The sequence below is a fragment of the Schistocerca serialis genome, chromosome 8, assembly GCF_023864345.2.
Source record: "Schistocerca serialis cubense isolate TAMUIC-IGC-003099 chromosome 8, iqSchSeri2.2, whole genome shotgun sequence".
NCBI classification, from domain to species: Eukaryota; Metazoa; Arthropoda; class Insecta; order Orthoptera; family Acrididae; genus Schistocerca; species Schistocerca serialis.
Window position 1 is genome coordinate 381,891,547 of NC_064645.1, and position 72,089 is coordinate 381,963,635.

Below are 72,089 nucleotides of genomic sequence, written 5' to 3' on the forward strand. Positions count from 1 at the left end.
CGAATACAGTTAGTATAACTGAAGTAGCAAATTAAAGTGTTATACCTGATGCTGCAGTTTTACCTCATGACAATGAAAATGTAGTAACTCACAAACTTTTTTCTTTCGTTAATTTGTGGCAGTGACAGCGCCAAAATGTATCATAAACGTTTGAAATTATGTCTAAAGATTGTTGGAAGTCACGAAGTTCTCATTCTCAAAAAACAATTGAATATAATATGGCTATTTGCAAGCGATGACTTACTCTGTATCAAGGCATATACACAGTTTCCAGCTGTAATAATTTCCGTATTGTGTTGAATATTTAACGAAAGAGTATATCTCTTAATGAGCAGACGACAGTGACAGCACTTTAAATTCTTTAATGTGGTCAATAACGATGCGAAATACTGAAAATCAAATTTTTGTAGTCCCTGGATGCCGTTGGAAAGGCAGCCTACAAACTGACTTCGTGGATCATGAACCCGTGGTAGTAGTTTAGTAATATAGATCCCACTCAAGAAGGATATTTTAAAGACATACATTTTATGATGCAGCTGATCAGAGAGACAGCCGTTATGTTTAGGCAGCTTACAGCCAGAGACTGTTGTTGCACGATACGATTCTTTTAATAAAACAGTGTCTGATTCTTCAGTTACATGTTCTAGTATAATTCAGGACATTAATATCGCGTTCCTAACTTAGTTGAACGTAATACATCTGCTGCTGATTTATTTGGTGATTTTGACATACTGCAGCTGGGTGTGGTGCACCATAGACATTTCACGAGCATCTGAAAGCTAAACACAATCGCGGCGCCAATGGATAAATTAGTGCGGCCTCAAGCTAAAACAGAATAAGGCTCACCAAAGACACGCCCCTCAGCATAAATTTATATGGGGTGGGAAAACTTTATATATATATATATATACACACTCCTGGAAATGGAAAAAAGAACACATTGACACCGGTGTGTCTGACCCACCATACTTGCTCCGGACACTGCGAGAGGGATGTACAAGCAATGATCACACGCACGGCACAGCGGACACACCAGGAACCGCGGTGTTGGCCGTCGAATGGCGCTAGCTGCGCAGCATTTGTGCACCGCCGCCGTCAGTGTCAGCCAGTTTGCCGTGGCATACGGAGCTCCATCGCAGTCTTTAACACTGGTAGCATGCCGCGACAGCGTGGACGTGAACCGTATGTGCAGTTGACGGACTTTCAGCGAGGGCGTATAGTGGGCATGCGGGAGGCCGGGTGGACGTACCGCCGAATTGCTCAACACGTGGGGCGTGAGGTCTCCACAGTACATCGATGTTTTCGCCAGTGGTCGGCGGAAGGTGCACGTGCCCGTCGACCTGGGACCGGACCACAGCGACGCACGGATGCACGCCAAGACCGTAGGATCCTACGCAGTGCCGTAGGGGACCGCACCGCCACTTCCCAGCAAATTAGGGACACTGTTGCTCCTGGGGTATCGGCGAGGACCATTCGCAACCGTCTCCATGAAGCTGGGCTACGGTTCCGCACACCGTTAGGCCGTCTTCCGCTCACGCCCCAACATCGTGCAGCCCGCCTCCAGTGGTGTCGCGACAGGTGTGAATGGAGGGACGAATGGAGACATGTCGTCTTCAGCGATGAGAGTCGCTTCTGCCTTGGTGCCAATGATGGTCGTATGCGTGTTTGGCGCCGTGCAGGTGAGCTCCAGAATCAGGACTGCATACGACCGAAGCACACAAGGCCAACACCCGGCATCATGGTGTGGGGAGCTATCTCCTACACTGGCCGTACACCACTGGTGATCGTCGAGGGGACATTGAATAGTGCACGGTACATCCAAACCGTCATCGAACCCATCGTTCTACCATTCCTAGACCGGCAAGGGAACTTGCTGTTCCAACAGGACAATGCACGTCCGCATGTATCCCGTGCCACCCAACGTGCTCTAGAAGGTGTAAGTCAACTACCCTGGCCAGCAAGATCTCCGGATCTGTCCCCCATTGAGCATGTTTGGGACTGGATGAAGCGTCGTCTCACGCGGTCTGCACGTCCAGCACGAACGCTGGTCCAACTGAGGCGCCAGGTGGAAATGGCAGGGCAAGCCGTTCCACAGGACTACATCCAGCATCTCTACGATCGTCTCCATGGGAGAATAGCAGCCTGCATTGCTGCGAAAGGTGGATATACACTGTACTAGTGCCGACTTTGTGCATGCTCTGTTGCCTGTGTCTATGTGCCTGTGGGTCTGTCAGTGTGATCATGTGATGTATCTGACCCCAGGAATGTGTCAATAAAGTTTCCCCTTCCTGGGACAATGAATTCATGGTGTTCTTATTTCAATTTCCAGGAGTGTATATATATATAGGTGGTTCTGAGAACGTGTCGTACCCCAGAAATAAATTTGGCAGGAAGTCAAATGACAGTTTGGCTGGCTCTGAGCACTATGGGACTTAACATCTATGGTCATCAGTCCGCTAGAACTTAGAACTACTTAAACCTAACTAACCTAAGGACAGCACACAACACCCAGCCATCACGAGGCAGAGAAAATCCCTGACCCCACCGGGAATCGAACCCGGGAACCCGGGCGTGGTAAGCGAGAACGCTACCGCACGACCACGAGATGCGTGCGAATGACAGTTTCAACTCATTGTTTTCCAAGGGGGAGAACTTCGATACTTAAAAGCTGATATACATCCGTCAGTAATGCATACAAAGCACATGGTATTGTATTATTATTATCAATATAGACGATATATCCCCGATTTAACAGTGGGTTTTACATCTCCATATGGTTAAAACTAATGTATGCAGCGAATTAGGAAAGTAAGCTTCAACGAAGTCACAGGATATACTTTCTTAAATATACCTCTACGCATATATTGAAACAGAAAAATGAATATTACAAATAGAAAAAAAGAACAGAAGTATTGAGCAAATCCTGTTCCTTATTAACAAAAGTGACAAAGAAAGTTGATAAAAGGGAAGTAAACTTTAATAGCATTTATTCAACTTTCATCCTATCACTAACATTTTCTATGGTTACATATCTCTACATCTGAATATGTTAAAGGATTCAATGCATTATTTTCCTGTCCTGTGTTGTTTTAAATTGACTAACACAATTAACATTTAATCTAATGTGGTATGAAGTCTATAGTCTTCAGATTGTTTTAGTCTTTGAAATTTCACACTGTCTTCCCTGTCTTCTGGCGCAGAAAATGGTATGAACACACCTTTTCTTTTCGAGACATCGGTCTTCTGACTTGTTTGATGCGGCCCGCCACAAATTCCTCTTCTATGCCAAAGTTTTCATCTCAGAGTAGCACTTGCAACCCGTATCCTCATTTATTTGCTGGATGCATTGAACACACTGTGTTCCTCTACAGTTTTCACCCTCTGCAGCTCCATCTAGTCCCATGGAAGTTATTCCATTATGTATTAACAGACGTCCTATCATCCGCTCCCTTCTTTTCAGTATTTTCCTCATATTCCCTTCCTCTACGATTACGTGGAGAACCTCATTTCCCACTTTACTAGTCCGCTTAATTTTCAACATTCTTCCGTAGCATCACATCTTAAATTCTTCCATTCTCACCTCTTCCGGTTTTCCCAAAGTCCATGTATCGCTGACATAGTTCTGGGCTCCAAGCGTACAACCTCAGAAATTTCTTTTTCAAATTGAGACCTCTGTTTGAACCTAGTAGAGTGCCCCTTTTGTTACTATTAATCTGCTTTTCACGTCCGCCATGATCCGTCTGTCACTGGTTATTTTACTGCCTGACTAACTTAATCTATTTCGAGATCACTAATTATGATAAGTTTCTTGCTGTTCTCGTTTTTGCTACTTCTCATTACTTTCATTTTTCTTTGGTTTACTCTCAACCCATACTCTGTATTCATTACATAGTTCATTCTATTCAGCACACCGTGAAATTCTTTTTCTGTTACACTAAGGATACCAATGTCACCAGCGAATGTTTACAGTGACATCCTTTCACCTTGATACTCATTTTACTACCGTTTGAAGCTCCTCTTTATGTTCCTCCGTGTTTGCGATTTAAGAACTGGGTTGTTCAGAAAATCAGCCTTAGCAAACACAATTAGTTTATTTTTATATTTGCTCAGACATGTTTCGACACCTGTGTGTCATCTTCCGTGGATCAAATTTTTATTTCTGAAAATTCTTTAAAATTACGTCTATTTTTGGAAATAGGAATTTGCCCGACAGACGATGACACATAGGTGTCGAAACATGTCTGGGTAAATATAAAAATAAACTAATTGTGTTTGCATAAAGCTGATTTTCAAAACTACCCAGTCTTTCACCTTGATTTTTAAATCCATTCTGTAACCTTTCCCCTATTTTCGTCATTGCTTCTTCGACGCATAGATAGAACACTAAGGGCGAAAGACTGTATCACTGTCTTACACCTTTTTTAAACAGTGACCTTCGTTCTTGGCCTTCCACACTCGTGTGTTCCGTCTTGGTTGTTGTTTATATTGTATACTACCCGTCTCTTTCTATGGTTTACTCCTATTTTTTCCAAGATTTCGAACACCTTGACAGATTCGCAATTTCCTGTTCCTATCGTCTGTGTGTTATTCTTTCCAGCAACTTGAATCATGAGCTCTTAAGGTGATTGTGCGACTTTCAGTTACAGCCTTCGGAGTTGTGTGGTTGATGTCTTTCCGAAAGACTGATAGTATGTCGACAGTCTCATACATTCCACATACCAAATGTGAATAAGCGTTTTGCTGCCGTTTCCCCCAATGATTTTAGAAATTCCGATAGTATGTTATCAATCCCTTATGCCTTATTTGGTTTTAAGTCTTCCAACCCCCTTAAATTCTTATTTGTATATTGGATTCCTATCTACTCCTGTTCCTTCTTCTTTCACGTCATCATGTAAGTGCTCAACTCGAAAGGCATTCAATGTACAATTTCTACCAGTCTGCTAACCTCGGATTTTAAAAGTAGAATTCCCATTCTTCCGTTAATGCTACCACCTTTGCCCTTAATTTCACGGAAGGTTGTTTTGTCTTTTCTATATGCTGAGTCGGTCTTTCTCACAATCATTTCTTCACATTTTTCATGTTGCCATTTGGCTTTAGCTTCATTGCACATCCTATTTCATTTCTAAGCGACTTTTATTTCTGCATTCCTGAATTCCCCTGACCATTTTTGTACTTCGTTCTTTCGTCAATGAATTAGAATATTTCTTCTGTTGACCACCGTTTCTTCGCAGTTACCTTTTTTGTACCTATGTTTATCTTTCCAACTTCTGTGATTGCCCTTTTTATAGATGTCTGTTCCTCTTCAACTGAACTGCCTATTGAGCTACCAATTATGGCAGTCTCTATAGCCTCAGAGAACTTGAAGCGTGTCTCTTCATTCGTCACTACTTCCGCAGCCCACTTCTTTGCGGAATGATCCTTTCTGATTACTCTGTTAAACTTCAGCCTACTCTTCTTAATTATCAAACTGTGATCTAAGTCTACATACGTCCCTTGGAACGCTTTACAATTCAATACCTGATTTAGCAATCTCTGTCTGACCGTGATGCAATGTATCTGATATCTTCCTGTAACTCTCAGCCTTTACCAACATAATTGCTTCTCTAGTCATTTTTCAACAGAGTATTCACCCTTCAGCGTTCTTCTACTACGTCTCCTACAAAGGTATCCCAGTCGCCGATGACTAATAGATTTTCATTTCCCTTTGCGTACTGTATTGCCCTTTTAGTATTCCCACATACCCTCTCTATCTCTTCAACTTCTGCCTGCAACATCAGAATTTATAACTGAGTTAGTATAGTCTTTATTGGTTTGCTGTCGATTGTGATGAGAATAACCCTATTACCGAAATGTTCGCAGTATCTGTGTCTGCACTACCTACTTATTCATAACGTATCCTGCTCCCGTTAAACTACTTCCTAGTGAAACTTCCTGGCAGATTAAAACTGTGTGCGAGACAGAGACTCAAACTCGGGACCTTTGCCTTTCGCGGGCAAGTGCTCTACCAACTGAGCTACCCAAGCATGACCCACGACCTGTCCTCATAGCTTTAATTCCGCCAGTACCTCGTCTCCTACCTTCCCAATTTTGCAGAAGCTCTCCTCCATACCTTGCAGAACTAGCACTCCTGGAAGAAAGGATATTGCGGAGATATGGCTTAGCCACAGTCTGGGGGATGTTTCCAGAATGAGATTTTCACTCTGCAGCGGAATGTGTGCTGATATGAAACTTCCTGGCAGATTAAAACTGTGTGCCGGACAGAGACTCGTACTCGGGAACTTTGCCTTTCGCGGGAAAGTGCTCTACCAACTGAGCTACCAAGCACGACTCACGACCCCTCCTGACAACTTTAACACTGGCGAGATTAAATTTACGAAGTAAATAAGTATTTTTTTATCCGTAACCATTTTTCACGCAAAAATGAAAACATGGATTTTCTTGAATTACAGCGCCAACTACCAAGAATCAAAACAAATGTTTAAGACAAAATGTTCGTAGTTTCTGTAGAATCTGATTCCGCATTTGAAATTTTAAAGTTGCCTACCGCCCCACACCCATGGGGCTGGGGTGGCGGGCTAATTTTAGCACCAGCAGATGAACCTCACGAAAATAATTAACTTTAGATTCTACACATTTTTTGTGTGAAACTTATTTTTCGAGTTATTCCGGTTTGTCAACATAAAATTTACACCCTGTATATATATTGGCTCTGAGCACTATGGGACTTAACATCTGAGGTCATCAGTCCCCTAGAACCTAGAACTACTTAAACCTAACTAACCTAAGGACGTCACACACATCCATGCCCGAGGCAGGATTCGAACCTGCGACCGTTGTGGTCGCGCGGTTCCAGACTGAAGCGCCTAGAACCGCTCAGCCACTCCGGCCGGCCTGTATATATATAACACAATATTTGAAAATAAAGCCAATGTCGTCAGATGTTCTCCAGAGTATTGTGTAAAAATTTGAAGTAAATCGGTCAAGAACTTTTCCAGTTTTTGATAACAACTTTTTCCCTTTATACAAACTTCAAAAAAAGTTTTGCATCACCCCGGTTCTGAGAACTCGGGAAGATAGACAGACTCTGGATACTGTACCGCAGACACAGTCCCTTTGACTGTTCAGAGATGTCACTAAACCCGCCCCAAGTTGTAAAGAACCATGCATGAGCAGCGCCTATTAGACAGAGGGGGTCCGACAGCCGATCAGTTCCAATCTATCCACCAGGAAGGAGATAGACGACTCGCGTTATCTGTAGTTCAAACTTGCCTAGATGGTCAATACCGCGGTTCCATCGCGTCCGCATTGTTACTTTATGCCAGAGAAGTGTCCAGGCGTCTCGGAGTGAACCAAACCGATGTTGTTCGAACATGGAGGAGATACAGAGAGACAGGAACTGTCGATGATATGACTCGCTCAGGCCACCCAAAGGCTACTATTGCAGTGGATGACCGCTACCTGCAGAGTATGGCTCGGAGGAACCCTGACAGCAAAGCCACCATATTCAATAAAGCTTTTCGTGCAGCAACAAGACATCGTGTTACGACTCAAACTGTGCGCAGTAGGCTGCATGATGTGCAACTTCACTCCCGACGTTCATGGCGAGGTCCACCATTCCAAACACACCATGCAGCGCGGTACAGATGGACCCAAAACATGCCGAATGGACCGCTCAGAAGTGGCATCACATTCTTTTCACCGATGAGTGTCGCATATGCCTTTAACCAGACAATGTCGAAGACGTGTCTGGAGGCAACCCGGTCAGGCTGAACGCCTTAAACCCACAGTCCAGTGAATGCAGCAAGGTGGAGGTTCCCTGATGTTCTGGAGTGGCATTATCTGGGACCGCCGTACGCCGCTGGTGGTCATGGAAGGCGCCATAAGGGCTGTACGATAAGTGAATGCCATCCCCCGACCGATAGTGCAACCATATCGGCAGCATATTGGCGAGGCAGTCATCTTCATGGATGACAATTCGCGCCCCCATCTTCTGAATGACTTCCTTCAGTATAGCGACATCACTCGACTAGAGTGGCCAGCATGTTCTCCAGACATGAACCTTATCGAACATGCCCGGGATAGATTGAAAAGTGCTGTTTATGGGTGACGTGACCCACCAACCACTCTGAGGGATCCACGCCTTATCGCCGTTGAGGAGTGAGACAATCTGGACCAATAGTTTCTTGATGAACTTTTGGATAGTATGCCACGATCAATACGGGCATGCATCAATGCAAGAGGACGTGGTGCTGAGTATTAGAGGCACCGGTGTGCACAGCAATCTTGACCACCACCTCTGAAGGTTTCGCTGTATGGTGGTACAACATGCAATGTGTGGTTTTCATGAGCAATAAAAAGGGCAGAAATGATGTTTATTTTGATCTCTATTCAAATTTTCTGTACAGGTTCCGGAACTCTCGGAGCCGACGTGATGTAAAACTTTTCTTGATGTGTGCATTTTGTGTGTGTTTAAAAAATTGATTTATAAAGACACGTTCGTATTCGAATGGAACGTTGTGTCAAAATGTCAACGCAATAGGTGAAAAATTTTCTACGATTTACCATTGTATAGATCAAGTATTTATATTTTTGATTATGTAATTAGATAATTATAAATTTTACTTCCTGATCGGAGGTCTCACGCTTCTTGCGGCACCTACAGAAGCGTCGGAAAGACTCCGGTCGGAAAGCCCAGAGGTCTCGCCAAATAAGACTTAGCGCCGCTAGAATTTTATGTGAGCAGATTGCTTGTAATGTTAAAATTTGTCATCACAGCCTGAAAACCGAACAAAGCAAACTATACACGGATTTCTAAAGTTATAGTATTTCTCGCCAACACGAGATCTAAGATTTCGTACAATTGTAGACAATCGTAAAGTAGCGTGTGACAGTTCTCTAATGAAGTAAAAATCTGACACCGGGTTTCCCCTGCCCCCTGATGGGACTGACTCGGAGCAAGCAGTTTCGCAGTTCAAGGTCGAAGTATAGTCGAGTCTTAATCGCGATAAATATTTCAGCAGTAATGGGAGGAAAAGCACATTTTTTAATCCATGATTCTTTGAGAACAACATGACGCCGTAGCTAGTTTCGGGCTTGAGCCCATCTCCAGATGACAGTGAGAATCTCCTATACGATTTGCACGAAATACCCACGCTGTCGTCTAACGGTGGAGTCAGACCCGAAACTTGCTAAGACGAGATAAACCATTCGTAAAAAATTGTAGCTGGTTGCTCTATTCTAACTAGTGAAATTTATGTTGTGTCCAGGAAGTATACTCTAAGACAAAAGAAGGACTTATCCGAGTGAGACGGAAATCGGTAGATGCGATGCATATGTACCAGCATACAAATGATTACGGTTTCAGAAAACTTTGATAGTATATTCGGGAGAAAGAGCTTCACAAATTGAGCAAGTCAGTAACGCGTTGGTGCAACTCTGGCCCATATGCAAGGAGCTATTCGGCTTTTTATTGATTGGTACAGTTGTTGGATGTCCCCATGAAGGATATCGTGCCAAATTCTGATCAACTGACGCTTTAGATAGCAAAGTCCCGAGCTGGTTGGTGGTCTCTGCTAATAAAGCCCCAAAAGTTCTCAGTTCGGGACAGATTCGGTGGCCTTGCTACCCAACAAAGGGGTTTGAAAGCACGAAGATAAGCAAATACACTCCTGGAAATTGAAATAAGAACACCGTGAATTCATTGTCCCAGGAAGGGGAAACTTTATTGACACATTCCTGGAGTCAGATACATCACATCATCACACTGACAGAACCACGGGCACATAGACACAGGCAACAGAGCATGCACAATGTCGGCACTAGTACAGTGTATATCCACCTTTCGCAGCAATGCAGGCTGCTATTCTCCCATGGAGACGATCGTAGAGATGCTGGATGTAGTCCTGTGGCACGGCTTGCCATGCCATTTCCACCTGGCGCCTCAGTTGGACCAGCGTTCGTGCTGGACGTGCAGACCGCGTGAGACGACGCTTCATCCAGTCCCAAACATGCTCAATGGGGGACAGATCCGGAGATCTTGCTGGCCAGGGTAGTTGACGTACACCTTCTAGAGCACGTTGGGTGGCACGGGATACATGCGGACGTACATTGTCCTGTTGGAACAGCAAGTTCCCTTGCCGGTCTAGGAATGGTAGAACGATGGGTTCGATGAGGGTTTGGATGTACCGTGCCTTATTCAGTGTTCCCTCGACCATCACCAGTGGTGTACGGCCAGTGTAGGAGATCGCTTGCCACACCATGATGCCGGGTGTTGGCCCTGTGTGCCTCGGTCGTATGCAGTCCTGATTGTGGCGCTCACCTGCACGGCGCCAAACACGCATACGACCATCATTGGCACCAAGGCAGAAGCGACTCTCATCGCTGAAGACGACACGTCTCCATTCGTCCCTCCATTCACGCCTGTCGCGACACCACTGGAGGCGGGCTGCATGATGTTGGGGCGTGAGCGGAAGACGGCCTAACGGTGTGCGGGACCGTAGCCCAGCTTCATGGAGACGGTTGCGAATGGTCCTCGCCGATACCCCAGGAGCAACAGTGTCCCTAATTTGCTGGGAAGTGGCGGTGCGGTCCCCTACGGCACTGCGTAGGATCCTACGGTCTTGGCGTGCATCCGTGCGTCGCTGCAGTCGGGTCCCAGGTCGACGGGCACGTGCACCTTCCGCCGACCACTGGCGACAACATCGATGTACTGTGGAGACCTCACGCCCCACGTATTGAGCAATTCGGCGGTACGTCCACCCGGCCTCTCGCATGCCCACTATACGTCCTCGCTCAAAGTCCGTCAACTGCACATACGGTTCACGTCCACGTTGTCGCGGCATGCTACCAGTGTTAAAGACTGCGATGGAGCTCCGTATGCCACGGCAAACTGGCTGACACTGACGGCGGCGGTGCACAAATGCTGCGCAGCTAGCGCCATTCGACGGCCAACACCGCGGTTCCTGGTGTGTCCGCTGTGCCGTGCGTGTGATCATTGCTTGTACAGCCCTCTCGCAGTATCCGGAGCAAGTATGGTGGGTCTGACACACCGGTGTCAATGTGTTCTTTTTTCCATTTCCAGGAGTGTTGATACTCTCACCGAGTGCGGGCAGCCATTATCTTGCTGAAATGTAAGCCCAGTACGGTTTGCCGTGAGGGCCAACGAAACAGAGCATAGTGTATTGTTGACATACCACTGTACTGTAAGGGTGCTGCAGATGACGTCGTCCAAAGTGGTCCTGCTATGAAAAGAAATGGTGCTGAAGACCACTGCTATGACGGTCCACAAGTTGCTATCCTACTGCTGTTCGCGATGTCTCCAGATGCGTCTTTGGTTCACTGGAGTAGAATTGTCTTCAGTGATGAGTCCTACTTCGAATCCATTTGTTTGTCTGCACATGTACATCTCATCTACTGATTTCGGTCGCATACGAATAATTCCTTCGAGACATGTCGTTTTCTTTTTGTCTTAGTGTGAATTATCACAACTGTTTGCCATCGAGATCAGCGATGATGCGTTGAGGGTCTACGAAAGCATGTTAAAAAAAACAATAGACGACTGAAATTTCTTTACGGTAAGAATTAGTACTTAATTCACAACAATAGATATCTGTGGGAATATCAACTGGAAGTCACATCGTTGCTTCTTTAAAACTCACACAGCGTGGTTTGCTTTGACGTTGTCAAATTCTGGCCCAACCATTGCGCCTACTCGCAGCCACATTCTAATATTAGACCTACGCCTCTTGTTTGCAGCGCTAGACCTTCTGAATGCTAACTACTGTCTCAGTTTCTTGGGTCTATCTTACTCTGATAACAAAAGTTTACACATAATTTCTGTTGAGCCAGGAGGTCTCACTACGCACATCATCTATAGGTTCTTACCGCAATTTCCCCTTCGCTCTATGTTAAATATCGCTCCTTGATGGCCAAATCATTTCTTACAGATACTCAACAGCGTCAGCCGTTAAATTGAAATGTATATTCACTGATGCGTGGTTCCTGAAGAGGGGCAGCAGCCTTTTCAGTAGTTGCAGGGGCAACAGTCTGGATGATTGACTGATCTGGCCTTGTAACACTAACCAAAATGGCCTTTATGTGCTGGCACTGCGAACGGTTGAAAGCAAGGGGAAACTACAGTCGTTATTTTTCCAGAGGGCATGCAGCTTTACTGTATGGTTAATGATGATTGCGTCCTCTTGGGTAAAATAATCCGTAGGTAAAAGAGTCACCCATTCGGATCTTCGGGCGGGGATTACTCAAGAGGACGTCGTTATCAGGAGAAAGAAAACTGGCGTTCTACGGATCAGAGCGTGGAATGTCAGATCCCTTAATCGGAAAGTTACGTTAAATAATTTAAAAAGGGAAATGGATAGGTGAAAGTTAGATATAGTGGGAATTAGTGAAGTTCGGTGGCAGGAGGAACAAGACTTTTGGTCAGGTGAAGATAGGGTTATAAATACAAAATCAAATAGGGGTAATTCAGGAGTGGGTTTAATAATGAATAAAAAAATAGGTGTATGGGTAAGCTACTAAAAACAGCATAGTGAATGCATTATTGTGGCCAAGATAGACACGTAGCCCACACCTACTACAGTAGTACAAGTTTATATGCCAACCAGCTCTGCAGATGAAGAAATTGAAGAAAGGTATGACGAAATAAAAGAAATTATTCAGATAGTGAAGGGAGCCGAAAATTTAATAGTCATGGGTGACTGGAATTCGGTAGTAGGAAAACGGAGAGAAGGAAATGTAGTGGGTGAATATGGATTGGGGCTAAGAGATGAAAGAGGAAGCCGCCTGGTAGAATATTGCACAGAGCACAACTTAATCATAGCTAACACTTTGTTCAAGAATAATAATAGAAGGTTGTATACATGGAAGAAGCCTGGAGATACTGACAGATTTCTGATAGAGTATATAATGTAAGACAGATTTAGGAACCAGGTTTTAAATTGTAAGACATTACCAGGGGCAGATGTGGACTCTGACCACAATCTGTTGGTTATGAACTGTAGATTCGAACTGAAGAAACTGCAAAAAGGTGGGAATTTAAGGAGATGGGTCCTGGATAAACTGGCTAAACCAGAGGTTGTACAGACTTTCGGGGAGGGCGTAAGGGAACAAATGGCAGGAAAGGGGGAAAGAAATACAGTAGAGGAAAAATGGGTAGATTTGAAGGATGAAGTAGTGAAGGCAGCTGAGGATCAAGTAGGTAAAAAGACGAAGGCTAGTAGAAATCCTTGGGTAACAGAAGAAATATTGAATTTAATTGATGAAAGGAGAAAATATAAAAATGCAGTAAATGAAGCAGGCAAAAAGGAATACAAACGTCTCAAAAATGATATTGACACTAAGTGCAAAATGGCTAAGCAGGGATGGCTGGAGGACAAATGTAAGGATGTAGAGGCTTATCTCACTAGGGGTAAGATAGATACTGCCTACAGGAAAATTAAAGAGACCTTTGGAGAAAAGAGAGCCACTTGCATGAATATTAAGGGCTCAGATGGAAACCCAGTTCTAAGCAAAGAAGGGAAAGAAGAAAGGTGGAAGGAGTATACAGAGGGTCTATACAAGGGCGATGTACTTGAAGATAAAATTATGGAAAGCGAAGAGGAAGTAGATGAAGATGAAATGGGAGATACGATACTGCGTGAAGAGTTTGACGGAGCACTGAAAGATCTAAGTCGAAACAAGGCCCCGAGAGTAGACAACACTCCATTAGAACTACTGATGGGCTTCGGAGAGCCAGTGCTGACACAACTCTACCATCTGGTGAGCAAGATGTATGAGACAGGCGAAATACCCTCAGACTTCAAGAAGAATATAATAATTCCAATCCCAAAGAAAGCAGGGGGTGACAGATGTGAAAATTAGCGAACTATCAGTTTAATAAGTCACGGCTGCAAAATACTAACGCGAATTCTTTACAGACGAATGGAAAAACTAGTAGAAGCCGACCGAGGGGAAGATCAGTTTCGATTCCGTAGAAATATTGAAACACGTGAGGCAATACTGACCCTACGACTTATCTCAGATGATAGATTAAGAAAAGGCAAACTTACGTTTCTAGCATTTGTAGACTTAGAGAAAGCTTTTGACAATGTTGTCTGGAATATTCTCATTCAGATTGTGAAGGTGGTTGTTGTTGTTGTGGTCTTCAGTCCTGAGACTGGTTTGATGCAGCTCTCCATGCTACTCTATCCTGTGCAAGCTTTTTCATCTCCCAGTACCTACTGCAACCTACATCCCTCTGAATCTGCTTAGTGTATTCATCTCTTGGTCTCCCTCTACGATTTTTACCCTCCACGCTGCCCACCAGTACTAAATTGGTGATCCCTTGATGCCTCAGAACATGTACTACCAACCGATCCCTTCTTCTGGTCAAGTTGTGCCACAAACTTCTCTTCTCCCCAATCCTATTCAATACTTCCTCATTAGTTATATGATCTACCCATCTAATCTTCAGCATTCTTCTGTAGCACCACATTTCGAAAGCTTCTATTCTCTTCTTGTCCAAACTATTTATCGTCCATGTTTCACTTCCATACATGGCTACACTCCATACGAATACTGTCAGAAATGACTTCCTGACACTTAAATCAATACTGGATGTTAACAAATTTCTCTTCTTCAGAAACGCTTTCCTTTCCATTGCCACCCTACATTTTATATCCTCTCTACTTCGACCATCATCAGTTATTTTGCTCCCCAAATAGCAAAACTCCTTTACTACTTTAAGTGCCTCATTTCCTAATCTAATTCCCTCAGCATCACCCGACTTAATTAGACTACATTCCATTATCCTTGTCTTGCTTTTGTTGATGTTCATCTTATATCCTCCTTTCAAGACACTGTCCATTCCATTCAACTGCTCTTCCAAGTCCTTTGCTGTCTCTGACAGAATTACAATGTCATCGGCGAACCTCAAAGTTTTTATTTCTTCTCCATGGATTTTAATACCTGCTCTAAATTTTTCTTCTGTTTCCTTTACTGCTAGCTCAATATACAGATAGAATAACATCGGGAAGAGGCTACAACCCTGTCACACTCCCTACCCAACCACTGCTTCACTTTCATGCCCCTCGCCTCTTATAACTGCCAACTGGTTTCTGTACAAATTGTAAATAGCCTTTCGCTCCCTGTATTTTACCCCTGCCACCTTTAGAATTTGAAAGAGAGTATTCCAGTCAATATTGTCAAAAGCTTTCTCTAAGTCTACAAATGCTAGAAACGTAGGTTTGCCTTTCCTTAATCTTTCTTCTAAGATAAGTCGTAACGTCAGTATTGCCTCACGTGTTCCAGTGTTTCTACGGAATCCAAACTGATCTTCCCCCAGGTTGGCTTCTACTAGTTTTTCCATTCGTCTATAAAGAATTCGTGTTAGTATTTTGCAGCTGTGACTTATTAAGCTGATAGTTCGGTAATTTTCACATCTGTCAACACCTGCTTTCTTTGGGATTGGAATTATTATATTCTTCTTGAAGTCTGAGGGTATTTCGCCTGTTTCATACATCTTGCTCACCAGATGGTAGAGTTTTGTCAGGACTGGCTCTCCCACTGCCGTCAGTAGTTCCAATGGAATGTTGTCTACTCCGGGGCCTTGTTTCGCTCAGGTCTTTCAGTGCTCTGTCGAATTCTTCATGCAGTATCATATCTCCCATTTCATCTTCATCTACATCCTCTTCCATTTCCATAATATTGTCCTCAAGTACATCGCCCTTGTATAGACCCTCTATATACTCCTTCCACCTTTCTGCTTTCCCTTCTTTGCTTAGAACTGGGTTTCCGTCTGAGCTCTTGATATTCATACAAGTCGTTCTCTTATCTCCAAAGGTCTCTTTAATTTTCCTGTAGGCGGTATCTATCTTACCCCTAGTGAGATAGGCCTCTACATCCTTACATTTGTCCTCTAGCCATCCCTGCTTAGCCATTTTGCACTTCCTGTCGATCTCATTTTTGAGACGTTTGTATTCCTTTTTGCCTGCTTCATTTACTGCATTTTTATATTTTCTCCTTTCATCAATTAAATTCAATATTTCTTCTGTTACCCAAGGATTTCTACTAGCCCTCGTCTTTTTACCTACTTGATCCTCTGCTGCCTTCACTACTTCATCCCTCACAGCTACCCATTCTTCTTCTACTGTATTTATTTCCCCCATTCCTGTCAATTGCTCCCTTATGCTCTCCCTGAATCTCTGTACAACCTCTGGTTCTTTTATTTTATCCAGGTCCCATCTCCTTAAATTCCCACCTTTTTGCAGTTTCTTCAGTTTTAATCTACAGGTCATAACCAATAGATTGTGGTCAGAGTCCACATCTGCCCCTGGAAATGTCTTACAATTTAAAACCTGGTTCCTAAATCTCTGTCTTACCATTATATAATCTATCTGATACCTTTTAGTATCTCCAGGGTTCTTCCATGTATACAACCTTCTTTCATGATTCTTAAACCAAGTGTTAGTTATGATTATGTTGTGCTCTGTGCAAAATTCTACCAGGCGGCTTCCTCTTTCATTTCTGTCCCCCAATCCATATTCACCTACTATGTTTCCTTCTCTCCCTTTTCCTACTCTCGAATTCCAGTCACCCATGACTATAAAATTTTCGGCTCCCTTCACAATCTGAATAATTTCTTTTATTTCATCATACATTTCTTCAATTTCTTCGTCATCTGCAGAGCTAGTTGGCATATAAACTTGTACTACTGTAGTAGGTGTGGGCTTCGTATCTATCTTGGCCACAATAATGCGTTCACTAAGCTGTTTGTAGTAGCTTACCGCATTCCTATTTTCCTATTCATTATTAAACCTACTCCTGCATTACCTTTATTTGATTTTGTGTTTATAACCCTGTAGTCACCTGACCAGAAGTCTTGTTCCTCCTGCCACCGAACTTCACTAATTCCCACTATATCTAACTTCAACCTATCCATTTCCCTTTTTAAATTCTGTAACCTACCTGTCCGATTAAGGGATCTGACATTCCACGCTCCGATCCGTAGAACGCCAGTTTTCTTTCTCCTGATAACGACATCCTCTTGAGTAGTCCCTGCCCGGAGATCCGAATGGGGGACTATTTTACCTCCGGAATATTTTACCCAAGAGGACGCCATCATCATGCAATCATACAGTAAAGCTGCATGCCCTCGGGAAAAATTACGGCTGTAGTTTCCCCTTGCTTTCAGCCGTTCGCAGTACCAGCACAGCAAGGTCGTTTTGGTTATTGTTACAATGCCAGATCAGTCAATCATCCAGACTGTTGCCCTTGCAACTACTGAAAAGGCTGCTGCCCCTCTTCAGGAACCACACGTTTGTCTGGCCTCTCAACAGATACCCCTCCGTTGTGGTTGCACCTACGGTACGGCTATCTGTATCGCTGAGGCACGCAAGCCTCCCCACCAACAGCAAGGTCCATGGTTCATGGGTGGCAGGGGTAAAATACAGGGAGCGAAAGGCTATTTACAATTTATATAGAAACCAAATGGCAGTTTTAAGAGTTGCGGGGCATGAAAGGGAAGCAGTGGTTGGTAAGGGAGTGAGACAGGGTTGTTGCCTCTCCCCGATGTTATTCAATCTGTATATTGCGCAAGCAGTGAAGGAAACAAAAGAAAAATTCGGAGTAGGTATTAAAATCCATGGAGAAGAAGTAAAAACATTGAGGTTCGCCGATGACATTGTAATTCTGTCAGAGACAGCAAAGGACTTGGAAGATCAGTTGAATGGAATGGACAGTATCTTGAAAGGAGGATATAAGATGAACATCAACAAAAGCAAAACGACGATAATGGAATGTAGTCGAATTAAGTCGGGTGATGCTGAGGGAATTAAATTAGGAAATGAGACACTGAAAGTAGTAAAGGAATTTTGCTATTTAGGGAGTAAAATAACTGATGATGGTCGAAGTAGAGAGAATATCAAATGTAGACTGGCAATGGCAAGGAAAGCGTTTCTGAAGAGAAATTTGTTAACATCGAGTATAGATTTGTGTGTCAGGAAGTCGTTTCTGAAAGTATTTGTGTGGAGTGTAGCCATTTATGGAAGTCTAACATGGACGGTAAATAGTTTAGACAAGAAGCTTTCGAAATGTGGTGCTACAGAAGAATGCTGAAAATTAGGTGGGTCGATCACATAACTAATGAGGAGGTGTTGAATTGGATTGGGGAGAAGTTTGTGGCACAACTTGACTAGACGAAGGGATCGGTTGGTAGGACACGTTCTGAGGCATCAAGGGATCACCAATTTAGTACTAGAGGCAGCTTAGAGGGTAAAAGTCGTAGAGGGAGACCAAGAGATGAATACACCAAGCGGATTCAGAAGGATGTAGGATGCAGTAGGTACTGGGACATGAGGAAGCTTGCACAGAATGGAGTAGCATGGAGGCCTACATCAAGCCAGTCTCGGGACTGAGGACCACTACACAACAACATTCACTGATGTCAAACACAACTTGAGGATGCAGTGGGTACTAGGACATGAGGAGGCTTGCACAGAATGGAGTAGCATGGAGGCCTACATCAAGCCAGTCTCGGGACTGAAGACCACTACACAACAACATTCACTGATGTCAAACACAACTTGAGGTCACACTCTGCAGCTGTCTTTTTTTTTTTTTTTTTAACGCTGTCTTAACTTCGGATTGATTTAAGTATACAACATAAAAGTTTCTACTGAGAGAAACAGTGCATGTGCAATAAGCTTTGACTGGAATACCTTCCAATCTGTAATGTATTGAAAAATGAATGATAAACAGATTTCGGAAAGGTAAAAACAGGACCAGAGTTACAAACTAAATGGTATTACGTGACAGTCTGCAATTTATTGCACCAGCATATGTAATACATCACTGTACAAATGTGATGGAATTTAATAAGTGCTTAAAGTATTGGCAGTCCAGGAAGCTTTTAAGGTCAGAAATGAATTTAGAAACTGGAAATACTGAGGGGTGTTTTACTATTAGTTTCACGTGTGATGCGTGGGCTGACTGTAGATACGAAATAGCTACTGGTGATTTGTAGGTGTAGAGATATTTCTCGTCAATTTTTGCGTATCGTTGTTCCAGTTCACAAAATTTAGTAATTTTCAAGACTGAGTTTCCCGTTACTAGGAAGACCTCATGGGGATCATGATGGGAACTCGATAGGACCCGCGCGCATGGATACAAGAGTTGTGACTTCGGTAGTTGGAAGACATCACTGTCTGGCAACCTAATGGGTCTGCGCAGTCTTCGCGAAGCTATTAAAACGACCTCCGGGTGACTGTGAAAAGGAACACCTCTCTGAACAGCCGACTGTCTTCTCCAAGCGCCAGGGTTTTAAATAGCACACAAAGCTACGGCTCAGCCTCAGTTTGATGGTCGATCTTCTACAGGCAAGATGGCGTTTTACGTAGTCTGTGCTGTCAGCTTACAGGTCACAACTTAGGCCTCTAGTTGCAGCAGGTTATCTCAGTGCCTAGGATCTCAGAATTTCAGGGAGGACTTTTATCGAGACCAACCGTTTGCAATCTTGTTGCTCATTAGTGACAATTACTTACATACATCGGAACGACAATGAGAACTAGCATCTGGTACAAAGACGCCTGTGTGGATCCGTAAGCTAATCTACCAGAGGTTCCATCACTAAGCACGATCTCTCTAGTTCCCACCCGTTTTACGTTTAATTTCTATCTTCGGCTACATTTCCCAAAAAAGAAGTGAAACACTCAGAAGGCAAGTGTCAACGTATCTTCGGATTACAGTGTAACTTTTTACACCTATACACCATCGGCGGGTGTGTAAATGACTAGAGTAGCAGTTGGCCAGGGTGCATTAGTGATTAGTGCTGTTTGTATTTCGTGTTCCTACTAAATCTGATAGAGTGTGTAAGGCGCAAGAACATTGTCAGATGGTTGAATGACCACCGCAGAGGACACGGAAATGACGCGTACTCACGTGAGACAGCGTTAGCAGCACCTGACAGAGTTTGAAAGGTGCCTCATTGTGGATCTCCATCTGGCCGGTTGGCCGTGTTGTTCTGAATTATGACTTGTACGGCATTCGAATGTGACGGTACCCCGATGTTAGACTGCGTGGGAACGTGAGCGCAGGCTTACTTGACATGAGCTCTCCGCTAGACCAGGTCTGAACATTGCAAGGGAGGATCCGCTGGATTCTGCACGTAGTACATACATTTAATATCAGAATAGTGGTGAGTTGTTGGGTTGCTGTATTGAGTCTGGTAGTGCTCATACGACCAAGTTTTTAAGTAAGCGAACAGAGCTGAGCTCAGTTGTTTCCGTCTTCGTCTTTTGGTCGCCAAACCTGGTTTTGGTAACGTGGTTGACGGAACTGTGCGGCCAGAGAGCTTAAATGTTATTTCGACTTAGAAATATTCTTGCTTTCTAGCAGGTCTCGGGACTAAGAAGTATTTAAGAACTCTGCTTGCTGACGGAAGCAGACGTACACTCGTGTTGCCAGTAACTGTGTGTTATCCGACCGCGGTGAATTTGTAACTGTAAGACGATTATTTGGAGCTGTAGTACTTTGAGATTTTTGCCACAGTTTTAGTGATTTCACTGCTCGGCCCCTAGCTCCTAGTTCACATTCGTTAGTGCCCGCAAATTCCCTGATCATTTTATGGTATGTTGAATCTATATTGTGTTCAGTAAATGTGAGGCCAACATTCGAATAAATTTCTGTGTTAGATGAAGAAACAAATAGGCGAAGATTGATCCATCAGTGATACCACATATTATCCCATCGGGTTATTTTTTAATGTTATCCTTCAGTGATCTTCATTCATTTATTTATTACGTTTGACTCATTTCACTAATGTGTTTTGCTGAAATGCGTCTATGAGGGCTTAAAGTGACAACGAATTACCGAGCCCCTTTTCACTAGATGAGCCGCATTTCAACCGAATGCTGTGCACTCGCCCCTGCTGGTTAGGCAGCAAATAACTGATCTCGTAGGGGGATTGATGGAGTACTGCCTTACAGCAAAGAAGATGTAAGTGGTATAATCGAAAATTTCTGTCCCATTTCGCCTATTTACGAATAATAGGTTATGTTCATTTGAATTATGAGAGAACATAGAGAAACAAAGCAAGGACTGGAAAGTAAATTAGTTTTGAAGGCAATTAAAACTATGTTCGTATGTTTTAGTAGAAATCTTTATAAAACTACATTGCCTGTAAAAAATCAATAAACCGTTCACACAAGATTTATCAAAACAAAAAATATATGTCAAATGGCTCTGAGCACTATGGGAATTAACATCGGAGGTCATCAGTCCTCTAGAACTTAGAACTATTTAAACCTAAATAACCGAAGGACATCACACACCCATGCCCGACGCACAATTCGAACCTGCGACCGTAGCGGTAGCGCGGTTCCAGACTTAAGCGCCTAGAACTGCTCGGCCACACCGGCCGGCCAAGATTTATCGTCGCAACGGTGCATATGCAATATCTGAAATGATTACATTTACAGATCAACAGCGCAAACAGTTCTGAGGTACCGGGTATCGACCTTTTTTGCAACACTCATATCAGAGCGTGGTGTAGCCACCACAGGCGCCAATGCAGACTATGACTCTGGCATCCAGTCGATCGTACAGACGGCTAATACTCTCCTGGGATACGTTATGCCACGCCTGCTTGACCTGTTCACGTAGTTCTGTAAGAGTTGTTGGTTGACGAGTCGCAGGAGTCATTTATCGTCCCATCATATGCTACAGGTGCTCGATTGAAGACGAGTCTGGACTTCGAACTGGCCAGGGAAGATGCTGCACGTCTCGCAGAGCATGTTGAAGTTCGCTGGCAGTGTGTAGGAGAGCGTTACCTGGTGGAACATCGCCTTTCTGTAGCAAGAACGGCAAAAGAAGGAGTCTAACAACATTCTGTAAGTACCGAGTGCTGGTTAGCCTCCCCTCCACCAACACCAAAGGTAAACGGGAGTTGTAGTTCATCGAACACCAGACCATAAGGCCTGGGGTAGTTCCTGTGTATCTTGGACGAATGCACTCTACGAACAGCAGTCATCACGTCCGTCTGTGTAGCACGTGGAAACGATCACCACTTGCGTACGTCTAGGATCTGCTTAGATCGCTGAACACCAGGGCGTGCCAGTCCAATTTATCCTCTGACGGCATCAATCGAGCATTCGATGTCTATGCAATGCCGTGGTGTCAGAGGAAGGCCGACTGGAGGTGTCCGCGCTCGCAAACCGGATCGCAAAGTTCGCGTTGACTGGTCTGGGCTCACAAGTCCTTTAATCTGCGCTATCGTACCTGTACATTCTCCCACTGCTGGCTTGACGTTACGATCCTGGCGAGAGTCTGTGCGTGGACATCCAGAACCTCGCCTTCGGGCGTGAGAATGTTCACGTGACCACTGATACCAGCGTTGGTGCACAACCGACGCAGCACTTCCGCCCTGTGTGGTAATTCTCCGAATCGACCATCCCGCCACTCGGAAGGCCACAATTTGACGCCTTTGAAACTCGCTCAGTTGGCTGTACGAAGACTAGCGCGTCTCCGTGGGACAGTTGCCTGCTTGCTTCAACTGTCTGCGCCACACAGCTTCCTGGCTGTGAGCATTGCGTATTAAAGGGTAGACACAGATGGCGCTGTGGTAGCTATGCTACAACGCTATTACTTGTCAGACGACGCACATCGGATTAAAATCGACGTCGTCTTTCCAGGTGTACTAATTCTTTTCCGGCGGTGTATATGTAACTGCTGTGTCTGTTACCTAGTGTCTCCGTTTGTTAAGAATAAGTGTTAGTGTGAAGTAAAAAAGTTTTACAATTGTACGGTACTTCACTTATTCCATTTTGTGCAAAAAGATCGCTGAAAGTGTGAAGACCCCAAAGGGATCAAGAATGAACGATAGAAAAAAAAAAGATTATGGACACTACCAATGAAAATTCTACAGCTCTACGTTAAGTTAACGTGCAAAAGGTCAATGTTAAGCTACCGAAATTTTGATTAAAAAATCCCCCGCAGACAGTTTTGCGAAACTGAAACACAGTTTAATATATTCAGCTTAACGACTGAAACTTCGTAATTCAATTATCAGCGCAAATAGAGCGACGTTGTGATGAAATCATTTCGGGTTTGATTCCCAGTTCTGAGCCTAATAAATATTCGTAGGAGAGAAAAAAAGACTTGTTCTAGGACCGTAATATACACTCCTGGAAATGGAAAAAAGAACACATTGACACCGGTGTGTCAGACCCACCATACTTGCTCCGGACACTGCGAGAGGGCTGTACAAGCAATGATCACACGCACGGCACAGCGGACACACCAGGAACCGCGGTGTTGGCCGTCGAATGGCGCTAGCTGCGCAGCATTTGTGCACCGCCGCCGTCAGTGTCAGCCAGTTTGCCGTGGCATACGGAGCTCCATCGCAGTCTTTAACACTGGTAGCATGCCGCGACAGCGTGGACGTGAACCGTATGTGCAGTTGACGGACTTTGAGCGAGGGCGTATAGTGGGCATGCGGGAGGCCGGGTGGACGTACCGCCGAATTGCTCAACACGTGGGGCGTGAGGTCTCCACAGTACATCGATGTTGTCGCCAGTGGTCGGCGGAAGGTGCACGTGCCCGTCGACCTGGGACCGGACCGCAGCGACGCACGGATGCACGCCAAGACCGTAGGATCCTACGCAGTGCCGTAGGGGACCGCACCGCCACTTCCCAGCAAATTAGGGACACTGTTGCTCCTGGGGTATTGGCGAGGACCATTCGCAACCGTCTCCATGAAGCTGGGCTACGGTCGCGCACACCGTTAGGCCGTCTTCCGCTCACGCCCCAACATCGTGCAGCCCGCCTCCAGTGGTGTCGCGACAGGCGTGAATGGAGGGACGAATGGAGACGTGTCGTCTTCAGCGATGAGAGTCGCTTCTGCCTTGGTGCCAATGATGGTCGTATGCGTGTTTGGCGCCGTGCAGGTGAGCGCCACAATCAGGACTGCATACGACCGAGGCACACAGGGCCAACACCCGGCATCATGGTGTGGGGAGCGATCTCCTAGACTGGCCGTACACCACTGGTGATCGTCGAGGGGACACTGAATAGTGCACGGTACATCCAAACCCTCATCGAACCCATCGTTCTACCATTCCTAGACCGGCAAGTGAACTTGCTGTTCCAACAGGACAATGCACGTCCGCATGTATCCCGTGCCACCCAACGTGCTCTAGAAGGTGTAAGTCAACTACCCTGGCCAGCAAGATCTCCGGATCTGTCCCCCATTGAGCATGTTTGGGACTGGATGAAGCGTCGTCTCACGCGGTCTGCACGTCCAGCACGAACGCTGGTCCAACTGAGGCGCCAGGTGGAAATGGCATGGCAAGCCGTTCAACAGGACTACATCCAGCATCTCTACGATCGTCTCCATGGGAGAATAGCAGCCTGCATTGCTGCGAAAGGTGGATATACACTGTACTAGTGCCGACATTGTGCATGCTCTGTTGCCTGTGTCTATGTGCCTGTGGTTCTGTCAGTGTGATCATGTGATGTATCTGACCCCAGGAATGTGTCAATAAAGTTTCCCCTTCCTGGGACAATGAATTCATGGTGTTCTTATTTCAATTTCCAGGAGTGTAGAAATGTTAGTCAGTGAACTACACTTAGGCGGTCTTAAACGATGTTTACTGTTGTTAGAAGTGAAACGTAATGCAGCTGAAAACGTGACGTAGATAACGAAAAAGATATAAATGAAATAGCTCTTATGGGAGATTGAATGATGGAAATGCAACGAGTTATTGAAGTTCAGTCAACTGTAACACAGAACTTCGCGTCGGATGTAGATCCTATATTCCACTTAAAAGAGAAAATGGAGATCAGAGATTCCAACGTTCTTATAGCAGAAGATAAAAGGGAAAGGGAAGTATTTTCGCTACCATTCTTGTCTTGGTGTAAGCTGAAGGTCAGAAAAATTTGCTATTTTCCATATTCCAACCAACCGTTCCATAATTACTGAATGTTGACAGATGACGAAAACTTATTTCCCAGTGGTCATTTCTTATCGCACGAATTACAAATGGATTATCAGACACCGATTTTGTGCATCTTTTCACTTTCAATTTGATCTTAAGATCTAGCCTATTTCGCATCAACAGTCGGTTGAGAATGAAAGGAGATGTAGCACGTATTTAAGTAAATGAGACAGTTCTAGTTATACAGGGTGCCTCAAACGGTACAGTACAACTTTAAAGTGTTGTAGCATCCAAACTAATTAAGATCTCCGTATCGTGTCTGGCACACCATCTGACGCAGTTTCTACGCCTTTCAACTAGTTTCAACATGTGTGCGTTTGGTGGCATGTATAACATTCATCCGGTATTCAAACTCCGCCCACAGTCCGTGCAACATACCCGCATCAACTGTAGCAATGGCAGAAACGATTCAGTTCTTTAAATCATAGACTCGTTATGCCCCAGATGAGAAAATTGTGTATCTTTACCTTACCACTCACTTGGAGTGTTGTTTCCTCATAAAATGCTAGGTTGTTTAGAAAATTTTCCTCCTCCTCCTCTAAACGGTTAACGATGACTACAGCGAATTACGTACGTGGTGGTGTGTTACCTGATTTTAACGCGCAACATCTATAATCAGTATTGCTTGATGTGTAAGTGGGTACGGTCACCGTAGGGCATCACCTACGATGCCCTAGGAACAGACTTCTGTGGTGAACGTTGAAAAGCCAACCGTATCCGTTTTGCATCAGCTTCACTTGTTCTAAATCGTCCAGTATGATGATTCACACCTCACTTCCTATCTGATAAAACACCTTGAAACACGTATGTAACGCAGCAGCGATGGCGAGGCATTGTAGCATCTGTGACCAGAGAGTATGCGCTTGACCGCGCGAGTGTTGCGAGCGGTTCTCAGTCAGTAGTAGTCTTTGCGAGTTAGTTGTCGCTATGCAGAGTAGCAGTTAGTCTGTCGTTGCGAGTCTGTCAGTTCAGTCGTTGCGAGTCTGTAGCTCTGTCTAGTTGAGAGCAGTACTCAGTCTGTAGTCGTCATGCAGAGCGGTCGGTCAGTAGTAGCAGCCCAGTGCGGTTGTGTGATGTAGGCGGTCGGCAACAATGGTCAAGATGAGGAATAAGGTATACTGTTAATTAATATAATCATTAGATAATGAAAAATTTTATTTATTGTAATTATTCTCCAACAAGTCTCCCAATAATAATTTTTTATTTCAAAAGCATTTTCTCAAAAGTTTAATTTTTTTGAACTAAAGATCTCGTTGCACTTCCCATTTCATTCCACTTCTTTTGAAGAAAAATTCCACTAAAATCACAAAAAAAGAGAATATTATTATTTGCAATGCAGTTCCTCCAAGCGGTGCGCAACAACAAGAGCAGATATGTGACATCCATTTATTCTGAGGTAAGACTTTAATTCTGATTGTTTTACACAGGGCCAAAGACCGATATTTCGGTTTAATTGTATTTTCTTGTCACTGAACGGACTTTAAATTTTGTGAAGAATTTATATTTGAGTCAGATTGCGAATTTCACATTTTTGTTGCCATTGTCAGTACATTTCATTGTGGGCAGGTTACGCATAGAGCCATGTCCATCAGCATTTCTAATTAGTATCGTCTTTCTTTAAAAATTGCGGTGGGGAGGTTACACTTGGCGACACCCAGTCCAGGATCGTATTTCGTTGAGAGTCTTTTGAGCGACAGTCAGATATCTGCTCTTATTTGCTTAGATAATTAGGATTTGGCGCAACGCTTTTAATAATATTGTGACTTTCTTTCTACAGGTCAACGGCAATTTGTTGCTTTGTTGTATTTGTGTGTTGCTTTTGCACTGTGTTGATTTGTTTTGTGAAAAATTTTGACTATTGTAAAAATGCCGCGAAAGACTGTGAATAGTGTATCGCGAAGTATTGTGAATGAAATTACCGACTTAAACAACGTGACCGATAGTAATTGTGATACGCAACGTAATGATGACAATCCTGCGTTCACTAACAATCAGTGCATTCCAACCACTAATGATGACTTCCACCTTAATGATGAACAAACGAACTCAATTGCCTCGTCTGTTAACTTGACGACAATTGATGACGCAGAATGCTCTATTGTAATGAGCGCTGCAGAGCTTAACACACCCGATTTGGAAAACCCAAGTAACGAACAGACAAATTTGTCTAATGAATATGAACAGATCACACAAAGTAGGACGGATTTATTTAATTCCGAAATAATGTCTGACAGTGTACATCCGACTGCTCAGAATAACCAAATGGTTACAGTAAGCGTGAAAGTTCCAGATCCACCACTAAACAGCACAGAGAGTATAAACGCTAACTTTGGCTTTGAACAAATCATGGTAAGATTGCTACAACAACAGAGTGAAGATATCAAACAACAATTTAGTGAACAGGACAAAAAATTTAATAAAAATGATGAAAATTTCAGACAACTTAGGGAAGATAATAAACAACAGAGTGAAAATTTCAAACAACTTAGGGAAGATAACAGACAGCTTAGTGAACAAATTAGAGACGTTGCCGCGCAGTGCCATGACACTAAGGAACAATTGCGCGTGGAAATTGAGGCTTGTTCTCAAAAAAATAGCGAAGAAATTAAGTCTGTTGCGCAAGAATTAAGAGAAATGCAAACAGCCGCAACAGAAACACTCAGAGACGAAATTAGCGGAGTCGCTAAACAATGCTCTGAAAAAGCTGCACAATTACGGGACGAGTTTAAAGCAATGACGGTAGAACTTTCGCGCACTATGGACGCAAAGATAGACGCGAAATTCGAACAGCAGAACACTCAGATTAACGAGCGCTTTAGTCAGCACATACAGAACAGTGATACGCGTTTCCGCAGATTTATTCAAGATCAAAACAAAGTAAAACGACAAGTCATGGAAACAATCACTGCACAGAGACAAGAGGACAAACGTAAAATATTCGCGAAAGCGAAGACGTATGTAGACAATAATATTACTACAGTGTCCGACAAAATTAATACCATAGAACAATTGAACGCGGAATTACGGGATGAAATTTCTGATCTTAAAGCAAAAACGGATACACACACAGTAAATATTCAAACAGTGACAGATAGATTCGAACAACTAGATCTAACACAGGATTGCGATGTCATCAAAGCTGATGTTAAAAAACTGAGCGAAACTACGCGCAAGTTGCAAAAACAGATTAATGCGTCTGATTCTAAAACCGATGATCAGGTTAAAATACTGACTGAAAAATGTGATGAATTGGCCAGTCGTATTGATGTTATCGAAAATGCTAATGACAATAAATCAGACGATACTGCACCGGTTTCATTTATCCAAACGCCTGAATTTCAAAATTTACAGCAGACTATTAATGAGATCGATTCATCTAACAACACGTTACGTAGGAAATTATCAAATTTACAACAAGAAGTAACAGAAATGAAAAACACTTCTGTTAATAATACACAACAGACGCCACTTTATGAACATGTGTCAGACTCACGCAGCGCGTATAATTTGGGTAATCTGCAGAGAGTACGGGACTTAGATTCCGAACAACCACAGTTCAATAGATACTCTTACGATCCTGAACCTGTTCCATCATGCAGAGATGATAACTTCGACTACAAACATTTTCTGTCAGTGAGAAAGTTTAAGGTTTTCAAAAACGATAGAACGCAGATTCACCCACTGGATTGGATTCAACAGTTTAGTTTTGCTCTTCCACCGACTTGGCCTGTAACACATAAACTTGAATTTATTTGCAGTTTTTTGGAAGGCGAACCGGCAACTCGTATGAGACCGATCGCGAGACAGTGTTACTCGGTAGAGGAATTTCAGAATGCTTTTCTGTCAGCGTACTGGTCGAAGACGACACAGCGCGGAATTAAAGACCAACTAATTAGTTTGCCAAACTATGAAAACTCAAATTTTCCCAGTGTAACGCAATTTTTTGAGCATATGGTACAACAAAACCAGTACCTAAGTGAACCGTACAGTGAATCCGCACTTATACAACTATGCATCTCTAAATTACCACGGTCATTACGAGTGTCACTTCTAACGGGCCAGCAAAAAGAAAACATTTCAGCATTCAGAGATCTTTTACAGCTCTTGGAAGTACAGCAATCTGATTATTCTTTTGTAAACAAAAACTTTTTGAGTAACAACCAAGGTCAACAACAGTACTACAATTATGATCAGGGACGTAATTCCAGTCGGAAAGATAACAGACGTTTTAGGAACGACAATTACCAAAACTTTAATAACAGGCAAAATTCGAATTATCAATACCGTCAAAATTTTCAGCAACAGGAACAACACTTTAGTAACAATAGAGGTGTTTCACAACAACAACATCAAAACCAGCCGGTTAACATACCTAACCAACAATGGAATACACAAGGTCAACCAGGCTTTAATGTTTCGCCGCGTGGACGTATAGCCCCTGGTCCAACAAATAGTAACGTACGTCAGCAAGGAAACAACTACGTACAAAGAAGACAGTATTTCAATTCCTATCGTAATGCACCGTATAGGAATGACTATTACGACAGACGTAAAAATAATGAAGACAATTTTCAGCGAACGTCTAACAACAGTCGGTCATACCAGCAGCAAAATCATACGCAAGAACATATTCTCATGAATGAACCCGACAGTAGGTACCATCCAGAGCGTAACACGCCTGGAAGAAGTAATAGGACAGTTCAAATAGTCGAAATGCCACAGAATCCTCCTAATAATAATAACACGTCAGATAGAATCTGACTAAATACTGCACAGGACGCATCTTCTAATAACACAAGCACTACCTTAGACACGCAAAATGTTGTTCACGAAAATGTAATTACTTTTGACGACATCAGAGACACTCTTTTACAGGAAAGACCAGTTATTCAGAAAACCATTTCACATCCTGTTATCGAAATTAAAATTGGTTCATCGAAATTCTCAGCAGTAATTGATTCCGGATCACCTATATCAGTAATTAATGAGGAGACTTTCAACGAGTGCAACAAAGAGAATACTTATCCGACGTTACCTTTAGGCAAAACAAAAGTGAAAGGAGCAGTATCGAGTAAAGGAGTAGACGTTAAATTACAGACGCATTTATCATTTTGTATTGGAGGTCATACTTTTCACTCTAATTTTTGGATTGTGCCTTTATTAACAACAGACGTTATTTTAGGTACGAATTTTCTGGTACAACACGACGCAGTCATTGATTTTCAGAATTCTTATTTAATGTTAAAGGATGAAAATGTACAACTTGCTTTAGAATTTCAGCACTCATTATCTGCGGAAGAACAAACAATTAACCGCACAGAGGTCATTTCCGCAACACGTGACATAGACTGTAATCCCACATTGTTAACGGATACGTACGTACACAACTATAATACTCCAGACGAAATGGACTACGACGTAATACAAATGATTTCCGATAAAGTTAAAGAGAGTAGTGCCATTACAGACGACGAACGAACGCAATTACACAAAATTCTTTTACAGCAAGCTCCAGTTTTCGACAACATTCCTGGTACTATGTCCGGCTTTATGTATGAATTTCAAGTCAAACCGCACGACACATTTAAAGCAAAGCATTATCCTATTCCATACATTCACAGAGAACAGGTTAAACAAGAATTGCAGGATATGCTTGATCAGGGAATTATTGAACCAGCAGTTAGTCCGTACATAAACCCGCTACATATTGTTAAGAAAAAAGATGGCTCACTTCGCCTTGTACTTGATTCACGTCACATTAATGACATTATTATTAATGAAACAGATCGACCACAGACATTAGAGGAACTTTTACAGAAATTTCACGGTACAGCTATTTATTCTACACTAGATTTGAAATCGGGATTTTGGCAAATTCAACTTCATCCGAATTGTAGAAAATATACAGCTTTTCTCTGTTTCGGCGACTGTTATCAATTTTGCAAACTACCGTTCGGCTTAACTATTTCTTCTGCAGCTTTTATTCGCGGTTTGAACACAATACTTCCGACAGAACTTAAAGACAGAATTACGACGTATGTAGACGATATTCTTATCGCAGAAGCTAACTGGTCTGAACACAATATGATTCTTGAACAACTGTTACAAACTTTTCATGCACAAGGACTCACAGTTAACCTCAGTAAATCGCACTTTGGCAAAACTTCTATAAAATTTCTTGGACACGTAATTTCAGCAGAAGGCATTGCACCTGATCCGGAAAAACTTCAAGCTCTACGTGACATTACTGTTCCTACGACGAAGAAGCAATTACGCAGTTTTTTGGGCTTAATTAACTTTTTTCGTAAATTTATTCATCATTCTGCTTTAGACACGCCTAGACTATGCCAATTAACAGGTAAAAACAGTATTTGGTCTTGGGATAAGCAAGCACACTCTGAATTCATGAACCTGAAACATGCTTTGTTGAATGCACCACTTTTATCGCACCCAGATCTTACTAGAAATTTTTCCATTGCTACCGACAGTTCCAACACCGCTTTAGGCGTACACATTTTCCAGGAAATAGAAGAAGATGGTTCTATAGTAATTAAAAACATTGCATTTGAAAGTCGCATTTTGTCACCTGCTGAGCGAAATTATTCTGTTACAGAACTTGAAACATTATGTGTTGTATGGGCTTTTATGAGATTTAGGCACTTTCTTTATGGCAGACATACCACCGTTTACACAGACCACAGAGCGATACAATTTTTACTTTCAGCTAAATTCACTCACGACAGGTTAAGTAGATGGAAACTGTATTTACAGGAATTTAATTTTACGATTGTTCACATTCCCGGTACACAAAATGTTATAGCAGACGCACTATCGCGTTCTCTCGGCAACAATCAGCAAGACGTAGCAACCAACTTCTGCAAAACAAATTTCAGTGTCATGTACATTCAGCAAGTAGCATTTGAAAATTTTATTTCATCGTCATTACAGGACATAGCACAAGAGCAAAATAAAGACAATGTGTGGAAAGAAATTAAAAACCTTTGGCAAGATAGGAAAAATGTTACGATTAGGAACCACTACACTGTACGCAATGACATTCTGTTTCGCCGCTCTCATCCTGACAGCAACATTTGGTTATTATGCATTCCTGACGAACTGGTTAACAAACTAATTTGGTACACTCATTTAAGTTACGCACATTACGGAGCACGAAAATGTTTTCTTATACTGAGACAGAACTGTTATTTTACCAACATGGAAAAACGTATACGACGAGTTTTAGCGTCTTGTAAAATTTGCCAGAAAGCTAAATCAGACACCACTTCACATATTCCTCCTTTATATCCCATTATACCTGTGAAATTAAGACACATGGCCGCAGTAGATATTTTTGGTCCGATTCCGAGAACTAACAGAGGTTTTTGCTACATTTTTGTCGCTGTTGAGCTCACTTCAAAATTTGTTACTTTCACTCCGTTACGCAAAGCTACTGCTAAAACTGTTTCGAAAGCATTTGTAAAACATTTTCTATTTCATGTAGGGCATGTAATGAAAGTAATTTCTGATAATGGATCTCAATTTCGTAGTAGTGTATGGACACGCATGTTACGAGCTAGAAACATTTCTCCGATCTATATATCCAAGTACCACGCTTCTTCGAACCCTTGTGAAAGATTAATGAAGGAAATTGGTAAGCTGTGCAGAATATACTGCCACAAAAGACATATTGATTGGGATACACACATACTCTCATTCCAAGATGTAATTAATTCCATTCCAAATGAATCCACTATGCTATCTCCGACTGTTATACTGAAAAACGTTGAACCACCGAACAAAATTAAAGAATTAATAGAATTCCCCAAAAATCGTCGCCTACGACACCACGAAATAATTGACATTGCGCTGAACAACATCAAACGTGCCGCAGAGCGCCGGAGAAGACAGCAAAAACAGGTTTGTACACGCCGCGACTTTCACGTTGGACAGAAGATATTAGTACGTACACACTATTTATCCAGCAAATTAAAAGGTAAGTGCAGTAAATTTGAACTTCTATACGCAGGTCCGTATCGGATTCGCAGCATCCCTCACCCCAATGTTGTACACGTCGAAACTTTGAGAACCAGAAAATCGAAAGGCAATCACCATATCTCAAACATTAAACCGTTTATTGAGTGAAACCACTGTATGATTCAACACACTATGATGCCATTTACTAATGCAATTAATTCACCTGACTAATTATTGATGATTATCGTATTTTTTTTCTTGGCAAGTGCCCGGCAAGGTAAGGTTAGCAGGTTGCTTTTCTTGTCGTTACACATCAGACCGTGCATATTTTTCCAGATGAATTTACACATTTACGACTATTTCTGCAATTATATTTATGTGACTACTTATTGATGATTATCGTATTTTTTTTCTTGGCAAGTGCCCGGCAAGGTAAGGTTAGCAGGTCGCTTTTCTTGTCGTTACACATCAGACCGTGCACATTTTCCATTTTTTGTGTATATGACTGTACTCCAGTTTTGTTTGTATGCACTATGAAATAGTTAAGATATAACACACACCAGTCGACTTTGACATCTTTTTTTTTTTTGCCTTATGACATCTCAACATCGTGACTGTTTCACATTTTTTTTGCTACTGCATTGTATTATTCTGTGTACATTTTTTCGCATCCGAACACTGTCAATGTCTTGGACATATTACGTTTTCTGTCATGTTATGCTGTATGGTTAATTGTGTCACCATAAACCAGTCATTATTTAGTGGGTATAGGATTTAAATGCAAGACATTAATCTTTGTTCATCAATTTCAGAAAGGAATGATGATTCTAAGAAATAAATTTAACATAAATGGGAATTTCACCTACGGAATAAACGAAAGGAGATGCAATAACTTTATGAGGAAGAGTAAAGGGATCAGGATTAACAAGCATTAACAAGACTATACTATACTCATCACAGAATAGCAGTCTTAACTAATTTTTTCTTTCAGAATACAAGGTGATTGATGCAGGCTGTCAGAGAGAACTACACATCTTATTTTTAGTGATGAAATATGCTAGAGATAAGGAATAGTTGTATAATGAGTAATGAAGTGATTTTTTGCAGATGATAATGAATACTGATGAATAATGATGAAGGATATGGTATTATGAATAATGAAGTTTTTATTTACAGGTGATGATAATAGTGAAGTTATGATAATATGGATAATGAAGTGATTGATAATGAAGTTTTTTCTTTACAGATGAGGATAATGTTGGAGTTTTATATTTATGCTATGTAGTTATTTAAGTATTTGTTGCGGTTTGCTTTGACAGCAGGTGTTACATTGCATAGTAGGATGACGGAAAGTTTTGGAAAGGACAGCTATGGAACACATTTTATACACATTTCACTACTTGTTAATTCGAAGTTCACTACTTTTCAGCATAGTGTGCGTTTCTTCTTTCAGGTCAATAATCCGTTTTTGTATTTTTTCCAGGAGAAGTTTTTCATGACACTTACTAAACCTGTTACTTATTATACCTGTTCTAGTACTTGCATTTTTATATTTTTTACCCATTTGTGTTTATCATTTATAAATGTGATCACATCTACTGCCTTGTTACATAATCTTGCTACAGCTGACTCATGACGAATGACGTTACCTATCCTCATTTGCAGCAATAGGTCAAAAGCAAAAAGTATTATGCCTCAGCAATTAATTATCGATCCCAACGCAATGCATTGCTACCAAAAAAATGTATTACCAGTCCCACATAATGTCACTAGTTTATGATAATTCTGAATAATACTGATCAACTCTGAATAGCATGTCACTCGAGTAATGACCTCTTAATGAGACTATATTCAAAATAATGCTTTGTCACTAGCTAATAACTGCCACTGTTTATTGTAATGCCTGTGATTACTAATGATTTGACTGTAATTAACTGATTTTTAATAATGACTTTGTAATGATCTGAATAATACTGAATGATGAACTATGTTTTATTCTATTCAATACTTGATGGCCACTGAGTGCCAATAATTAATGTCACTCCACGAATTGTTATTAATTATGCCATTGATTAGCTCTTGTTTCCAATGTTGATACTTTGTTATTGGAAATGAATGTGACTGTTTCATAATGCTTTGTAATTAGGAAAAGACTAATGATTCTTAATAGATTGGAATGACACATAATTAATTAACTATGGTACTGTTTAATAATGCTTTGTAATTAATTAAGGCTAATAATTCTTAGTATATTGAAATGACAAATGATTAATTAATTAACTGTAATTAGACAAATGATTAATTAACGACAAATGATTAATTAACTGTAATTAGACAAATGATTAATTAACGACAAATGATTAATTAACTGTAATTATACAAATGATTAATTAACTGTAATTAGACAAATGATTAATTAACGACAAATGATTAATTAACTGTAATTAGACAAATGATTAATTAAAGACAAATGATTAATTAACTGTAATTAGGAGAAGGTTAATGATTCTTGATTATACTCTGTAACTGAAAAGAATGCGATTATTTCATAATGCTTTGTAACCAGGAAAAGAAGGCTACTGATTCTATGTAAAACAATTAATGAACATTTTTCTGTAATACTACATACTTGGTACAGAAATGTTCAATAACTGGGCTATGAATGCCACGAACTATCAATGAAGACTGTAATTGTCAATATTATGTGACTTGATGTCCTTCACCTCATAAGCTGACTACCCTGAATTACTGCAATGTCCATTTGTCCTGTTTATCCCAGTGATCATGGAGCACTATATTTGGTTTTGCACTAATTCTACGTTGGTGTGCCTTGTAAGAGTGTGGTGTTGACACGACATGCTGTCCACCACCATGAGCGATGAAGACATTATTATGGTCCCACTGTTTGGTGTACCTAATGTACTGCCAAAATGAAAACATGGAACATTACTACGACAGTTCAGTGTCTTGGCTACACTGATAAATTCTGATGGGAAAAGAACTTCAAGTTGTGTCACTTGGTGTTGTACTACTGTGGAAAGATATGGACTTTCAGAGCAGCTGTGTGCAATCTAAAGTGCTACAACCATGATGCAATCCTTCCCTTTCCTATCCTGATTCTTGTCACATAAAGAAAAAATTTTTTTTTGGTAACATCATTTATGTTCATAGGTTATACATTTTTCGATTCGCTAAACTCCAGTGTGAGTACACTTATGTCACTGGTCGACATGATGTTTGCCATTATGTTTATTTGTTGTGAAAATACTAAAGACATTTTTCAGTGCATGTGCACTTTGGACATGAATTTTTTTTTTTTGCCATTATGTTTATTTGTTGTGAAAATGCTAAAGACATTTTTCAGTGCATGTACACTTGTCAACATAATATTTTTTGCCAGTCTGTTTATTTGTTCTGAATATGCTAAAGAATTTTTTCAGTGCCTGTGCACTTTGTTATCTGTCAAATAATTTGTATATACTTTTCTGATTTGCTACTATGTTTTGTACTCACATTTTGTCTTTGTCTGATATATTTTGTACTTAGTGCGTGTGCACAACATTTACTTTATGTACTACATCTAATTATTCTTGCCAGTCTGTTTATTTGTTCTGCATATGCTAAAGAATTTTTTCAGTGCCTGTGCACTTTATCTGTCAAAAAGTTTGTATATACTTTTTTCTGATTTGCTACTATGTTTAGTATTCACATTTTGTCCTTGTCTGATATATTTTGTACTTAGTGCGTGTGCACAACATTTAAATATTCTGTAAGTTGTAGGATTTTGTTAATTAAAGAAAAATTTTGCCGCGCTTGGCAAGTCCAAATGACTCACCATCGCTGCCAAATTTTTGCCCCCCGAGTGGAGGGTTATGAAACACGTATGTAACGCAGCAGCGATGGCGAGGCATTGTAGCATCTGTGACCAGAGAGTATGCGCTTGACCGCGCGAGTGTTGCGAGCGGTTCTCAGTCAGTAGTAGTCTTTGCGAGTTAGTTGTCGCTATGCAGAGTAGCAGTTAGTCTGTCGTTGCGAGTCTGTCAGTTCAGTCGTTGCGAGTCTGTAGCTCTGTCTAGTTGAGAGCAGTACTCAGTCTGTAGTCGTCATGCAGAGCGGTCGGTCAGTAGTAGCAGCCCAGTGCGGTTGTGTGATGTAGGCGGTCGGCAACAATGGTCAAGATGAGGAATAAGGTATACTGTTAATTAATATAATCATTAGATAATGAAAAATTTTATTTATTGTAATTATTCTCCAACAAGTCTCCCAATAATAATTTTTTATTTCAAAAGCATTTTCTCAAAAGTTTAATTTTTTTGAACTAAAGATCTCGTTGCACTTCCCATTTCATTCCACTTCTTTTGAAGAAAAATTCCACTAAAATCACAAAAAAAGAGAATATTATTATTTGCAATGCAGTTCCTCCAAGCGGTGCGCAACAACAAGAGCAGATATGTGACATCCATTTATTCTGAGGTAAGACTTTAATTCTGATTGTTTTACACAGGGCCAAAGACCGATATTTCGGTTTAATTGTATTTTCTTGTCACTGAACGGACTTTAAATTTTGTGAAGAATTTATATTTGAGTCAGATTGCGAATTTCACATTTTTGTTGCCATTGTCAGTACATTTCATTGTGGGCAGGTTACGCATAGAGCCATGTCCATCAGCATTTCTATTAAGTATTGTCCATTTTCTTTCTTTTAAAATTGCGGTGGGGAGGTTACAACCTGTTCCACGTGCGTATCGAAGACCGCGACGGTGGGGGGTGGGGCGGTGACCAGGAGGATGGAAAGTTTCCCATACGATGTTTGGATGTTGCTTTGAAACTGCGTACCCGATTTGGTCTGAATAAAGTATTCCGCTCACTGACCCTTTTCATGAACCGTTGTCATTATGCTTCAACAACCAGGAACACACACAAACAAAACTTTGTGAGGTTGTCTGTCACATACACCAAACGGAGTGTGAATTTCTTAACTGTCTTAGGTGCTATTACACAATGAAATTGCGGCGTACCTTTCGAGATACCCCGTACTTCCTATAAATGTTATGGAACATCAAAGAAATTTGCAAAGTTAACTAAACCCCCTGCCGTCCCGAAAGAAGTAATGGATGATGTTAAGCACTTTACTTCAACATGATGTGCATCTCCCATCTACTGCAGGTTTCGTTGATTAAGAACGTACATGCAATCTATATACTGCTAAGCAAGAATCCCAGTATAAGTTAAGCCACAACATCATTCAGCCGTCTAAATCGTAGTGGCTCAGTCCTCTGGATCATCATCATCACCTAGGACAGTTTCCAGCCTCTGGCGGGGTCTGTATAGAACATAGGCCTCTCCATCGTCTTCTGTCTCGCATGATCTCTCCGTCTGCACCTTGGTCCAGTCTTCTCCTTCCTTCTGGACGAATCCTTTACTCATTTCAGCCATCTGTCTCTCGGTCTTCCTTTTCGTCTCTTTCCTTCCTGTTTGATCTAGGGTATCCTCTTCTCCTCCATTCTCTTTACGTGTCCATAACATCTCAGTCTTGATTTCTCTATCTCCTCCTGTAATGGTTTCACCTTCATTAACTCTCTGATCCTATCATTTCTTAACATGTCTATCTTTCTCACTCCAGTAGTGTTTCTCAAGAATTTCATCTCACTAGCTTGTACTTTATTTTTCTCTCTTCCTTTCATAATCCAAGTTTCTGATGCATACGTCAGAATCGGCAAGTAGCATGATCAGTATATAACCTTTTTACTGATTTGGGGTACATCCTTGCTCCATATCAGACTTCTGACACTCTTCCGAACTGCTTCTGCTTTCCTCCCACGCTCGTTTATTTCTCTGTCGTTTTTCCATCATTCTGTATCAGGCTTCCTAGGTACTTCAAACTCTCCACTCTCCCCAATAGTTCCCCACAGTTTATTATTCCAGTTGTTCCTCTCTCCTTTCTTGTGTTAATCATCTCACTCTTAGTTATACTAAATTTCATCTCCATATTCTTGTACTGTTCGTTCCCATACGTGCAACTACTCTCGTACTTCCTCCCCCTTATTCCCCAAAATCATGAGATCATCTGCTAACACCATAGTTTTCATCTTCCTTTCACCAATTACTTGTGCTACTGTACTCATTATATCATCTATCACTACAATGAAGAGTAATGGTGAAAGTATACCTCCCTACCTCAAGCCTTTCTTCTGTTCAATCGAAGCAGATCTCTCTCCTCACACTTTAACACAGCTCACGTTTCCTTGGTACATTTCCCTTATCCTTCAAATAATGCTACTCCTCTGATCTCCAGGGCTTTCCACACTTTGCTTCTATGTACACTATCATACACTTTTTCAATGTTCGGGAAGGTCATTAGTTGATCTATTACATGTCCATAGTGCTGTTCCTGCAATGCACCGTGGACCTTTCTGTCCTGAAGTCATGTTGCTCTTCTCTCATTCTTCCTTCTAATTTTGTCCGAATTCGTGCTTCCAAAATTTTCTCAAAAATCTTTGCACAGTAACGCATCAACGCTGTAGTTCTTGCACTCTTTCCTATTTCCCTTCTTACAGATCGGGAAAATTATTCCCTTCTTCCAGTCTTCTAAGATCATCTTCTGTCTCCACACAATTTTCATTACTCGATATATCCACTGTATCCCCACCTCTCCTGCTGCTGTCACGATCTCTACACTTAGCTCATCCAGACCTGGTGATATCCTCTGGATATTGTTACAAAACCAGGAGGCCGTTGACGTATTTGGGAGATCATAGCCCTCTACATGTCATGCGTCCTCACTGATAGATATACAGTTTTACGAATGGGTGATGTTTATTTAATACTACATGGGAAGAAAATGTTTTCCAAATAAACCTCTTGAAAGCTTGTTATCAAATCCCACTTGTGGAAGAAGATGGACAAATGCCGCCAATTGTCACTCCATTAGGCATTCACTAATTGAGCTTCTTGTTCTTTGTAATAAGGTACCTTCCTAAAGCTTTTCAAAGATTTATAAACGAAGTATTATCACTGTTACGCCTCCTGCGTTGAAATTCTGACCAGGTCTAGTTCGGAAGCTCACTTGTAACATCTAACCATTGTTTTCGAACTACAAAAATGTTTTCTTAAATTCTGTTCTTATGATTCGTCATCACCTATAAGGACATGAGATCCCTTAATTATTCCACATCAACTTTTCTTTTTTCTGCCACGTTGCAGGGCAACTATTTTGAACTAATACAGCTATCCGTGTCTGGCCTTTAAAAGTATTTGAAATTTTCTTATCTAAAGTTCACAGTTTATTTTATCTAATACTACTTCCCTGAAGTCATTTTTGAATTGCTAAGAACGTGTTGGCGCTAGTGTCATTCTTTTTTATTAATTTTATTGGTTATACGGAACATCTCATGAGCTTTATCATTTCTGCGTCTTTGTGGTTTCCTCAACCTTAAAATTAAATGTGTAATTCATTTTGGTACTACAGTGTGAAGTCTGATGGGTCTAGTAATTCGTTTCAGAATTATAGTGCTAAGTCTGATGTTCGGAAACTGTCATCATACGTCGCATGTCAGCAGTACCTTGCATTCACTACACAGTTTTCTTGCAGCGAAACAGAAGGCCTCGAATATTCAATAATATGTCGTCTGTAGTGCCAACATTTCTAATCATTGATTACATGAAAGGACTAAATAAACCTTTGACCACATCCAACCTCAACCGTTACGTATCTATTAAAATAATAGTCCTTGGTTAGCAAGCGTCTGCACAAAGCGAAAGCACAGCCAGCCAAGATTACATACAAGGGGAGTGGCAACGTTGCAGTAGGAACGGAATTGTAAACTACAGGTTGGTGCCTGGGGTAATAAATTTGCTTCATTAATTTAGTTAAGGGTTAAGGCATAGTTCTAACACTTGAAAGCCATTACATCTTTCTCCAAAAGACCTATTGCTGTATTAAATACTGCAGGCGTAACGGAACCGTTGCACAATTGAAGGCTACAGTTTATATTCGTGTCTCAACTAATGCTCCTTAACGGATGATGCTTTTCTCGACAAGAAATTGCTTGTTATTCGTGTCTCAACGAATGCTCCTTAACCGATGATGCTTTTCTAGACAAGAAATTGCTTGTTATGTACTATATGAGCAATTGATAACGCGATAGTGCCGTTCTGTTTATACAGACTGCAATTTTAATTCATGAAATGTTACTCATATGTAGTATAGCAAAATATTTGTGGAATGGTGGAAATTTTTGGCATTCAGAGTAATGTTTACATGTCAGGTATCGACTGCGAGAAGTAACGCAAACTAACATTGACTCTGTGCTTCTTTGTTATACGGCTCAATGACTGGATCATGTAAGGTAAATGAGAAAAAGAATAAAATTAACTAAAACAGTTTCGTAGAGAGGACGACTCTTAACTTTTGCACTACTTTCTTTTTCCCTTATACTTTCAAAAATTCATGGAAACGAAACTATACAAATAATTCATTTCAGGTCTTAATAGTGTTCTGGGATTTTTTTCCTGTTACAGGAGATAGACATGGGCTTCTCGAATCACACGGAAAACCTTGTGACGATAGTCACACTCTTCTCAAACCCTGTTCAGCATTTCGGTGGTGATGGACTATGTCTCTGAATGGAACGGAAGGTGTGACTGCCACTTTGAACAGGGGTACGGCATCTGCGGTTCGTTGCCACAGTTGTGGCAATGCTTGTGGCAGGGATGGAACAAACGCTTTGCCTTTCACATAATCCCAAAAAAGTCACAAGGGGATATATCTGGTGGCCCTCTGCACCACAGCATCATTATCAGCACCTGCTCGGAACAGCCATCGTTCAGCAGATGTATGTGTAGCTGCTACTGCAAAGACGAGTAGAAATGAAGAGGGGCACCGTCTTATTACAAGAGGAAGACTTTGCAGTATTTTTGCAACTGAAGTAGAATTCACAAGGAAACCATTTCGAGAGAGTTTCTCCATGAAACAGAAAGTGCAGTAAATCTACTCCCTCGACTCACACAATGTGACCTATGACGCATCTCGCTCATGTTCGATAGAGATATGGTGGTTTTCTGCTCCTTAGAAATGAACATCGACGGCAATTAATTTTACCATTAGTGTGAAACGTCGCTTTGTCAGTAAATCTCTGTAGCGTGTCTTTGTCACTGTACGTCGTTGCCAACATTTCGGTGCCGAATGCGTATCTTGCAGCCATAATCTGGAGTGGTGCTGAACGAAATTCAGTCTTTACGTTTTCACGCCCGAGAGCTTTCGCAGGACTTTGGAAACTGTTTGTGGGATCTGAAGTTCACGACATGTTCTACATATTAATTTCTGTGGGCGTCGCTGTTACTCTGCTCGAACGCGAACAATATTTTTCTCCAAGACGATAGACCGACAAGGTCTTTTGCCTTTTCAAATGCGACCCTTCTTTAGAAACTGTTGGTACCAGGCATCTACTGAATGTCTCCCGCTTAAAGTGTGTGCGGAATGCTCGTCGAACAGTAGTTACCATGTTCCTTTTCGCTAACTGTAGGACACTAACTGTTCTCCATTTTCTACACTAGAGGCAGCCTGCAACAACAGTATTGTGCCTTTATGTAAAGAAAAAAAAAATCTTCCAGAGATTATCAATAGGTTAATGCTTGATGCGAATATGTTGTATCGTTTGGTTTGTATGAATTTTTCAAAGGGTAAAGGTCTTTTGTGCTCACCCTGAATGTCTCTTCACCCTTCCGACTTGGGTTTGTTTATCGTTACGTCGTATCCCATTCGAAGTACGCTGCCATATTCCATGAACATGACTTGACAATCTTCCTCACCGATGACCAGCAAGGCTATATCATATGCGAACATCAGCATTTTCCTCCTCGCACTTTATTTCAGCCACGAATTCTTTATTTATTTCCTTTATCGTTACTTCGACGAACAAGTTACACAACAGTGTCGGTAAGGTGTACACCACATTACTCGCTTTTGACCATGAACAAATTTTCCTACACACTAATTATTTTTAATGCGGCCATCTCTTTCTCTGTTCTTAATGCGTCTTTCTTATTCATTCATAAAAAGAATTAATTTCCTGTTCATTTAATTACTGACTAAACTATAGCAAGAACTTCTCATCAAATTTGTAACTTTTATATACTTTATTTTTTGTCGATGTGCTCAAGATTTTTCTGAGTTATCCACGGATTTTCCGCATTAATGTGTTCCCTTCAGTACATCTTCCATTTCGTCTTCTGCTGAACGACACTTAGGGCCATCAGTCACAGACCGAAGTAATTTCCAATTCGTCTAATGCTGTCCTAAAGTTTCTGTATTCCACAGATTCGAAATAAATGAAGATAATTCAGCAGAAATTTAGGAAGCCTATACAATAAGAAAACACTCAAGATTACGCAAAGCACGGTATGCGCAAAACAGAAGGTTACATGGTACATCGTATGTGAAGGATGACTCTAGTTTAAGGGAAGTGAAGACCTCGACCATGCAGGATGGTACAGCAACAACACATACTTTGAGATAGCAATCGGTTACTACCTCTTGAGGAACAAAAAATTTCAGCGCGGGGATCATTACTGTGAATTTCCTTTAATTATTTTTTTAATTTTTTTATTTTGGCTTTCGGTAACACTGTTTATACGGCCAACAGTAGTTACAAGAATACAAAGTTAACATAATTTAAAATTTTACAGTGGAACAATAAATTGAGTTATTATGTACAAATATATGTTTTAAATAATGAATAAAAATGTTCTGAGTTTGTGTGAGTTTATCCAGAACAAAGACCAGGATACACTCACACAAACTCATGATCACCCAGCATGGATGAAATCCAAAACTCATTAAAGATCTGTAGAATGACAAAGCTCCGAGGGAAGATTCAGTAACTGCTGAACTGTGGTACATTGAATGTGTGGGAAAAGTCAAAAAGCCACATCGAGTTTTCCAAAAAATCTGGAAAACAAAAGCTCTACCAGAAGACTGGAAAATAGTATTAATTCAGCCAGTCTACAAAAAAAGCAGATAAAACTGACCCCAACAACTACAGAGGAATATCTCTCCTTCCAGTGATTACAAAATTCTTTAAAAGTATTACAAAACAGGCTGGAAAGGTGGAAAGATTCCGTGTGGAACCAATTTTAAATCTGAAAGTAACAGTCAGGTACAGAAGAATGAGATCGAAAAGCATTTATGGCGGGTAGGACGTCAAACGGGACGACTTGGAGCAGGAGAGACACCGCAGGACATTTTAATTTCCACTGTCTACACTTTTAAAAATACATTCAAAAAACTTTGTCAGAATGACCAGAGAGGATTCAGGATTTATACTTACAGTGGTGGAAGTTCAAAAATATAAGAAAATAATTTTTTTTTGACATTTGTATTTCACCTTTTTTCACTTACCATTGGCTGCATTTGTTGCTATAGGTACGCTTTTTTTCATAAGTAAGGGAGATTCTTCGATGAATTTTGCACAACATACAAACCATACTTACAGGTGTATGAAACTCTATAATTTTCCAAATCTATTAAAGACTGTGGTAAGAATTGAGATAATTAAATATACAATTTGAGTTTTTTCTAAACATGAAGTTTAAAATATAACACACTCATTTTTTCATAAATTAAATAATTTCTAGAGTTTCATACACCTGTAGTTTGTATGGTGTGCAAAATTCACCGAAGAATCTCTCTTACTTATGAAGAAACGTGTACCTATAGCAACAAACGCAGCCAATAGAAGTGAAAAAAAATGATGAATTTTCACATGTAAAAAAATTTATTTTGTTATTTTTTTCGAAGTTCCACCGCTATGATTGTGAATCCTTAATCCTTCCTGGACATGCTGACAATATAGACAGTGGGAATTAAAATGTCCTGTGGTGTCTCTCCTGATCCAAGACGGCCCGTTTGACGTCCTACCCCCCTTTTGTAACATTTGTAGACTTCAAGAAAAGCATATCATTTGATTGACAGTAACACATGGGAAATTGGAAATTTGTGGTAAGGTCTTAAGGGATCAAACTGCTGAGGTCATCGGTCCCTAAACTTACCCACTACTTAATATAACTTAAAAGAACTTACGCTAAGGGCAACACACACACCGATGCCTGAGAGAGGGCTCGAACCTCCGACGGGCTGGGCTGTGGGAACCGTGATAAGGCGCCCTGGACCGCGAGGCTACTCCGCGCGGTAGGAAAACATGATTCAACGCCTTAAAAGAGTTTGGAGCTTACAACAAATCAGTGTCCATTATGAAACACACACTATCAAATTCAAAATGCTAAATTAAAATTTTAGGCTCAACATCCAAGGCTTTTGAGATCAAAATTGGGGTAAGGCATGGAGATGGACTGTCCCCACTGCCGTTCAATTGTGTGCTAGAAAAGGTAATCAGAAAATTAAGAAAAAGAACAGAAGACGCAGGAATTAAAAGTACGACAATTTTGAGAAAAGGGGACAGCCTGAGTTTTGATTGGCTTTTGCTGATGATCTTGCCGTCTTTGCTGAATCTGTAGTAGATGCAACAATGCAAATAAATCTCCTACGGGAGACAGTTTCAACAGAAGACCTACACACATCTTTTGAAAATACAGAATACATGACAGATGTGAAGGAGGTATCGAATTACATGGAAACTGATTATGTTAGAATAAAATGGGTTACAAAATTTAAATATCTACGTGAAATAATACAAGCAAATGCTGTACACCATGAAGCTAACCTATCAAGGACATGGAAAATGGAGGTGGCTTTTGAACTAACAAGAATCCTTATAAGAAGAAATCTATTTCTATAAATGCAAAACTTCGGCACTACAGCGCTGTCATTATACCAGTATGCCTTTATTCTTCAGAATGTCTTTCGTTAAATACAGCAAAACAATTAGGTGAAATAGAAAAGACGGAAAGAAAAATGACCAAGAAAATGTTGGGACCAAAATATGAAAACGAGAAATGGAAATTAATAAGTAATGAAGAAGTTTATGAAAAAAAATAGAGCGAATATCAGACACGATTTGGAAGAGAAGAGTTGCATCGTATGGTCACCTAAAACGGCTAGATGAAAACAGAATGCCTGCCGAAGTGGCCGTGCGGTTAAAGGCGCTGCAGTCTGGAACCGCGAGACCGCTACGGTCGCAGGTTCGAATCCTGCCTCGCGCATGGATGTTTGTGATGTCCTTAGGTTAGTTAGGTTTAACTAGTTCTAAGTTCTAGGGGACTAATGACCTCAGCAGTTGAGTCCCATAGTGCTCAGAGCCATTTGAACCATTTTTTGAAAACAGAATATCAAAACAAATGAAGTTAAAGCAGACTTGAGGGACAAGGAAATAATGGAGGAAGAAACAGGAGAAAGAAAGGTTCAGGACAAAAGTAAAGGTTTCGCGGACTTCCAGGAGAAAACAAACAAAAAGACACGTGCAATATGGACAAAAGGAAAAAGAGAAAAACATAGGGAAAGAATGAAAAATTTCTGGAAAGAAAGAATGCAGAAAATAAGAAAACAGAAGTTATTTTATGTGGTCATTAGTAGGCCAAAAATTTTTAAAAATAACATAAATGTTCGTTTCCTCAAACATTTCGAAAGTTTGTCACTGATATCTGTGAAATTTTGACACAATGTTGCATTCGAATACGAGCGTGCTCTTGTGCACTTACTGGAGCGTCATGTGGAATACCACTATATGTATATAACATATAAAAAGGAAAACCTTTTAGCAAAAACCTCATTCTTAAACCTCCGAAATTTCTTCATCGTTTTCCTTGAAGTTTTGAGACGACGTTTCACGTTTCACATACGTGATTTATATACCTAGTGCATACGGGTAAATACGAGTAAAAATGTATTTCATATTTGTATACTACATTACATTCCCGTCGGTATCTGAAAACACCCTCATATTCGAATGCGACGTTCTGTTAAAAATGGTTCAAATGGCTCTGAGCACTATGGGACTTAACATCTTAGGTCATCAGTCCCCTCTAACGTATAACTACTTAAACCTAACGAACCTAAGGACATCACACACATCTACGCCCGAGGCAGGATTCGAACCTGCGACCGTAGCAGTCCCGCGGTTCCGGGCTGAAGCGCCTAGAACCGCACGGCCACCGCGGCCAGCGTTCTGTTAAAATTTCAAGGGAATCGGTGAAGAAAGTTCGGGGATTCAACATTTTGAACAAAAGAACATGTTTATAAACAGAACAGCAAATGTTCGTTTGTTCAAAACCTTAAAACTCCGAAAGTTTTTCACCGTTTGGTTTCAAATTTTGATATAACGTTGCATTCGAATACATGAGTGTGTATATATACGTATTTTAATGTATGTTCTATATTAATAAATATGTAATATATAAGGGGGAAAATAATTAACAAAATTCTCGAAATTTTCTTGTCCGATTTACTTCAGATTCTTACACAGTACGCTGATGAACATTCGGACAGACATAAGTTATATATTTTTAAAACATATATAAATATATATGTAATACACAGGATGAAATTAATAAACCAGACAAACTGGAGGGACGAATTCATGACTAGAAATAGAGGAAAAAAGATCCATAGAACATGTGTCCGGAAATGGACAGTGTGCATGCAAGGACAACAAATTGTCCCGGAACACAGTACAGAGGTGCATCGCATCCACGTCACAATAGATGTTCAGAGTGGCCTCCATGGGATTCCAGGTGATAGGGATAGTAGCGGTTTTCATGCAGGATACACATGACCGTACTTTGGTTTGCACCACGTTGGCTGCCACTTGCCTGGGTTTGTCTCAGTATCCTATAGAACCCGGTCCTCCAAATCTAGTGAACGCACAGTCCGCGCCTACCTGCACATTCGTCTGTCTGAAAGGACCCATGATCGCACAAATGATAAAAATGGCTTGAAATTTTGTTTGATGTGATTGGTGTCTGTGAAGGTACTTACTTTGGTTCAGCCATGCTGCCTCTCGATCGTTTCCGTCTGCTTGGCTGTCTCGTTCCCGACACAAACAGCGCACCATTCTTCTGCTTATAGCACGCTGCGTCGATCACACGACCTGCAACACATAAGCAAACCACGGTACGTGGTCAGACGAACTTCATTATGATTAGAATACTACTACAGGATCTGAATTTGCAATAACGATCATCATGGTTCAAATGGTTCAAATGGCTCTGAGCACTATGGGACTCAACTGCTGAGGTCATTAGTCCCCTAGAACTTAGAACTAGTTAAACCTAACTAACCTAAGGACATCACAAATATCCATGCCCGAGGCAGGATTCGAACCTGCGACCGTAGCGGTCTTGCGGTTCCAGACTGCAGCGCCTTCAACCGCACGGCCACTTCGGCCGGCAACGATCATCATGGTTCAAAATAATGGAGAAGTGGGATAGGATATAGACAGAGGGGTGGAGGATATGACTATAGAAACTGGAAGGGGAGATGGACAGAGAGAAGTGGTAGAAGGAGCTATAGAGACAGGGGGAGAAAAAAATGGGCATAGTAAGGGGAAGGAGGTTGTTGATAGAGAGAGAGAGAGAGAGAGAGAGAGAGAGAGAGAGAGAGAGAGACATAGAAAGAAATAGGTTCGGCAGGAGTTGGGGAGAGACGGGGGTGGAGCAGATCGACAGAGGGAGAGGGCTGAGATGACGAACAGAGAGAAGGTTATGGAAGAAGAAATGGACAAAGAGAGAAGGAGGACAAAATCGACAGAGATGTAGGGAAGAAGGGGAGAAGGAAATTGATACGTATTTACAATTCCCGTATGTATTAGAAACGTGTATTTTCTCTTTCCTATCTTTTCCATTTAACCAGACTGGGGTAGAGCAAAGTGTGGCTGGGAGTAGCTAGTATAAAAAAATACAGAAAGTTACAAAGCATTTCTCTTACAGTGCTGATTCAATAAGAGTACTTGGACCCACTCAAGGTATAGTTCAGATCCGTATAAAAATATCTTTTAAGTATTTCGCCATAAAATTGCATTTATTTGCACCGAATGGGTAGAGTAAGGAACTTATAATTGTAGGTAGAGGTAACCCCTCCCGCCTAGTGCTTCTTATGTAATTCTGGCATGCACTAAATGCAAAGATTCACGACTGAAATCCTAGACGTCAGATTGATCCTAATCACAGTGTTCGGAATATAGAATTTTTGATTCCTGTATATGTGCGGTGTAACATCCGTAACCCAGTCTCACTGTAATGATGGAAGTCTGCGAAGATTCACTCCTTGGAACGACGGTCGAGGAGAGTTGCCCGGTTGTATTGCCCTTAGGTGTCTGGCCAGTTCCCTAGACGCTACGGCAGCGAGATTACGCGCGCACAGTGGTGCACCCAGTCACAACAGGGGTGTCACTCTGTAATCCTTTCAGACAATTTCGGGCTCTGCACACATTACGGTGACTAAAGAGAGCGAACCTTACTAGACTGCATTGGTCATCGGCATACCGTCCCATAACTTGTGTAGGGTAGGGCTTAATTTCGGCCACAACGGTGTTTGGGCACATCTCAGGAGATTTTTTAATTAATTAATTTATTTATTTAGTTTTTTAACTGACTGGAACAATTTGGCACCGTAGATTTAAAATACTACACACGTATTAAATCCCAATGTAACTATAACTTGCCGTTGCGCCAGCACCAGTGAACGTGAGTATAGGTGCCCCGTTGTTTTCGTCCAGACTCACTACCATGTAGCGAGGCTAACACCTAGTTCATATTTTACACGTAGATTCTCATGATTTACACGCTATTTCCACCACCTTGTTCATTTCCACTTTCAACTAAATGCGAGCGTATTCATTTTATCTCTTGTGCTATTGTTTTCCTACGATATCTGCTCAACGAAATAATTTTGGGCCTCGCAGCATGAAAATGTAGTTTGTAGTGATTAAATTGTAAAAAGCGTAAAATAATGTCAGTTATTTTTTTATTGTTACCTGACATGATCATTCTGTGCAGGAGGCAGTGTATAATTTTGTATTGAATTCTTTTTTTGAAAACTAATATGTTTGCCGGGATCGCTATGTTAACACAGTTACTGAATTGCTGGATTCCGCACTACGTTATTGCCATCCTCAGATCCATAAACATGGACATTGGTAGTTGCGTCATGCAATACCTGCAACACTCTGGCGCAAGAGGACTACACAACTGGCATAAAAATGTCGAGGCATTACAATGAATGACAGGTGTTCCATCATAAAGAATATAGAAGTTTGATTTTTTAAAATTCGATTCGTTACATATTACGAGCAGAAGCTTATATATTTATTTCGTGTATACATAAAACTTGTGTCTTCTTCTTCACTCACTGTTGTAAAAGCTACGAACGGCAAAATGTGACGGAAGAATCTTTCTTACAGTCTGTCCACATAGCATTGTCAAATGAGGTGGGGAAGAGGAAAGGAAGATTACGGCAGCAGCGGGGTGTGGAGGGAGGAGCAATGTTTTTCTCTTTATCTTGCATTGCTATAAACTCAGTCGCCACGTATCTATCAGCTACTATTACACAAATGGCATTCCGAGTTAACATTTGGTGATCACGTATTATAGAAAAATTAGTCTTCAAACGTGCTGCTTATCTGTAGTTATGAATACAAACTTAATCCAGTCGTAATACAACTCAGTGAGTAGAAGACAAATAACATTTAAAGCATCACTAAACATTTAGCTTCGTGTCTCCTGTTACATAGTGTTTTATTTTTCCAACTCTTCCGAAAGTCGTAATTTTACGTGGTCCGTTGGGCCACTCTAGTCTTCACGGCTAAATGCTTTATTAATTTACTAGCCGATACCCACTGTTTCACTCACTTCACTTTCTTATGATGGGTGACGATGACTAAGGAAGCTATTAATTCTACGTTTTGTTAGTGTACATAGTGGTGTAGAGACGCATGTATAAAAAATGTATGAAGTGGCGAGGTGTAGGTACGTAATGAATGTTTCTCTATTATTCTACTCTATGTCTAATCTGAAAGCATGCATTATACGCTGAAGAGCAAAAGAAACTGGTACACCTACCAAATATCGTGTAGGACCCCCGCGAGCACTCAGAAGTGCCGCAACACGACCTTGCATGAACTCGACTAATGTCTGAAGTACTGCTGGAGGTAATTGACACCATGAATCCTACAAGGCTGTCCATAAATCCGTAAGAGTACGAAGGGTGGAGAGCTCTTCTGAACAGCACGTTGAAAGACATCCCAGATACGCTCAATAATGATCTGGCCAGTGAGTCTGATGGCCAGCGGAAATGTTTAAACTCAGAAGAGAGTTCCTGGAGCCACTCTGTAGCAATTCTGTACGTTTTGGATGTCCATTGTACTGCTGAAATTGCCCAAGTTCGTCAGAATGCAAAATGGACTTGAATGGGTGCAGGTGATCAGGCAGGATGCTTACTTACGTGTCACCTATCAGAGGCGCATCTAGACGCATCAGGCGTCCCATATCACTTCAACTGCACACAACCCACATCACTGCAGATCCTCCACCAGCTTGAACAGCCCATTTTGGCACGTGGGGATCATGGATTCATGAGGTTGTCTCCATACCCGTACACGTCCATCCCCTCGATACAAACATAAACGAGACTCATCCGACCAGGCAACATGATTCCAGTCATGAAAAGTCCAATGTTGGTGTTGACGGATCCAGGCGAGGCGTAAAGCTTTGTGTCGTGCAGTCATCAAGGGTACACGAGTGGGCCTTCGGCTCTAAAAGCCCATGTCGATGGTGTTTCGCTGAATGGCTGGCAAGCTGACTCTTGTTGATGGCCCAGCACTGAAATCTGCAACCGTTTGCCGAAGGGTTGCACTTCTGTCACGTTGAACGATTCTCTTCAGTCGTCGTTGGTTCTGTTCTTAATGGATTTTTCCAGGCCGCAGCGATGTCGGAGATTTGATGTTTTACCGGATTCCTGATAACCACGGTACACTCGTGAAATGATGGTAAGGGAAAATCTCCACATCATCTTTTCCTCAGAGATGCTGTGTTCCATCGCTCGTGCGCCGACTTTAATACCACGTTGGTTGGTTGGTTGGTTTTGGGGAAGGAGACTAGACAGCGAGGTCCTCGGTCTTATCGGATTAGGGAAGGACGGGGAAGGAAGTCGGCCGTGCCCTTTGAAAGGAACCATCCCGGAATTTGCCTGGAGCGATTTTAGGGAAACCACGGAAAACCTAAATCAGGATGGCCGGACGCGGGATTGAACCGTCGTCCTCCCGACTGTGAGTCCAGTGTCTAACCACTGTGCCACCTCGCTCGGTCTTAATACCACGTTGAAACTGACTTAAATCTTTTTGACCTGCCATTTTAGCAGCCGTAACCGATCTAGCAACTGCGCCAGGCACTTGTCCTACATAGATGTTGCCGACCGCAGCGCCGTATTCTGCCTTTTTGCACATCTCTGTTATTTAACACGCATGCCTATACCAGTTTCTTCGGCACTTTAGTGTGTTTTCTAATTGTAGTTTTAAACTGCCTCAGTTCAGTATACTCACGCAGAAGTGCAGTTTTTGGGCGTGTATCTGACTCACCTTAGTACTGGTTGTGAGATTTTACCATTCGAGCAACACATACATCCGTTTCTCACTTACATGTTAATGCTTTATGGTGTTTACATTTTTGGTTGCCTCATCTTATGATGGCTACATTATAACACAGTCAGTTAATAGACCATAAGGAAATGCAGCCTCACCAAAAGCCTCCCACATCCCCCATGTAAAGGTACGACTCTCTGTCGTACAGCCTTTAAGTGACGCCATCGCTGTTACTTTTTAAGCATGCTGTAAGCTGTAAGAGGCGCGTGACATTTGGTGTCTAAAACGCTACAGGTTTGCGACTGTTCTAATGCGTCTATAACAACTCTAGTCGCCTGAAGTTCTGCTTACAAGTTACGGCGGACACGACACTGCCCTGAGGTTGGTTTGATTCGAGTAATTTTTGCAGCTTGAGCTCTCTAAGAACCATGCACTAAATCAGACTTAACGTTTGCGAGACTCATAGTAGTAAGTTTTAAAAATGGTTCTCGGGCCTACCGTCCGATTTTATTGTTGTGCCTCCAGCAAAAATCTCCAGCTGTGCTCCGTGGTACAGGAACTGAATATCAAAAACTACGCGCACAGTAACATTGAATTTGCACTGTCACGGAATAATCTACAGACACTAAGAGTCGCCGATCATCGCGACAGCGTCGTCTGCATGCCATATACGAGTATCTTATTTAAAAGTGTTCATAACACTCAAACAAATATAACTTTCTGAAATAGCCTATGGTCTTTCTCAGGGTTCAAGCAACTTCCATACCAATTACCACCGGAATCGGTATCAGAGCGAGTTACTTTAGCAATTAATAATACAGGTATGGAAATAAGGGCTAAAGCTTGGAGTATAGTATTGATCACGTTGAATCATATTACGTAGAACACATCACCCAAAAAAGCAATTTCACGAATATGATAAAGACCAAAAGTGAAAGAGTAAATACCGTTTTCAAAGACTAAAAACGTTTCCTTAAATTTCCTAATATTCTTCAAATCAGTAAATATCTTGTGCTAGACGCCTCGTAAGGTAGCATATTTTCTCCATCAGATTTCAAGCTATCTCACGCCTAATTTTATGGATATCGGTTCAGCGGTTTATTCCTAAAAGCATAACAGAGCTACTTTCGCATTTATATAATCTTAGTGCAGAAGTATGGACTGACATGGAGTAAACACGTTGTGTATTGTATAAGCATTGTAATCTAGACGTTACCCACGGCTGCGTTTACTTATCAGTAAAGCGAAATTACTGTATGGCTAGGTGCAAAACTTTTTGACCCCTTTTCGGTGACTTGCATGTCGATGATGAAATAATACTGATGAAAACAACGCACACATCCATAAATGAGCAGAAAAAAACCAACCCGTGTGAGAATTGAACTCTGAAATCTATGCTCGAGATACAGTAACAGTAATCGCAAGACCACGAAATGTTCACGTAAATTTAGATATTCAAATGCAACAAAGAAGTCATAAGTGACGCATGACTCTCAGCAGTTACAGTGTGACGGGCTTGTCACTGATATTACTGTGGAAGTATGTATTAAACAGGTAGACGATTGCATAAGCACTGTATTCATTACGTTGACTCGTATTGTGAGGAACATATCAAACAATAAAAGCTTTTTCACAAATACGATAAAGTTCAAACGTCAAAGAGTAAATAGCTTTTTCGAAGAGTAATCATTGTTCCATATTTCACGTTATGTTTCTCAAGTCAGTATATATGTTGTACTACACACATGTTAATGTAGCCTATGTTCTTCCTCACAGTTCAAGCTATCACCAGACCAAATTTTATCAAAATCGTTTCCGCAGTTTACTCGTGAAAGCGTAACAGATAGTTACTTTCACATTTCTGACAGGGATAATAGACACGTTCACAAAGCAGCTACAGTGCAACTATTTGAAAGTTGCGACTGGCAACATGAGGAAGCACGACGTCATAATTACGAAGACCGCGGCCTTGGACCGATATGTACCGAGCAGAACCAGTAAGCAAAGTGATACCGCTTCGCGGACGGATGGTTGTACATGTTGTTTTTATTAAATCTTATGGTTTTATTGTTTCGTTTACGAGACATTTTGTTTTAGAAACCTGAATTTCGGAAGTGTTTTATAAAAAAAATTATTTCTGATTGTATGTTTTTGACAGGTTGTCAAAAATCGATTTATGTGAAGGGAGGGCGCGGAGGAGCTCTAAGGTTGAATAGATGCATTCCAGCACCTAAGACACCAGAAATTAAGCAATGGTACAAGGGCGCGTTGGGTACACAGTAGCAACGTCTGTGACTCGCGTAGGTAGTTGTTTGGGCACCAGCCGTTACATTGCTGGCATGTTAAGGCCGGTGGCTCTTTCCTGTTTCGAAGTCCCCAAGATAACCTAAGACCGCATGTTACCCCAGCTGCCCTGACTTAAATCGATAAAGAGGTGATCTATTGCGGACCTGGCCAGCGCGCTCTCCAAATCTGTGATCCACTAGATACATTTGATGACGAATTGACGACAGTGAGACGCCAGTACTGGGCAGCGTCTACTTCTAGCGATCTGTAGTACAGAGAGGACGCAACACGGAATGACGTACATGTCTTTCATGGTCAGTTCTACGCGCTGCCTAGATGGGTTAGAGACGTTATTACTGCGTGAGATGGCAGCTCTGTGTACTGAATTTCAGACCCACCACACTCCAAAGTAATATACAGATTTAATCATGTATTCTACCTGATCAACAGTATACGAACAATAAGTGAAATTTCATTATTTTCTATTTTTCCTGGTGCAGCAGTTCTAATGGCCAGTACTGTACACAGATTGTATGAATGAGACTAAAGGACAATTATTATACGCCGCGCGGGATTAGCCGAGCGGTCTCAGGCGTTGCAGTCATGGACTGTGCGGCTGATTCCGGTGGAGGTTCAACTCCTCCCTCGGGCATGGGTGTGTGTGTTTGTCCTTAGGATAATTTATGTTAAGTTATGTGTAAGCTTAGGGACTGATGACCTTAGCAGTTAAGTCCCATATGATTTCATACATATTTGAACATTTTATAGAGTTACACGACCAGCTGCCAGTGGTTGCTTGGGGAGTAGAAGAATCGGGCATTGGTGAAATTTGTAACAACAACGCAATTTATTAAATTTCCCAGTGCTGCGCTTGATACATAACAAGATAACAGTTTTGAGAAAACAATTACAAAGACCAACTGCTTCAAAATAGTAAGGCTACTGACCAAGTTATTCTTACTGTTCCCCTGTCTGATGCTATCTCTTTTCGAAGAATTTCACGTAAGCATTGAGGAAGTTTCTCAACAAGACCATCAGCAAGACTAAATAAGAAGCAATGCGTCCACTTTTAGTGCATTCATGATCGCCTGGGAGAATAACACATCATTTAAGACGGTAGAAAACATAGGACGTGGATCGTATGATCCACCTTAGGTTAACACACGGAAAGACAAGATAAAGTTCAGTAAAATAACAAAAAGGAGGACTAGCTGATGGGCCTTTCTTTCCAACCACCATCTAGTTACTGAATCAGGGGCCTGTGTCTGACATGGGCGAAAGCCAATATCGTTGTTCAGGAACGAATGATGGAATCATTCTTATCATAAAATGAATGGTTCAAATGGCTCTGAGTACTATGGGACTTAACATCGGAGACCATCAGTCCCCTAGACTTAGAACGACTTAAACCTAACTAACCAAGGACATCACACACATCCATCCCCGAGGCAGGATTCGAACCTGCGACCATAGCAGCAGCGCGGTTCCGGACTGAAGCGCCTAGAACCGCTCGTCCACAACGGCCGGCTGAAGTGAATGCAACGCAGATTAAAATGATCGGCATTTAATCTTAAGTCTTCTGATTGCTGTGAGCAAAGAGAAACTAACGACTGAAAGGAATGTGTGTGTGGTCATTACCAGTCTTCACAACGATATGCTTACCCACTGGTTCCAGTCTGACAGATATTTAAAAGTACCAAAAGTCTCGTACCTATCTGCACTTGGAGCAAACATATTTCAGAGAATCACAATACTTCTAAATAGATTTAATTACTATAGGCCAGCATACGGTTAATTTAATTCTAACTTACATAACATGTCTGTTCGCTACAGCAGCCTGCAGAAGAAGACAAAGCAAGAGAGGGTCTGAAGTCGTACTCTCGCAGAGAAAGAGAGAAAAGTCTTATACTTTTACCTGTTTTTGCGACCGACCATTTCAACATTGCTGGCATTATATAAATTCCCACTATGAGGTCAAGGAATACAATTGCTGTTATATTACGTTGAACAGCGAGGAATTGCGTGACACCTTTTCTCCTTCCTTACAGAGACACTATGAGAGGTGACACACCACACTCTCACTTCGCCGGCCGGTGTGGCCGAAAAGTTCTAGGCGCTGCAGTCGAACCGCGGTCGCGGGCTCGAATCCTGCCTCGGGCATGGATGTGCGTGATGTCCTTAGGTTAGTTAGGTTTAAGTAGTTCTAAGTTCTAGCGGACTGATGACCTCAGATGTTAAGTCCCATACTGCTCAGAGACATTTGAACCATTTTTTTTCTCTCACTTTAACAACATTGTCAATCATATTAACATACATATTTTAGGTCATTACCTCGGTGTTCCACAATACTACGTTTTGTACTTGTCGTTTATGGCTTTGTTATACTCTGAAATTGTTGACAGAATGTTGTTATAACTGCATATGTATCCTGTAGAGAACTTGTACCTGAGGGGCTGTAGTGTATCCGATGGAGAACAGGGAGAGAGAAATGGATTGCTGACCATAAATTCTGGGAAGCAGCACTCAGTGTAGCGTATCTGCAGAGGGACTCCTGGGCATGGTGCTCTCCTCCTACCACTTAGGATTGGACAGCAGAGCAGCAGTTCACAAACCCTTTTACCTGGATTAGATGGTAGTCCATCATGAATGCTGCCATTTGGTGGAAAGTGGGCGGAGGAAGCCATTTAAGAGAGACTGATGTAAACTGAGCCTTTGTGCAAACGGTGGGAAGGTCATGCATTCTCATGTTAGAAGCTAGGACGATGCGGATGGAGCAGCTGGTGCTTGTGTCTAGTGGAGGCAAGACCATAACCCTCTGGAAGTCGCCAGGTTCTTTCAACGAGCGGCAAAAACATGTATTTCATGGGTACAACCGTCGGGGAACCTTAAGGGCCATCTTTCGAAAACTGCAAAGTGTCGGCCTACAAAGATTAGATCTCTCCTTAATGAGGGTCTGTGGTACCGTCTAGGTAGACATAGGTAGACATTTTTTGCCAAAAGATGCCCATGCTGACAGTGAGAACGACGCCTCCCTAGACTAAAATCCTTTCATACATGAGAGATTTGGAGTTGCTGTTAGCTTCTCTCAGGGTTTTCAAAGTGGAGGCTTGCTCCCCCAGCCTGGGAACGCTGGTGCTTTGTCTGGATTGGCTACCAGGCCAGCAATACATTCAAGAGCGAAGATTCAATGACTAGAGGATAGAGACGAACTCAGGATCTTTGCCTTTCGTGGGTAAGTGCTCTACCAACTGAGCTACCCAAGAACGACTCACGCCCCGTCCTCACAGCTTTACTTCCGCCAGTACCTCGTCTCCTACTTTCCAAACTTCACAGAAGCTCTCCTGCGAACCTAGCAGAACTAACACTCCTGGAAGAAAGGATATCGCGGAGACATGGCGTAGCCACAGCCTGGGGGATGTTTCCAGAATGAGATTTTCACTCTGCAGCGGAGTGTGAGCTGATATGAAACTTCCTGGCAAATTAAAACTGTGCTAAGCCATGTCTCCGCAATATCCTTTCTTCCAGGAGTGCTAGTTCTGCTGGATTCGCAGGAGAGCTTCTGTGAAGTTTGGAAAGTAGGGGACGAATTACTGGCGGAAGTAAAGCTTGTAAGTAGGCTGTTTAGGTTTTTATGTTCGTAACGCCACGTAGCGCTCTGTATGAAAATCACTGGCTGTGCTGTGTGCAGTCTGTGGCTGGTTGGCATTGTTGTTTGCTATTGTTGTTGGGCAGCTGGATGTGAACAGCGCGTAGCGTTGCACAGTTGGAGATGAGCCGCCAGCAGTGGTGGATGTGGGGAGAGACATGGAGTTTTGAGAGCGGATGATCTGGACGTGCATCCATCAGAGACAGTAAATTTGTAAGACTGGGTGTCATGAACTGATATATATTATGACTTTTGAACACTATTAGGGTAAATACATTGATTGTTCTTTATCAAAATCTTTCATTTGCTAACTATGCCTATCGGTAGGTGGTGACTTCAGTAGTTAGAATCTTATTTAGCTGGCAGTATTGGCGCTCGCTGTATTGCAGTAGTTCTAATAAGGAAGATTTTATGAGGTAAGTGATTTATGATAGGTATAGGTTATTGTTTGTCAGGGCCATTCTTTTCTAGGGATTATTAAAAGTCAGATTGCGTTGCGCTAAAAATATTGTGTGTCAGTTTAGTGTTGATCAGAATAAAGAGTAATGTCTGAGTACGTTCAGTTTTGCTCAGCTGTTTGAAAAGCAAATATTGTAAGAGGTGTATCAGCACAGTAATTCTTAAGTTTTTCTAAGGAGACGTTTCAAGCTGTGAGGACGGGGCGTGAGTCATGCATGGATAGCTCAGTTGGTGGAGCAATTGCCTGCGAAACGAAAAAGTCGCAATTTCGAGTCTCGGTCCGGCACACGGTTTTAATCTGCCAGGAAGTTTCATATCAGCGCACACACTGCTGCAGAGTGAAAATCTCATTCTGAGTAGAGAATAGTTCAATCGGTTTGTATAATGTGGGGGGCGGTTTCGTTTTTGCTAATTCGCGTCCGATACTGAGGCTTAGTGGAAGGTGGTTTTGAGTCTTTCTGGTCTTTCCTTGGTGGAAGACTTCAGGTTTTTTCATAGTGGGTGAGACTTTTGGTCTGTATCTTGCGTTGGACTAAGAGCCAGTGGAAGTTTCCGACTGTACCAACAGTGGAACTGGAAATCATCTCGGACGTATTGTGTGTCTTGAGGGTGAACTTTTTCGTCCTGACATGGTCATCTGACGTTTGACAATTCCAGCATGCACCGGCGAGAGGGTGCACCTCACACTGAAATCTGCCAGGATTTCCAGGCTCTGATAGGGATGTTTCCTACATTCTGATAATCGGAACGTCAGGCTGCATAGTTTCCAAATTTTCGTGGACGGCTCAGAACATTACGGCTGCTGCTTCACACTGATTCTGGACAACAGCATGCCTGCCTGAATCAAAGTGAAAGGGCAAAATACTGCTGCTCGAGTGTAGAGTTGGTAAATGATATTCACAGCTCCCTGTTCTCAGGTGAACCATAATTTCTACATCAACAACCATACTCCGCAAGCCACCTGACGGTGTGTGGCGAAGGGTACCTTGAGTACCTCTATCGGTTCTCGCTTCTATTCCAGTCTCGTATTGTTCGTGGAAAGAAAGATTGTCGGTATGCCTCTGTGTGGGCTCTAATCTCTCTGATTTTATCCTCATGGTCTCTTCACGAGACATACGTAGGAGGGAGCAATATACTGCTTGACTCTTCGGTGAAGGTATGTTCTCGAAACTTTAACAAAAGCCCGTACCTACTACTGATCGTCTCTCCTGCAGAGTCTTCCACTGGAGTTTATCATCTCCGTAACGCTTTCGCGATTACTAAATGGTCCTGTAACGAAGCGCGCTGCTCTACGTTGGATCTTCTCTATCTCTTCTATCAACCCTATCTGGTACGGATCCCACACTGCTGAGCAGTATTCAAGCAGTGGGCGAACAAGCGTACTACAACCTACTTCCTTTGTTTCCGGATTGCATTTCCTTAGGATTCTTTCAATGAATCTCAGTCTGGCATCTGCTTTACCGACGATCAACTTTATATGATCATTCCATTTCAAATCACTCTTAATTCCTACCCCCAGATAATTTATGGAATTAACTGCTTCCAGTTGCTGACCTGCTATAATGTAGCTAAATGATAAAGGATCTTTCTTTTTATGTATTCGCAGCACATTGCACTTGTCTACATTAAGATTCAGTTTCCATTCCCTGCACCGTGCATCAATTCGTTGCAGATCCCCTGCATTTCAGTACAATTTTCCGTTGTTACAACCTCTCGATATACTACAGCATCATCCGCAAAAAGCCTCAGTCAACTTCCGATGGTATCCACAAGGTCATTTATATATATTGTGAATAGCAACGGTCCTACGACACTCCCCTGCGGCCCACCTGGAATCACTCTTAATTCGGAAGATTTCTCTCCATTGAGAATGACATGCTGCGTTCTGTTATCTAGGAATTCTTCAATCCAATCACACATTTGGTCTGGTAGTCCGTATGCTCTTACCTTGTTCCTTAAACGACTGTTGGGGAACTGTATCAAACGCCTTGCGGAAGTCAAGAAAAACGGTATCCACCTGTGAACCCGTGTCTACTGCCCTCTGAGTCTCGTGGACGAATAGCGCGAGTTAGGTTTCACCCCATCGTCTTTTTGGAAACCCATGTTGATTCCTACAGTGTATATTTCTAGTCTCCAGGAAAGTGTGGTATACTTGGTCATAGTTGCTTTCATTTGAACAGAGTTGAGTCTCACAGCGGATTCATGTGAACAAGGTCAGATTGTGTTGTAAGAGCGTTTAATACATGGGAGAAGTTGTATAGTTTTCAATGTAAGCTTTGGCAATGAAACACCACCTCTTTTCTGATTTGTATTTGTAATTTTTTGTGTAAGGTTTATCCGCTAGTTGTAGTTATAAAAGTATCAATAACTTGTCATTATTTTATAGACTCAAATAAGTCGCTTTTCTTATTCATACTCCCTCAACTATTTACTGTTTTTATTTTTTGTCGCACATGGGTACATCAACAATTTAAGGTTCATTCTCATTAAATTAATTCATGTGATTATTAATCTGAGTTCTGAAAGTGATCGCAGGCATAGGTAACAAAAATGCCATGACTAAATTTAGTAATTTCATACATAAAAATTAAGGGTGTAGCCCACGTTTTGGAGGTTATTGAGAAGATAATACTTTTATTTATGTAAAGATAGTAACATCTAGCATTATTGAGACATTTATTTATGATTAAAGCAAGTTGGTGTTGGGATTGATGTCTTTGGGGGAGGAGACCAGACAGCGAGGTCATCTGTCTCATCGGATTGGGGAAGGACGGGGAAGGAAGTCGGCCGTTCCCTTTCATAGAAATCATCCCGGCATCTGCCTGGAGCGATTTAGGGAAATCACGAAACACCTAAATCAGGATGACAGGACGCGGGATTGAACCGTCGTCCTCCCGAATGCGAGTCCAGTGTGCTAGACACTGCGCCACCTCGTTCGGTTTAAAGTAAGTGACAGGTTGCAACTACTAACGGAAAAAGCACACGTATGCACAGCAGACTGGTTCCTTCCAAACATTGATGAAAATATTTTCTTCGTACAAAACGAAAACTTTCGCCACACTCCGGTGACAGATCGTGAGACAGGATTCAAACCCCAACGTTGCCCATTAGTCTGGACGAGCTCCAGAACATATCTACAAAGAGGAGGAGGACGACCGTTACCGGACTGCATTCGTCGTCAGCAAACCGGCCCAGTACCTGTTGCAATGGTATATGGTGTCGCTGGGTGCACAACAGCAACAAAGACAAGTACGCAGGCCAACTCAGAATGTTAACAAAGTAAACAATTTTAAAAATGTATTTGGATCATACGCAGATCGAACACTACTGGTGCCAAACTAGGTGCGCGCAGCCTGCCTAAGCGGACATCTTCAGTGCAACCTGCTGCGGGTGCAGCATGAAGACGGTGGTGCTTTACTAATTACACCCAACTGGGCACCTCTCGTATTCCTATCCGTCTACACAAGGCAGTGACGAGTGTTTGACAAGCATGTAGGCTGCATCAGTGAATTATACAGTTTTAAAGTTAGCACAACTGCTCTATAGTTCTGACAAGCAGTGGGCTCCACATCATTTTAAATTTGGCGTTAGTGGATTTGAATTTCTCGCCATTTAAACTTGGGGCAGGTGAATGTTTTGAATTTCTTCCACTACTTTAAACTTCGGGAAATTGACGTCAAGGGTTTCAAATTTAAGCCAGCTGGTGGGGTGGAGCTAAATTGTTCAGACTTGGGGTAGTTGTTGAACCTTTAAGGTCAGACAGGAATTGTTTAAACACAGAACAAGTGAGGTCCAAACTTACTGTGGCCGTTGTGTAACAGTGACAGCAGAGTGAAATATTGTGACACAGCACTAGCGGACTTAGGAAAGCCGGTATGTGTTAAACCCTGGGAAAAATACCCAGTGGCCATGCTGAATTCTGTATTTGTGGACTTATGAGATGTGGTACAACCCAATGGCCATGCTGAATTCCGTATTTAGCACGAATAATCTATTTCAGACAACAGGACAATCGACCAACTCGGAGTTCTGAATTCCCAGCTAATTTATACCTCGGACAACAAACCTACTTCCACAGTGACATCATAGGCATTGGGAAAGATCTTGTAGCACAGCTGAGCTATTTTTGTATTTCATGCCAAATTTTGATTTTCGCATCAGTTTTGTGTAATTTCCCGTCACTGGCCTTTGTCAGAATGGGTGGAGGGAAAGGGAGTCGAGAATCTCCCAAAAGCACATGACGTCAGTGATGTTGTCATCGACGACTTCATCAGAGATCTGGCTCTGTCATAGTTCTGTCACGAAAGGTGGGTTACATATCTTAGTACAGAAGCTTCGTTTTTGTGGTAATGAAGTCCTTACCTATGTTTGTAATTGAGTCAGCCTTAGCATTTGTTTCTAAAGCGTACTTTATATAGTAAGAAACTGGTTCTTAACATAGCGTTGACAAATACATGCATTATGCGGTCGTTGCTGTCAGCCACTGGCTAATAATGAAGCATTGTGTGACTTACACAGAGAAAAGTGGGTAAATCATATTTAGTAGCACAGGGAAGAATACATGTAACAGACGATTACTTACGAAAGTTTGATGTTTGATGCGACTCATCTTTTGAGAAACTTAATGACTTAGTGGGTACCACTGAATATATTGAAAGAAATAGTCATTTTCCACTTTTGATGTATTTAATTTTATTTGTTAGCGACTAGATTTTTTTTTTTACAAAACCACAAAATCACTTGAGAATGGCATATATGGTTGAGACTGGTTGTGAGCAAATCAAATTAATACAGCAAAAGTGGAAAATGCCACATTATTTTAATAATAACAACTGTGCACTTGTATCGAAAATGGCATAAAAATGAACTGAGAAGTCAAGAAAAAAAATCTGACTTGGAAGATAAATAATGGCTGTGTGATTGCGGCCAATGTATGCTGCAAAACTACGGACAGTATTTTCGTTGACAAATAACGATTTTTTGCAAGTAACACTCATAATAAAAGTCATATTTTTTGCAAAAGCTGTAACTGGAACGCAATTAGTTCTGATTCATTTTATGATTTCATGATTCGCTCATTAGGATAATCCGTAAACTGGCTCTAAAACTGAACGATATCGAAATAATAGAAGCATCTGTTGTGTAAAAGCTCAGTGACTGCAGATATTCCCGTTTGTCATTAGAGAAAACGAATTACGCTACATGATTACAAGATTTCGATAGAACATTGTTTATTTACCTGGCATCACGAAACTCGAAACTCCTGGGATACCCATTACCTACTGGTGTAATGAAGGATTCAGGATTAAAAGTAAATACTGGAAACTAATGAACGGTATCGTGGGACAGTGTAATATTATTCTCTCGTATTTGACCTGTAATTACAGGTAATGACTGATAAAATTAACTCCGATACTCGTGAGTAAATGTCGGACAAACGCCTCCGACATTCGCCTGTAATTAGGGAAATGAAACAACGAGCCAAAAGAAGGGGAAAATGTATTGCGATACAGATAGAACGTAATTTATTTTCGCATGTATTAATCTCACTTGCAATCGATGGCGGACAATGTGAGTCTACTCTAAATATTATCCTGAAGTACACTCAGGATATTACATGCCGCTAGGTACAAGACTATATAGGTTTTTATTGCTCTTTGTTCCCACGCAGATTCCAGTAACTTTGGAGGCAAAATCATTAACGCTGCAAGCGCACCTCATACGCTCAAGTTTAGCTAGTGTGACGTACCTCTTATTTTCTTCCATCGTTTTTGGAGCTGCCACAATGGTAGCACGAGTTTGAGCTTTCCCAACGCAGAACGGCACTGCAGCGTCGTAATGCGAGGCGCATACGTAGTGTGTGATCAGGGAGTCCACCAACTGATTTCATGTAGTGCAGTTGATGTATGTTACAAGTGTGGAATAAGAAGGGAGTATCTTTTTACGATATTTTCATCTTCGATGAAGATATGTATTATGACTGTGTCTACGGATCTGACAGAAAATTCTAAATAGTTTTGATGTTATGTTAGATCAGTAAACGTATCCAAGCCATCTGTTCAGACACTGTGACTGAAATGGCATCGAAACGGTAGACGACGTAGAGAAGGTAGAAATACTAGACGTCTTTATCCAACTCTGTTTCACTAAGAAAGATCACATTGTAGTTCGTCCTTTAAAACGTCGCACGAAGGCCTAACTGACAAGATGACAGTAAGTGACCTTGGGATGGAAAACCATCTGAAATCGCCGAACGGAGGAGGTGGCACTGTATCTGACCGGGTACCAGTACGACTGTACATACACTATGCTAAGAAACTTGCTCCTGTTGCAGTAGTAATTTACCGTTGGTCGCTGAAGGGGCGAAGTTATAACAATAGGAAGAAGAGCGCACGTCATTCCCTTTTCAGGAGAGGTCGTCGAACAGACACACAAAATTATGGGCGTATATAACTGACATCGGTGTTTGCAGAATGCTGGAACATTATTTATGCTCCTGTATTATGTCATTTTTGGAGACCGAAAATCTCCTGTTTAGGAATCAACATGCATTCCGAAAACGAAGATTGTGTGAAACCCAGATCGCTCTGTTCGTCCACAGGGTGCAGAAAGCAGTAGATACTAGCGCCTAGGTTGATGAATCACTCCTTGACTTCCGGGTGGCCTTAGATATAGCCGCACACTGCAGCAAACTGAACAAAATACGAGCTTACGAAACACCAAACCAGCTGTGTGAGTGGGTTGAAAAATTTAAAGCAAATAGAACACGGGATATCATCCTAGCCGGAGAAGAACCTTAAGACATAAGTTCAGTTTATCACAAGGGAGTGTTACAGGATCGCAAGTGATTTAGTAGATAACAGCGGAAGTAACATTGTGATTTTCACGGATGATGCTTTTGGATACAGACAAGCCGGAACTCTAGAAAGTTGTAGCGAAATGTCGGAAGACCAACTAAGGAGCGACGCTTAGAGAAGGAACTGACAACTGAACCACAACATAAGCAAATGTCACGTATTGCGTGTAACTGATTACACCGTTGTATAACAGTTACTGGAAGTAATCACATCTACAAAATATCTAGGAGCGGAACTGAGCGCAGTTGACGGGATACCCGACAGATTCATTGGAGGAATCCTAAGGAAACGTAGTCCACTCACAAAACCCTTGTTCAACCAATTACCGATTAGTGCTTGTCAGTCTGTTATACATAACAGAGACGATCCATAAAGGAAACGTAGAAAATCCAAAGAACAGCAACTCGTTTCGTTACAGGTTTGTTTAGTAAGAGCGGAAGCGTCACGGAGACACTCAATCAACTCCAATGGCAGACGGCGCGAGAGAGGCGTTCTGCATTACGATATGGTCTACTGTTCCGAGAGCACATGTTACAAGAAGAGACCCGATTGCATCCTCCTACAGATATCTCTTGAAAAGACAATGAAAGTAAATTCTTAGAGGTTCCACTTCACCTGGAGACTTACCAGCGGCGAACCACTGGCGACGGGAAAGGGAAAACGGAGAGAGACACACCTTCCGGCACACACCGAAAACCGCGCGGGGTAGCCGCGCGGTCTCAGGCACTTTGCCACGGTTCGCGCATCTTCCCCCGTCGGAGTTTCCAGTCCTCCCTTAGGTAAGGGTGTGTGTTGTCCTTAGCGCAAGTTAGGTTAAGTTAAATTAAGTAGTATGTAAGCCTAGGGACCGAGTACCTCAGCAGTTGGGTCACACAGGAACTTACCACCACACACCGTAAAGTTATGTCACAAGATGACGTTATTTGAGAACGAAGGACTAGGTTTCTGAGACTGAGGGTAGGCTGTTCTAAAACAATCTTATTATTTTCATTCACCAGTCTCCAATTTGATAAACAAGTAATTTCCGTTCTTGCAGGTCCGAAGCGATTTTGGAACACTAGATATGTACACGTGGTCTAGGGGTAGCGTCTTCGATTCATAATCAAAAACGTCTTTCGTCCCGTGTTCGATCCACGCCACTGCCTAAATTTTGATATGTAATTAGCATTGGCGGCCGAAGACTTCTGGCAAAAGAAGTCAGCCTCATTCTGCCAACGATTTTGTCAAAAAGAGCGGAGGAGCGGATAGAGGTTCAGGGCACTCTTGTCCTAGGGGTGGGAAATTGCCCCTAAAGGCGGAAGAATCAGCAATGACCAACGACATGAGGATGCAGACGGCAATGGAAACCACTGCATTAAAGACACGTAACGTGTATCCACAGGACATGTGGCCTGTAATTGAAGAAGTGTCATGATGATCTCTCCATTGGCAAAAGATTCCGGAATAGTCCCCCATTCGGATCTCCGGGAGGGGACTGCCAAGGTGGAGGTTACCATGAGAAAACCATTGAATAATCAACGAAAGGATAACGTTCTACGAGTCGTGGCGTGGAATGTCAGAAGCTTGAACGTGGTAGGGAAACTAGAAAATCTGAAAAGGGAAATGCAAAGGCTCAATCTAGATATAGTAGGGGTCAGTGAAGTGAAGTGGAAGGAAGACAAGGATTTCCGGTCAGATGAGTATCGGATAATATCAACAGCAGCAGAAAATGGTATAGCAGGTGTAGGATTCGTTATGAATAGGAAGGTAGGGCAGAGGGTGTGTTACTGTGAACAGTTCAGTGACCGGGTTGTTCTAATCAGAATCGACAGCAGACCAACACCCACAGCGATAGTTCAGGTATACATGCCGACGTCGCAAGCTCAAGATGAACAGATAGAGAAAGTGTATGAGGATATTGAAAGTGTAATGCAGCATGTAAAGGGGGACGAAATTCTAATAGTCATGGGCGACTGGAATGCAGTTGTAAGGGAAGGAGTAGAAGAAAAGGTTACAGGAGAATATGGGCTTGGGACAAGGAATGAAAGAGGACAAAGACTAATTGATTTCTGTATCAAGCTTCAGCTAGTAATAGCGAATACCCTGTTCAAGAATGACAAGAGGAGGAGGTATTCTTGGAAATGGCCGGGAGATACGGGAAGATTTCAATTAGATTACATCACGGTCAGACAGAGATTCCGAAATCAGATACTGGATTGTAAGGCGTACCCAGGAGCAGATATAGACTCAGATCACAATATAGTAGTGATGAAGATTAGGCTGAAGTTCAAGACATTAGTCAGGAAGAATCAATACGCAAAGCAGTAGGATACGGAAGTACTAAGGAATGACGAGATACGTTCGAAGTTCTCTAACGCTATAGATACAGCAATAAGGAATAGCGCAGTAGGCAGTACAGTTGAAGAGGAATGGACAACTCTAAAAAGAGCTATCACAGAAGTTGGGAAGGAAAACATAGGTACAAAGAAGGTAGCTGCGAAGAAACCCTGGGTAACAGAAGAAGTACTTCAGTTGATTGATGAAAGGAGGAAGTACAAACATGTTCCGGGAAAATCAGGAATACAGAAATACAAGTCGCTGAGGATTGAAATAAATAGGAAGTGCAGGGAAGCTAAGACCAAATGGCTGCAGGAAAAATGTGAAGACATCGAAAAGATATGATTGTCGGAAGGACAGACTCAGCATACAGGAAAGTCAAAACAAACTTTGGTGACATGAAAAGCAACAGTGGTAACATTAAGAGTGCAACGGGAATTCCACTGTTAAATGCAGAGGAGAGGAGATAGGTGGAAAGAATACATTGAAAGCCTCTGAGGGTGAAGATTTGTCCGATGTGATAGAAGAAGAAACAGGAGTCGATTTAGAAGAGATAGGGGATCCAGTATTAGAATCGGAATTTAAAAGAGCTTTGGAGGACTTACGGTCAAATAAGGCAAAAGGGATAGATAACATTCCATCAGAATTTCTAAAACCATTGGGGGAAGTGGCAACAAAACGACTATTCACGGTGTGTAGAATATATGAGTCTGGCGACATACCATCTCACTTTCGGAAAAGCATCATCCACACAATTCCGAAGACGGCAAGAGCTGACAAGTGCGAGAATTATCGCAGAATCAGCTTAACAGCTCATGCATCGAAGCTGCTTACAAGAATAATATGCTGAAGAATGGGAAAGAAAATTGAGAATGCGCTTGGTGACGATCAGTTTCGCTTTAGGAAAAGTAAAAGGACGAGAGAGGCAATTCTGACGTTACGCCTAATAATGGAAGCAACGCTAAAGAAAAATCAAGACACTTTCATAGGATTTGTCGACCTGGAAAAAGCGTTCGACAATATAAAATGGTGCAAGCTGTTCGAGATTCTGGAAAAAGTAGGGGTAAGCTATAGGGAGAGTCGGGTCATATACAATATGTACAACAACCAAGAGGGAATAATAAGAGTGGACGATCAAGAACGAAGTGCTCGTATTAAGAAGGGTGTAAGACAAGGCTGTAGCCTTTCGCCCCTACTCTTCAATCTGTACATCGAGGAAGCAATGATGGAATTAAAAGAAAGGTTCAGGAGTGGAATTAAAATACAGGGTGAAAGGATATCAATGATACGATTCGCTGATGACATTGCTATCCTGAGTGAAAGTGAAGAAGAATTAAATGATCTGCTGAACGGAATGAACTGTCTAACGAGTACACAGTATGGTTTGAGAGTAAATCGGAGAAATACGAAGGTAATGAGAAGTAGTAGAAATGAGAGCAGCGAGAAACTTAACATCAGGATTGATGATCACAAAGTGAATGAGGTTAAGGAATTCTGCTACCTAGGAAGTAAAATAACCAACGACGGACGGAGCAAGGAGGACATCAAAAGCAGACTCGCTATGGTAAAAAAGGCATTTCTGGCCAAGAGAAGTCTACTAACATCAAATACCGGCCTTAATTTGAGGAAGAAATTTCTGAGGATGTTCGACTGGAGTACAGCATTGTATGGTAGTGAAACATGGACTGTGGGAAAACCGGAACAGAAGATAATCGAAGCATTTGAGATGTGGTGCTATAGACGAATGTTGAAAATTAGGTGGACTGATAAGGTAAGGAATGAGGAGGTTCTACGCAGAATCGGAGAGGAAAGGAATATGTGGAAAACACTGATAAGGAGAAGGGACAGGATGATAGGACATCTGCTAAGACATGAGGGAATGACTTCCATGGTAGTAGAGGGAGCTGTAGAGGGCAAAAACTGTAGAGGAAGACAGACTGGAATACTTCAAGCAAATAATTGAGGACGTAGGTTGCGGGCCGCATCAAACCAGTCAGTAGACTGATGACAAAAAACTTAACCCAAAACGACCAGCGTGGGGTCATTATCAGCGACAGCACGAATCCCGAGAATGCTGAGGGTATGAGACAAAAGGAAAGCAGAAGCGATTCTTAAGCAGAGAGGTGAATAACTAACGCATACTAATAAAAGTCTTCATTTTCCTAACCACCACAACTAACGAACAACTCGCTAGCAAGTTATGATATTTAAAATACCATTAAGACTTACCATCAGCCGACAACTTAAGTACTTCATCAGAAAAGTATTTACTACTCAAAACGCAGTAACTTCTTGAAGAATATAAAATCTGGCATGAACTTAAACACTTGTGCATAAATGTATTCAGAGATCACTGTTACATACTTCTCAATCCGTTATCACATGCCGTTACAATACACCAACCTAGCGGCTTTCATAAACACGCTGGTTCACCTTTCACCACAGGTAGCCAGTAATAAATCAGATCATAACTGAGAAAGTTACCGACGTAACTCAGATATTGCCTGTAACCGATTATTAGCAATGGTTAAAATGAAGTAGTGAAAGGACTAGACGCCGCTCGCTGAGCTACACTCAAGTTGACTCAGCGCTCATTTGATTTTGTAAGTTTTAATGACGATAACGTCAATTATCACACAGTAGCCGTTTATTGTATGATATTTTGAGCTATAGGGGGAAAACCTTATCCCAAAACGGCACTTCCCCGTAGCTTATTTATGTTCTCAGTATATTGCGGAAAATAAACCCTTTATAACTTTACAGGTTCTGGCGTAGAGAATATTAAGTGTACCATATAAGCGTAAGCAATAGCCTTGCTAGTAGTCAGAGTACTGACGCTGGTTTACCAATGTTAGAACAGCTCTGGCTTTGGAATTTTGCTGCTAGCTACTCAGGACAGCCACTGAGCAAGGACATCATCCATAACGAACGCATGCTGACAGTAATCAATATACGATAGATAACGATCAACGGACAAACTACTTGAATTAGATACGCAAACGTGAGTGCCTTCAAATCCAGTTTACGAAAGTCCATAAAACGCGGCCAGAAAATTTAATAAACGTTCGTAAAAACGTACAGCAAAGTCAGTCCTCGTTCGGACGTTGGCTTTTCAAACCCTACATGCTGAGAAAATCCAACCAATGACCCGCCACCCCCGACCAAATAACAATTCAAACAACATTGTTTCAGCCGGTTCTAATTATGACAACCATGTTTAACTACCATTGCTCAAGATTCCATGCAATACACAAGCAAGGCTTATTGATCATTCCCCCCCCGAGTGACCTGGAAAAGTTATTTCTCCAATCAAGAAACTCAGTACGTGAGTGATACAATATCCAGTACAGATATATGAATACATAATTGAAAGTGCAAACCATCAGGTAGACAATTGGCAACTGCTCCCCCAAGCAGCTCACAAACAGAACATAACTGTTCCAAATTACCAACAACACGTCAGTGTGGAAACCTCGCAAAGCGAGCCTGGACCAGTTTCCAAGACATGATGCAATGACTGATCAGGGACACATAAGCACACCAAAATCATAACTAAACCACGGGAAAATCAGCTTGCCGGTACCTGCCGGTAATTGCAGCAATAAAGAAACATTAAATCGCACCTGGTAGAAAATGACCAATGGTAGCGGTAGGACCAATTCACAACTGTGTGGCCAAGCCACCTGACAGTTGAGATAAACGATTCCAGTCCTTCCACTTCCAAGAGAATGTTCAGTAACGTGTAACTCCGCGTTCCTGCGCACGACAGACCGATGGGAACCTGTCACATAAACTTCTTACACTCAGCACTTGACGCCACAGGGATCCAAGGAGGAAAATCACCTATCAGCACAACCACGAGAGGCGGCCAATACCGCTGGAGAGACCCACCGTACTGTGTATCGGGAGAAAAAGGACCTCCTCTCCCGCTCACTGCTCGTCGGCATTGGCCACAATCTTACCAGCCCATTTACCCTACAATATTGCTGATTGCCCTCTACTCACAACTATCCTCACTAGGCAGCAACCTTGTTAGTGTTTC